Source organism: Channa argus, chromosome 2 (assembly GCF_033026475.1).
Source record: "Channa argus isolate prfri chromosome 2, Channa argus male v1.0, whole genome shotgun sequence".
Taxonomy (NCBI): domain Eukaryota; kingdom Metazoa; phylum Chordata; class Actinopteri; order Anabantiformes; family Channidae; genus Channa; species Channa argus.
This window is the reverse complement of record NC_090198.1, coordinates 22,750,680-22,822,768: the sequence shown is the minus strand read 5'-3', so window position 1 is coordinate 22,822,768 and position 72,089 is coordinate 22,750,680. Positions and strand designations below refer to the sequence as shown.

Here is a 72,089-nt window from a genome sequence, read left to right as displayed (position 1 = left end):
GCCTAGATGCAGGAAATGTATAATGTTATTTGCACAACCAGTCATTCACTAACTGTACCAAGAATTAAAAAAACTATGGCACCAGATATCAAAAACCTGAGAATAATCCACAGGTTTGCAGAAGTGCCCAATAATTAAAGTCTGGTCTGATGATGCCATTGTTTACACTATCTACGTGTTTTTCTAAAGGCTTTTCTGTGTGGAGTTTGCACGTTCTTCCCGTGCTTGCATTGGATTCTTCCCACAGTCTAAAGACGTGCATATTAGGTTAATTGGTGACTCTAAATTGCCCATGAGTGCGAGTTGTTGTCTGTCTGTGTGTGTGTCTCTCTGTGTTGGCCCTGAGATGGACTGGATACCTGTCCAGGGTGTACCCTGCCTCTTGTACAGTGACAGCTGGACAGCAGGCTCCAACCCCCCCTGCAACCCCAGTGGTTACAGTGGACGGATGGATGGAAGTTTGTTTTAGTGTGAATTTAGGAAAGACTCACATATGAAAAAGTAAAAACATCTGCATCATTTTTAATTAGTGTTGTGGTTTCAGGCCTTTGCCCTATTTGCACCAGCAGTTTCCTGCAGAGACAATTCTAAAAATATATTTAAAAGTAAAACATAAAATATCTCCAGATTTTCCAGTAGTTGTATTAATCATATGCAGTTGGCAGTTTTTTAGGTACATTAGCCAATACTCTCCCTGTGTCATTTAAAATGAATTCAGGTTGAATTACAATACCAGTATAACAAGACAGAACAGCTCCTAAAATGACCATAAACACCATCTAAAATAAGAATTTATGTTTAAGATTAGTTTTAGTTGTATTTATGTGTATCTAATAGTCTGGCAAGTGGATGTTCACCATGTTCTGTTTGTTCCAGTGGTGAACCTGTGGGAAGACTTAAGACCTTAAGGCTGAACACAAGATTCCCTCAGATAGAAAACAAGAATCTTAACTTGACTGTTGTCACACAGTGTTGCATGAGGACTTTGCTTTGAACGGCTGTTTCTGCCCCTTGTGTTTTTAATTAGCCAACAGTCCTCACAGATGAGAAGTCAGTGCTCTTGCGGTGGCACTTTGTGGGTTTCTCTGCTCCACCCAGCAGCCCAAACAGCATGAGCAGCAAGCTCCAACTCAGCAGCCAGATGTTAAAGTTGGTCACACTAGTTTAGTACACACCTATACTAGTTTAATTTAAAATAACAAAATCTGAACATGATTCTGCTCCATTTGTTTATGTTTAGATCAACTTTGATTCCTAAAGAGCAACTGGGAATCTAGGAGATAAATGTTCCCATTGAAACATATGTATTTATCCATATAACCCCGTGATTATGCCTCTATAATTTTCTTTCTTAGCTTTCCTAAACTATGTTTTCCTTCTTGGCAGATGTTTGGAAGCAGAGTGTGAGTGAGTGGGAAAGAGTCTTTTGGCTTCAAAATAAAGACTCGTCTTAAAAAGCCTGTAAAAAATATATATAAAACGCATTCAGGAAGTTACATTAATGTACGTAGAAAACAGTCATAACAATTGCTATGTATGCTCCCTATATTAAAGTGCCTCACACTATCACTTCTCCTGCATGTATTACCCAATACCTGTCCAGGGTCTCACACAGAGCGACATACACAGACAAACAACCAGTCACACTCTCATTCACACCTTCAGGCAATTTAGAGTCACCAGTTAACCTAACATGCATGTCTTGGACTGTGGAAGGAAACCAAAGTATCTGGGGAAAACCCACGCGAGCACAGGGAGAACATGCAAACTCCACAGAGAAAGGCCGCAGCCGGCCAGCGATGTGAACCCACGACCTCCTAGCTGTGAAGGGGCATTTTGCTCCACAATAGTGGGAAATGAAAATAATCCTTCTTCAGTATGTCATCCTTAGTTTCATCATTATATTTGCTATTTCCAAGGTCCCTTCAGTACGACGAGCATTCCCATCATCAGCTGACAAGTGCCACTCATGTGAGAGGCGTGTTTATATGGTGGAGAGGATCTGCGCCGAGGGCCTGTACTTCCACAGAGAGTGTTTTCGCTGCTCAACTTGCAGATCCGCTCTGCAACAGGGAGCACATGCCTTCGACTCTGAACGTGGTTCGTAGCCTCAAATGGTCAAGTTGCATGTCACTTCAGAAGAGCAGATATAAGGTTGTTTTGGTGTCTCTGTCATCAAGTGTGTTGTAACCTTACAGGGAAATTGTACTGCAAACTTCATTTTGAGCAACGTAACAATACGACAAACCTACGGAGGAACTTCTCTCTTCGCTCAGTGAGTACCTTGACCTAATATCCACCCCACTCAGAAATGATTTACTCTACAGTGTCTAACTTCTCGGTCGCATCCTTTGTTTTAGAATCACTGTGGAGTTGAGGTTCATAAGCGACAGGTTGATGATGACGAAAGCTCCCAGTCTATCAGTAAAGCCGACCAGCAGAGTAAACCTGCAGCAGGTAGATTGCTCTCATTCATAAGGACAAAGCTGAGCTGGCCCCTGCGTGTGACTCGTGCTGTGTGTAATGCTCCCTGGTACCTGTCTCATCACGCTTGTAGTACAGCGCAGGCCCTCACTGGCCACCTGAGGGACAACGCCCAGGACTATACATTCCTGTATGAGCTACTGGGCACAAGCTTGCCCCTGCTGTTTGTTTTACAAGAGGTACTGCTGCAGATGTACTTAGAGGCTGTGCCTGATGGGCAGAGCTCTTTACAGCTTCTACTGCTGTGGCTGCAGGAGCACATTGGGCACAGGCTCATCTAGACACTCAGCAGAGCCCAGCTGTTAATGTTTAACACTGAACATTACTCTATATGCCATTAAATCAGTGGCTAAGGTGCACATTAGCTGGAATGTTCCTGTCATTATATCATTTGTAGCTATGCATAAGCACCTTTGCGTTTTGAATGTTTACTTTTATTTTTGAAGATGCTGTAGTTAGATTTGGTCCCAGTGTGTTGAGTGTATCAGCCAAAGAAAAGTCGCTGTAGGTTGGTCTTTGTACAATTTGTTACAGGGAGTTAAAACAGTTTGTCAAATAATGAAAGCTGCACAAATTAATTCTGCAATATGATTTTTTTGTAAACTGTACAGTATAGGGTTAAAATAAATTAAACAAGGAGGCTAAAAATGGTTAAAATGCTAATAACACAGAACAGTCTCCAGCCAGCCGGAGACTTGAGACTGCTATAAGGTCCAATCATCATTGCTGTAGAATTTTACTATTTTACGAGCTGTCTTGAAAAACTTCTATGACTGACTAATATGATGCACTTTATCTTTGGGAACTGCCTTGTGAACAGAGCAGTAAACTGCCACATTAGACAAAAACCTGTTCTCAGGTTTTCATTTGACTATGCATAGGTTTTTGAATATATATGCTGTTTTTATAGATTTTTTTATAGTAGTAATAACACCAAAGAATGACAGAGATGTCTGAGATTGTTGGCAATTTGTTCTACTATGCTGCCACCTACTGTTGACTGAAAAAAGCAGATTGATTTTCCCCAGCAATGAGCTTCTGTAACCTCAGAAACTATAACGCACCAACTATTTGAAACAACTAATTTATGGAATATTTATTCTTGACAGTGGAAGCTGGTGAACATGCTGCACCAGTCTTGCCATAATTTTACATCATGTTGGAAGATCAACTGTAAACCTCTGTGAATGGAAGCTACACATTTTGCTTCCTGTTTCAATCTATTGTTCCTTATAAAGCACATTAGAGCTGCACAGTATCTTTATACGGACTTTATAAGGATTAGGCATTATCATTAAGTGTTTACAGCATGATGCTGTATGCTGTAAATGCAGTGTTTGTGTTTTGATTTCACCTACCTACAATTTCATGTTGACTTAATGAATTTGTTATTTGTTTACAGTGTAGTACAGGTGAAAAACTACAGTGTTTAAAATACCAAAGGACTGTTCTCATGTGCACTGACTGGATTTGTGTAACATAGTTGTATCTGTTTAACATGACAGCAGCTGTGCAGGCTGTAACATGTACAATGGTGCCAACACAAGTCTTCATTCTGAATGTCAGTATTTTGTTCTCATAAACACTTTGTACTTTGGGCATTCAGCAGTTTTTTTTGTGTGTGTCTGTGTCTCTTCTGTGTTTTCCTCCCACCAGCTGAAGCCTTTTATGAAGTGTGTGACACAACTGGATGGTTAGGAGAAATGACATTTTGAAGGTGATCACCTGCATGGTTACATGGTTGTGTGTCAGAATTCTTATGTGGCTGCATATACCAATGATAAATAACTGAACTAAACTAATTGAACGGCTTTGATGTTTGTAATTGATCCTCAAGCTGATTGGAGTATGAATCAACACTAATTTAGCTTGGTGTGAGACCTTTTAGCTGCTGCCCATATCTCAGAGTTTAAATAATGAATCCATTAGCACACTAGCACAAACTGGTGAACAGACATACATAAACAGTATTCTTGTTTTAACGTGTCTTTAAAAGTCTTTAAGATGATAGATCCTGCAGAAGGTTCGGAAAACTGCAAACTGGTAATTGTGGGGTAAAATTGATAAATCTCTGTTTAGAAACTCTGTTTATGCACAGCATTCTCTAGTGGAACTAATAATGTTATAATAGAGCTATTGTAGAGCTTGGTAGTTGCTTGTTACTAGGAATGTGTCTTTTTCAGGTTTTAATGGTAAGGTTGCATGTCCACGATGAGCTGACCACTTGAATACTCAGAGAGACCTGGACTTTATATGTGCCACAGTGACTACATGTTTTTTTTTACAGAACAGAATTAATGCCTGAGTAATAAAACAGCTTCTTTGCTGTCTTATAAACTGTTGAGAAATGAACTCAGCACAGATGAATGTACCTGTAGAAACATCCAGCACCAGTCAATATTGCACTTACCATCTACACCATCATTTACTACTTATACTACTAAGGCTACTGTTAAAATAATAATGATAAATCTTACTGTTATTTTCATATATGTTGAGATATCAACAACACTTCATTTACAAATTAGTGTTTACTAATGTCTTGGCACAAAGTGCAGGACTATAATTTGTTTGATAACATGAGTTATGGTTTACGAGAAAATGGACCCCTGGGGCCCAGACAGGGGAAGGGCCCACGCACACACATTGTTGCTTATCACTTTCAATTTCTTTGCTGTTTTTCCTTTTTTTTCAATTTTTCCCATTTTTATATCTGTTTTTAGACATTTTTTTAAGTGTCTTTTCGGTTATTTTGTGTCTTTTCTTATATTTTTGTCTGTCACTAATGTTTTTTTCATCATTTTAATTTTACAGCTTTTTGTTGTTGCTGTCATCTTGTGGTCTTTTTCAGGCCCTCTGAACTCTCAGGCCCTGAGCATTTGCCCAATAGGCCTCTTCAGGATTCTTCTATCATTGTAAAATAAAATATTTCATTTATATCATTTATTTTAGCTTCAAATTTACTAAACTTTAGCTTCAAATTTACTCAACAAAACTACTACATTATAATATTTCAGAGTAAAATTGTAAATATCTTATAGTTCATTTTTATTATGAAATATTCTTTACCACAACTCTAACTAATAGTTTTGTACATTTGCATAATCAAATTAATATTTAAGTTGTCAGTTGTATTTCTCCTTAAATTTCTCCCAAGAAAATCTAACGCAGACATTGTTGATTCATGCTCTACAACTAAAACATACTCATTGATGCATCATAACAACGTGTGTTTCATGTCTCCGTTATCCTTTAATGCACCTTCTCTCCCATTTCCCTCAAGTAAGTATCATAAAATTGAATGTAGCTCTTTAAATCAAGCTTACATTAAGTTTTTTAGCCTTTTTTATTTGGAAAAATTTGAGAGTGGCTCATTTGCTTGTTATTTAAAATCTATCTTGTTACAGTAACATTGAGCTACAGATTTTTTTTTTTCAGTTAAATCTGAAAACAGGTTATTAAGGAAACACTATTCGATATAAAGGGATGTAGGCTTAAATCTGCAGCATTAAACTACAAACCATTCATTGTCCTGTGTACAAAAAATAAATTTGTGTTTTTTTCTTTAATTTATGAATTAACAATACTCTTTAGCAAAAAGGTTATTGGCAATTTCCAGAATGAACTTTCTAAAAAAAACAACAACACCCTTTTGGTTACAGTTGTCAATCTAAATTTTTGGGAGCAGAGGAGGTTATGCAGAAAAATTCAGATTTCTTTTCCAATATCTGTGTCCTTTTGTTTCTCATTCAGAATCGGCCACACAAGAGAGGCATCACTTCATCCGCACACCACTAAGAATTTAAGCATAACTTTTGAATCTAAGCCTTAATAATAATGCGATGGTGGAAAAGTGTCGAAAAGACCTAATGGTGGGTTGTTTTTTTTTTAAGTGTTTTATTTCGTCCTACATTACTATTTGTGCTACTGTGTTGCTTTTATAAATAAACATGGATGATTGTAGAGGCTTTAGCTTTATTGCTTTTAATATACATGTCGGGAATAGGCCAGTTTTTCATTAAAGTTTGTCGGCAATATGTAGGTAAAGATTCTCGGTCATCCATGTTTGGTTAAGACTGAATCATGTCAGCAGCTTCTTCAGTCTGAATAAAGCTGCTAGGGAACCCAGTTATATCCTCCAAAGTAGGTCTTTGTTCCACCCTGGTCTAAATAGGTTTTTTAAGGTGGGAGGTGGGAACACGGAGGAGGCAGCAAGATGTAATGATTAGGACCCTACTCCCTAAACCCCTAAGATAAGGGTCGTTAGGTGTGGCCCTCTTAGGAGGACGTGTGAAGTGCTCTTAATCTTCCTGGGGACGGATTAAAAAAGGCAGCATGAAAAATGGGAGACAGGTTGGGCCTGAGGCCTCCTCCTCTGCTGAGAGAAGGATTCTCCATGTTAATGTAAATGGCTTCATGTACTCCTCTCTCATACCATCTGTCTTCTCTGTCCAAATGTGTACTTTGTCATCCTTAAACACGTGTCCTTTGTCCTTAAGATGTAGGTACACTGCTGATTCTGGTCCTGAGGTGTTGCTTCTCCTGTGCTGGGCCATTCTCTTATGTAGAGCCTGTTTGGTTTCTCCAAAGTAGAGCTCTGAGCACTCCTCACTGTACTGGACTGCATACACTACGTTGCTCTTCTTGTGTTTAGGTGTTTGGTCTTTATGGTGGACAAGGTTTTGCCTCAGTGTGTTGTTGGGTTTGAGGTGAACAGGTATGTGGTGTTTTTGGAAGATTCTTTCGAGCATCTCTGACACTCCAGCCATGTAAGGAATCACCAGGTTATTCCTTTGACTCTGAGTCTCTGCTCTGTCTGTCGTCCTTCTGTTGGATCTGGACGCCATCTTGGTTAAGGGGGCCACACCTAACAACCCCCATCTTAGGTGTTTAGGGTCATAAATGTTTCATCTTGATGACTCCACCTTGTTCCCACCTCCCACCATAAAGAGCCTCTTCAGGCAAGGGTGGAACAAAGGCCTACTATGGAGGCTTTAACTGGGTTCCCACTTTATTCAGACTGAAGAAGCTGCTTGGATAAGTAGCGAAATGCTTCTTACCAAGAAGCTGAAATGATTCAATCCTCATATATAAATATATATATTTTTTTGTCCCTTCCTGACGCAACCCTCCACAATTTCTGCTGGGCTTGGACTGGCACTGCACAGCTTTGGGAATGGGCTGGTAACGGTTCAGTGTCTTCGATACTTCGACATGTAGCCAGGACCCGGGATCAAACCACTGACCCTGTGGTCCGTGGACGACTGCCTTCACCTCCTGAGCTACAAATGCAATAGAAATATTAAGTCTTTGTGGTTGACTTATACTCTACTTCTCCACCCACACAAACAAACCCCAATAACCACCAACTTCAAATAAAACTTACTGTTATATTATATTTTCACAAAGATCTGAAAGTAACAGTGAAAAAAAAAACATGCTGTTCTACTTTTCCAAGCTGGAATAAAATGCTGTCAATAAGTTACACAATTCTGTGTCCTCTTAAAAGCAAAGTGCTCTCATGTTGTTTGAGAAAACTGTAGGATTGCACTCACTGTGGAGTTTGGAGACGCAAACCTCTGCTGTATATAAAAAAAAGAAAAATTCAATAAAACGATTACTTTTGGAATAACTGTTGGACAGCTGAACTAAAAAAAAGTCCTTGACTGTAAATAAGGTTGTTCATATCCTGAATAAAAGTGTTTTTTTCTTGACATTGATAATTTAGGATGAAAGAGTAGAAAGACAAACAAATTGGATTGGCTCTTATGCAGTCGTATTAAAAAGGGTAATTTAGTTGGTTGGGATGTGGATTATAATATAGTTATATTTTATTTCTTTACAGCGAAACAAATTCTGCAATTGTTTGAATCAGATATTAAAGTCGAGTTGTGATTTTAGTACAACAGGTACTTGAATGAATAAGTGTTTAGCTCTTCCAACTGCAAACACTGCTGTGGTTTACTCTCAGCGCTCCGTAACCTTATTTTCAGGCACCTTTACAGAAAAAAACCCTCTGGACACCTGTTCCGACGAGTGCAACGAGGAGACAGACACAGTTAGAAACTGTTGAGCATTAACCAGCTAAAGAGAACAGATATTCCCCTCGGGAGTTGCCAGAATCAAAAACAGAGTAAACATTGTCCATCAAGTGTCCACAAATATGATTCTATATGATAATGTTGCCCTGAAACCACTGGTACAGACTCAGGATATTTCTAAAAGGTTTCTATTAACCTCAACTGTGTACGAAAACCAGTCACTTCATGAAAACGGGGATTTGTGGCATTTACCATACAGACATTAAACAGCTTTAATAATAAAGTTACAGTCAAAATGACAGCAGAATTACACAAGTGCTACTATGTCAGCTCAAATAATAAACCTCACTACAGAAATACAGAAGTAACTCAGCTTACTCATCGAATTATATAACCTTCAAAACAGCTCTATACAAAGTGTCACATGATGGCTAGACTTTACTAAATATTTTGAAATATTAAATATTTTTGAAAGAGAATATCAAAATAAAATAAAGTTGTCATAACATTTGACCCTATGGATGGCACAGAATATTAAAAAAACATACTGTACAACACGGGATAAGCCGAAAGGAGAGTAGTAGAGATACTGTACAACAGTGCAGTAGTGTTGTGTGTGTAATCTGTTTACTGACCACTTGTTACTTTTTCATTTCTCATTTTAATTAAATGACCTTTCCCTGAATGCGAAAGCAAATAAATAAATAAATAAATAAAAGCGCAGGATAGGAAACAAGTTGTACAGTAACAATGATTAGCATTCAAACAACAGAGCAATCAGATCCTGAAATTGCATGGAAATTATAGAAGCTGTGAACGGTGATGAAAACACAGAAAAGCTGGGACGAGATGAATCTAAAAATATGATGTGATTATTTCAGCACTTTCACGCAAATCACCCTTTTAAACGCAAGTCTCCAAAAAGGCACAGACACTCGCATGCAGTGCTGCCAGAGTCAATAATGTATAAACCAGCTGAACAATTACATTTCCTCTAAAGAGAAAAATCATCTTTGTACAGCACAAAATCCATTTTAAAAGTTGTCCCCCATATTTACGATATTCGACAACATGATTACAAAGAAGACTTGAGTTAATTGAGAACAAACAAAAAATGGAAGCAGACACATGGCGAAGCATCACAGAAGACCTGATGCTGAGAAAGGAATAACCGCTGCTGATGTCTTTTTTATAACTTATACCCCTCAGATAACAAGCCACTTAAATCATATCTGACTATCTCATACAAACTAACAGAGCACAGAGAAATATGTTTAAGTCCCTGCTAAGCAGACAGGACTGAAGCACTGCTCGTTGGCTCCTCTCTGTCTGTTTGACCAGACAGCAACAGCCGAGGAAATGTCTTCAATCCATGTCACATGGCAGGAAAAGCCCTGTATTGTTGTTCAGTGTGGATGCTGATGTGCACAAACGGGAAAAAGATGCTTCTCATACTGTATGACCTCAAAACCTGAAGACATGTGACAGATGTCATGATGCTCCTGGAGACTCATGAATATTCTTCAAAGCAACAGGCAGCTGCTTTTGGACCAGCATTTGGACATTTGTCTTCGGGTTTCCAGTCAGTGACAACCCCTGAATGTTAAATGAAAGCATATTTTGTGTGTGTGTGTGTGTGTGTGTGTGTGTGTGTGTGTGTGTTGTTTTTTTCCCCTGCCCTCACTTTAATAATAAAAGTATTTGAACAAATAAGTAAATACCACATGTATTTTGTTCTATTCTGCATTAATCTTTTTTGCAAATAAACAAAAGGTAGTGAAGAGAGACCAGAAGAAAATATTAATATTAAATACATCAGTAGTTTATTTTTCACCATGCATGTTGAAGAAACAAGAGACAATCCTTTTGACTTTGTCCTTCATTTGATGAAATCAAAGTGTGCAAATCTCTGCACTGGGTGTGGATCCATATAAAAAGAATATTCAGGGGAAACAGAAAAAAGATAAATTATTCAACATGTGCAGTTATGAAAAACAATATAATAATAGTTACACATCTGTACAGTGCTCTTTAAGGAAATCAAAAATGCTTTTTTTAAATTTAATTTTAACAATTATCACAATTCTCACTCCCATTATTATTTATTGATGTTAAATTTTTGACTCGTCTGACCGTCCTTTACTTTTCCTGGTTTTGTTGCTCTCCCGCTGCAAACTCTGTAGAAAAGTCTCTTCCTTTTCAGTGGCCTATTTCAATTGTCGTCCCTCTCAGTGTTGCATCAGTGCAACTATGCCACAAAGTATTCAGTAATCATTTCTTAAATCAGCGGTGCACATTTTATTACCTGAATGTATTAAGTGGAAGAATGTTGTTGAAGTTCCTTGAACAAATCATATGCTGCCTCTTCTGAATTTAACTGGTGCTGGGAGCATTATACAAACATTTGTAATTGCATTTTCAAAAGCAAACGCGACAGCCTTCAACACAAGCAAAATCCTTCAGATTTTTGCTTTTGTCTGGCCCCCAAATCCCATCAACCTGCTCAAATTGAGTCCCTGCAGTTTGTGCATTGATGTTAAATATTTTGCTAATTTAGATGTGATGTTTTGACATTGCATCAGACTGCCAGGTTACAGGTTTAAATCATTTATGTAATATTAGCTTTTGTGCACAGGCATTTTATGGAATTTACTATTTCGTTTTTCTCTGCTTAGATGTTACTTTTACATTCGTGGATTCATTTCACTTCCATTATCCTAGATCTGTCTTTATGTCCGGATACAATTTTTTATTTGGGTACACTGACTCTTTAATAGGAGCATGCCATTGACAATTCTCCTTGTTTCAATTCAACACAATCCAGATAATTTCAGACATATCACAGCAGCAGTGAGTTTGGCCAGACCTCTTTCAAATATTATGAAGAGATAATGTACGGAGAGTCGGTCTGAAATCTGAAATATCTGGAAACCAAAGGAACCAGTGAGTTCCACACGTGGCATTTGCTGTTTCCAGACATGTAAAACTCATCAGTTCAGAGTTTTTCTTCCTGAAAACAGCTGCACCAACTGAGCGGCTGTGGAGCAAACAATGGAAACTGTAAAACCTAAATCACTATTCTTGTAAATAGACTGGGAAAAATATCACAGATTATTACTTTAATAGCATTCCACATACAGGCAATAACTGGGTTTAAAAGGTAAAAGGCAACATGGTCTTTTCCCACAGATAACTCTTTACTGCTATCGGTATTAAATTTAAAAACACAATTTTGACATTGCTTACAGTAGTATCAACTAATAGCAACAGAGTTTAGACATTTTGCTGTGCCATTCAGTTTTTCATCATTATTTTACAGTATTAGAGATGAAAACATGAAAAGTTAAATCCTGATGTCAGTATGCAGGTTTATGTTTTTTGTTGCTGTTTTTTGTTTGTTTGTTTTTAATTTTAGATGTGAAATACCTTGAATCCACCATGCATTTCACCCCTGGAAAGGTTTGAACATAAACCACTGCTGTGTTCAAAAGAAGAACATCTGGCACAATCTCACCTGCTGTTGCGGTGCATGGATGTAGAGAAACACACTGACAAAAATCCCCAAACTGCCAGCAACACTTGCAGACTGTTGAACAGCTTTATGCTTATAGGTCAGTGTTTTAAAGAGTGTAAAGTGCCGCACCATGAGTAAAATGGGGTGGAGACTGGTGTTTCTTATCTTGAGAACATTTAATTTAAAGAAAATTGTTAATAATTATGGTGTATTCTAGATCAATGTGTGCATAAAGACAACACATGTTTGGTGAAAATGATCAAACGTTGACATGACATAAAAGGGTTCACAAAACAATGTTTTGTCCTGAATGAACTGTGCTTCCAAAGCAGAGTTTTGAGTAGGAAACACAGTTCACATCAGTCCGTGAGCTGTCATCCTGAATTGGAGATGTTAAAAATTTCTCACTTGATCATTTGTGTTTCTCCCACTTGTTGACACATGTCAACAACCTGTTGTCTGAGATTTTGATGTTGACATCTTTTTATGTTTTCGTCCCGTGAAAACAGCATGAGATAATGAACTCTCAAAAAGCATCACCAAAGTGATGAGACGTCTGACTATAGTAAACTACTGAGTGAATAACTCCCCACTTGCTTGGCATTTGACCATGGTTTATTCAAGGTAGTATCTCACTCATTGACTTTGTTGTCAGCATGATCTTTCCTGTCCTTTAATCCTGTTACCTGGCTGTTAGTGGTGTGCCAGTATCCTGCCTCGGACACCTAGTTTACTGCATGCACTCATCAGCCTCCTGCCACTCTTCCTCTGCAGCCTTTCAACAAGTTCACAAGTCTTCGGCCACACTCATCAGGTGCCTGCACTCAGTCGTCTCCAGCTGTTGAACAGCTACTTCGAGTATTCAGTTTGAGCTCCTCTGCTTCCTGCTGATTTTCATCTGTTAACTTCTGTTTGCTTCAAATGCACCACTTCTAGCATTCAGACAAATTAGTTATTTTTGAATTTCTAACAACCTTATATCTCTAGGCTCAGTCTCACCATCACGCCTTCCAATACTGACTTAACTATATATTTTTTTTATGCCACCTATGCTGATACGCTACATTTCATTAGGAAAACTTCATTCCTATATTTATTTGAGGGCTGTAGTTTCTAGTAACACAGAACAGCACAGAACACATGAGGTCTACATTAAATATTAGAAACTACCCAGCAGTATATTAATACAAAACTGAAGTTATAACACAAATAATCAAGAAATTACCTACAAATTAAATAGAAACTTGTTTAAAATCATCCAGCTTCTCAAGCTGCTTTTCCTTATAACAAATTATATACATTCATACAGAATAGACTATTTTTGTTTTATAGAGGAAGCAATAACTTTATTTAACAACACTTTTACAGCCGATTAATGCGTAGTAAAAAATTATATCTTTATAGGTAAATATTAGCTGTATCTCTGCTCAGTAAAATGTTGGTCATTCTTCTTTTTTCAGCAGGAAATGTATTGGAAATCAGTCACTGTACTAGTATTCTCAATTATTTAATAACGTCATTTAATTAAATTAAGAGTACCTTTAAAATATCATTAGAATTTTGGACCATATTTATTATTTTGGTTAAACCAACACTTTTATGGTAAGAGTTTATATATGCATCTTTGAGTTATAAATAGATGGTAAAATGCTGCACTGTGGATGTTTCTGGTCATTGCATCGTACAAGCTGCTCTTAGTTTTGGTTGAAGATGCTACTATAAATTGAGCACTGGATTTCCAGCCTCATCCCCTGACATTTAAGCTGGGGGAGTGACAATGCATTTCAATAGTCCATTGTTCTGAGCCACTATCATCAGTGAAGCCCAGGAGCTGGGAGCTGTGCTTTTTCACCAAAAAGCAGAAAATGATCACCCATAATCAGACATCATACACCAAGATGTCTTGAACAGGAGCATTTCCAGCCATTAGGTGTAATTACACTCCAGTATCTGCTTTTATATAGCACTGTATTCATATCAAATAAGCCTCTCGGCACATGCTAAGACCATAGTCCAGTTCTGACAGCAGTTAAGAAAAACACCCACAGAAAGGTGAGTTTGGCGAGACTGACACTGAGGATGAGTATAGTTTATGCCTGACACAGGTTCAGGAACTTGAATGTGTTTGTCATTGATTTGTGCTAAGGCCTCAAAGCAGGAGAATCAACCATTAGCTTTGTTCTTTCTGAATTTGCACTTGCACAAAGCTGTAAACCTCTGCTATCAACATATACACATGCAGTAGCTGAAATCACTGTTTTTGCAGCAGTACTTCTGCTGAACTCCTTTATTTCACACGCTAGAGCCAACTAGTTTTTGCCAGATGGCAGAAATCCGATGCACTGATTCTTTTTGATGGCGGGACATGATGCTCTGCTCTAAAAACATGCATCTGAGTGATATCCCAAAATCCTCTGCCTCAGACACGATTTGCGTGCACATCTGGTGATAATCACATTTTAAACATTGGTTATGCAGTAATCTGTCTTTAATGTCTGTGTCCCACTGACAGTAGATGAACAGGAAAGGAAGCTGACACAGAGATAAACAGAAGGTATGGAAAAAGATAAAGACATTCAAACAGCTTCTGCAACATTTGAAGCTTTTGTCACTTCATGTCATCAAATTTTACATTTTCCTTTATAACCTTCACATGCAGTTTTGTATTGGATCAAGGTGTGGATATGGTTATGTGTGTTTATGCGCTTGTAACAGTTTTTAGGGAATTTTTTTTAATTTGTCCTAGATATTAAATCATGAATGGATAAGGAGAATATTTACCCCGGGTCCTCACATGTCTCTTATTGCCAATTCTATTACTGTTTGTGGCCATTTTATGTCCTTATGTCTTTTTGTTTATTCTTTTTTTGTCCTTTTGTGTGTACATTTGGTTATTTTTAAACTGTTTGTGGTTCGATTCATTTCTTTTCTTTTGACTTGTCTTGTTTCGCATGTCTTTGTGGTAATTTTGCAGTTGTTAAAGAAGCACAATAACTTTCAAACAGTTATCAAGTAAGTATGAAATATTAACAGTCACTTCACGGTTTGGTCCCTAGGCTTGTACTCTGTAGGCTCATTTTGTAATCTATCCATAATTAGATCACATTCAAGCTTCACTCTTTTTGTCTGATTCAATGGGACATTGTCTTTTGTCTTGGAGTGGTTATTTTCACTTTTTATTTTCAGGAATTAAAACTAAAATGCATTTGTTATAGCTTAAATCATATATCTCATCAGTTGTTTTGTATTTCCCTCCTGTACTCTAGTGCAGCAATGAAGTGATGACCAGGAAAAGAGCCTGCTATCAGTTCACGTAGTGAAATAATGATTGTGTCACTTTGAACAGTGCTGTGTGGCAAATCTCCTTACTTTAGACACATGCTTACTTAAAGAGAGTGAACAAACATCAGCTCACTGTAACATAGATACAATATCAGCAGGACCTTATTGTGGACACATGCTGCAGACTAAATGTCTTATTAGCAGCTATGGTTAAAGGCCTTTGGAATAACTTTACCTTCCATGTTTGTATAACTTATTGTAATGTAAAATGAATACTTGTCCCAAACACCCACTAAAAACTGCTCATTAGTTATTCGTAAACTTACGACATAATAGTTTATCCAGAATTTATTGAGAACGTCAATCAGCTTGTGTTAAAAATATAGACTTTTCCATACATTTAAAAAAATAATCTGCTCAATTATATCAGTCCAATATACTAATGGTTAGCAACGTGACTAACAAAATGGATCACTATTGGAATAAAGGCTCTAAGTGCAGATGCTACAATATGTGGAAATTTGAAGAACGTTTTTAAAAGATAAAACATCTACCAAGAGCGTGAAGTGAAACTCGTTTGCCACAAGGGGGCAGTTTGTGACACGTTGGTCTGAAAACTTCATCAGTTCATCAATAAAGCTTGAAAAAAAATTTCACAGTTTCAAATTCACTGGACACAAAACCTTGGGTTTTTATAGATTTGGAACATACAGAAAATCCAGGCTAATGGAGTTTAATTTATTTGTGGTTTAAACAAATTCCAAAATATTTATTTATTCTTTAAAGAAAACATCTTAAGCCAAATCACAAACTTGGATTAATTCAAACACATGTGTTCTTCCTTATAAGAAAAACCATGTACTTGTGCTTGAAATAATCCCCAGCTATGTTCATTGTTATGTGGGCTTCCACACTTCTCTTCATTTAACCAGTAAGTGGCTCTCACTAGTCCTTCTCTTGTCTTCGAATAAAGTGCATCAGTGTGGCTGACTGAGCAGTCAGAGCAGGGAGCCAGGGCAGCACCTGGCCTTACGTGACTATCTGATTAAGGGAGGTTACAGGTCAGCCTGATACAGACCAGGCCAGGCAGAGGCAGAAACACAGCAGATCTGGAGTAAAATGAACTAAACCAGACTAATTCTATTGCACCCTGGCCTCCCTTAGAGGCTTGGGGCAGCAGGTTCAAATCAAAGCAATGCCATAGCACAGACCTGCCTTATCAAACCAGGAGTCAGGAATGAGCACGGCAGTGGAGAGACTACAGCTTGACTGCTTCAGAACAGCTGATTGGTGTTCTCTGAAGCATGCATTCAATGATTAAGCTGTTATTATCTATGGTGTCCCACAGCTCCCAAATTGGCTCGTGAAAAAGAGTTTTATCTCAGTTGAAAATAGTGTGAATGTGTGAGTGACACAGTGGAGTGAATGCATTAATGACAGAGTTTTGCACACATAAAATAAAGATTTAAAAAATATTTTTGATTTTTTTCTTATTTTACCTGTTTTTATTTCTAGGAAAAGCTGCTATTCACAGAGCAAACACAATGAAATTATATACTGTACATATAACACAGAGCTATTAAATTGCACATCTAAGACAGCAAAACATGTATTAACAATGTGTAGTTTCAATATGCAATAATTAGATTCAAAACATGTGCAATAGCTTACAGCTAACATATATGCACTTGGCCTGCGTGCTAAAAACAAGATGCACATGTTGATGCACATCCTGTTCAGTGCAGCCTACTTTTGCTGGATTTCATAGATCTGAATGCAGATTTAGAAGCAACTGAAACAAATGAAAGGAGGCGAACACAAATCAGTTCTTTGCTTGTTAGAAAGTGTAATCAAATGGCAAAAAAAGAGGCATATACTGTATTTAGAATATAGGTTGACCCTAATAAAGCACCATCCAAAGTCATGACCTGGAATTGGGTCTTTATACTCTGCTTATTTATAGTAAAGATTACTGTTTGGCAACCAAATCTTAAATGAAAGACCTGAAAAAAGCAGCCTGTCGTGCACATGGAAATAACTTATATTACAGCGTTGTTTCTGACCGACTGTGAGGTTGTTTCATGACACGGCCAGTCCCATTAGCCTGTTTTTGTTTTGGGGAAAATCTGACCATTGGTGGGCAGAGTGAACACAGAGCAGCAAAAGAGCATCACAGGAGAGTGCAGCTCTGTGTGATGCAGGGAGAGTCTGAGCGTAGGTTTCACTTTTGCATTGGTTGAGGGCCATGACACCAAGATGGCTGCTGTTACGTTTTGTCAATTTTGAAAAAATGTTACAGTAACATAACATTAATAACATATATATTGTTAGTATTATTTTAATACAAATATTTAAGTTATTAAAGCGACTTATAAATGTTTAACCACATGTATCTAATAAGTGAAACATGCACTTGAACATGTGAATCGTCCGCTCTGTCTCAGATACCTTTGTTCTATCCCTGCTGACCATCTATGCAGTGGATAGGCTGTGACCGCTCATGTCAACACACCCTGTCACACAAGAGCTTAGCAGATGTGCATGAATAGTATCATCACTAGGTGGGCATGGTGGGTGAGCTGTGTGCTTTGGTATAAGCTGTTTTCATGGCATTTCACCACATGCAGGAATGACAAAGAACATCAGGGACTTTTAAGTAACCTGTAATCATTTGGCTCAGTAACCTCCAAAATGCTCTCGGTGCTGAATGCATTGACACTGAAGGCGAGGATACACCAAGGTTTTGCTGATGAATTAAGACTATTACAGCTACCTGGGATCACATACTGCTGCATTTATCTTCAGAAAAAAACGGGTTTCTTACGAAAGATGTCCTAGAGACAGTTGACTTTAAATGATTATTCATTTATTATTAAGGCAACTGCCAACACTCACAACAACACACAGGGTGAACTGATAATAAATGCATTGAATCAGGGTACAGGTATACTGTGGAGGGTATTCTAAAAAGATCGCTGAATAAAAAGACAGACAGTAAAAAACAGTTGATAGATGATCCTTTATAAAGCTTAGAGTTTAAATGACACAGCTCCTCGTGTTTGTCTGTCAGCTAAACGTGCACAGACAGGTGTTGAAAGGTGGTAATGGATGACCTCAGAGGGGCAGTCGTTCATCTTCATAGATCCTTTTCTTTTGAACGATTGATGTCAAAACACTGGTGTCTAATGGATGACTTGTTCAGACAAGACCAAAGTTGTGTTTTCGACTGGGTTTTCTGTCGAATGCTGCTTGAACAGTCCCACCTTTTAAAAACCCTTTTAAGTACTACTCCAACATGAAGCAGGTCAAAAAACAGTGTTTAGTTGGCTTTTAGGTAATAACTAGACTTAAAAAGCTCTTGTTTGATAAATTATTTAAAGACGCGTATTAACGCAATACATATCAAATCAAGGATTCATTTGTGTATGATTAGTACAGAGAAACAGACATGTTTTTGTGATTATGACTGCATGAAAGTACACTAGACTACATTCAGCTATGAAGTCAGCTGCGGCCTTCAAATCCTGCAGTTCGGAAAAATAAACCAAAGCGATGACAAAGTAAAGGTGTCTTGAGATGGTGTGAAATGTTTGTAAAACCTTGTTATGACCAGTGTCACTTTGGTCAATAATGAAAAAACACAAATACAGATATGACGTATGTCATAATATATTACATAGTAATAAGTAGTATTTAATATTACATAGTATAATTAAATATAAGACAAATAATGATTAGGTTGTGAAAAAAATAAAAAAATTTATAAATTATGACATAATTTTACAAAATGACAAATGAACTTTATTTCATCATCAATTTCATAACAAATTTTTAATATAACCAATTTCCGTATGTACATTTTGATAGATGATCTGTCAACAACTGTCAGACACCTATATAAACACTGAGAGAGGTTATGTTTGCTGTAATGAATCCTTTTTCTAAACCCCCCTTGTTTCTCTGGACAGTGTTGCTGTGATGAGCTACAATGAAAAGAGAATTAAAAAAAACAAAAAAAGGGTTTTGTGCTGAAAAGGCTCAAATTTTGGAAGATTCCCACTCAGTGAGAATCATTTGTAAGATTAAAGCTTGATATTGTCCTTCGATAACCTTTTTATTCACTGTGCTAGGACTGGCTGTCCCAACCACTGCTTGAGGTGATGTCGGACGAACTTTGCTCTGTGTTAATAAAGAAAGTTCTGGGGAAAACATTTACAGTTAGGGTTTGAGAGTCTAGTTTGTAATACACCAACAGATTCTGGCATTGCTATGCCATTTAATGGTGACTTATCAACCATTATCAGCTCCTAGTTATAGTTTGGTAGGTCACCTACAGTAGTTATTATGAGTGAGATGTGTGGTTAACTGGTGACGTGTAGTGGGCGTGGAAATATTTCAGCACGAGAGAAGTATGTCTTGGTGTAATTTTTGTAGTTTTTGTAGGGATGAGGTTGGCACAGATAGTGGATGACAACTCACAGGACTTTGAATGAGAGACACTGATTCCGGTCCTGTTTGATATTATTAGTCAGTGTTGTTACTTTAGTCAGTGTTGTTTGTGCATTTTAACCAACCCATCTTTCCTGAACCAGCTAAATTTTGTAACTATACCTAACTATAAGAATGTATTTTTGTGAAAAACAAAAAACAAAAACAACAATAACAACACTGCCCTGCATAAAAGCTTATAATAATGACCTTTTGAGTACAGTAATATGTAGGATACACTCTCTGTATCTAATTCTACGTGTATGTGAATTTTATTCAAGCAAAGTTTCCAATACAGAATTTTCACTTTTAACACAAAGCTTCTACACTTTTAAAAAGGTTTGTTTCACAGTTTAGCCTCTGACATCTGCTTCTTTACTGCAAGCAATTTTTCCTAGGAATCTGTTCACAAATTAAACTTAGAAAAGGCTGAAATTTTTGATTTCTGCAGAATCATTATTCCTTTCATGCATGGTAAATTGGTCGGCTTATATAGAACTTTTATCCAAAGCGCTGTACAATATTGCTTCTTATTCACCTATTCACACACTCTCACACACCGATCATGCCATACAAGGTGTTCACCTGACCCACTGGGAACAACTTAGGGTTCTGTGTCCACATACAGACATGATGTCCACATACAGTAAGTGGACTGTTGTTTTTTGGGGGAAAAACAGATAGTATGTATTAGTGTCTTATACATGCCTTAATTGCTATACATAACGTGATCTCTTTGACCGAACTAAAAAAAACCGAGGCATGTGTCTGATTTGCAAAAGAGAAATATGTTTGAGTAATATGAATGGAACATGTTATTTATCCTAAATGACTTACTGTTGTTCTTTTTTTACTAACATATGTTAAAAACATAATCTATCTCCTACATTTGACTGAGTGCAGAATGGATGCACCTTTACATTTTTCAAATGTACATTTTGACAGATATGAGGCTTTTATGTATGGCTACTAGTTTTGGTCATTTTGGCAAAAATAGTACCAGCTATTAAAGAGGTTTAAAACACAAAGCAATAATTACTGTTTCAATAATGTGATGGATCTGGTAAAACCACTGTTTTTCTAATTGGAAACCATGTATTCTGTGGATTTTTTTACGACCTTGAGGTACTGTGGAGGACACAGCCTACCAAGATAGGTCCTTTGATCAGTCCTTCCACAGCCGGATTACCACTAAGATAAGGCCCCCCAAAAATGTTGCAGTTTTATTTGTAATCTATTTGTGAAAATTTGTTGAAAAGCCACAACACGAAAGCCTCATTGAACAAACAGGATCTTTAAATGGGACCTGTTAAACCTTAGAGTCCTGTGTTTAAGGGATTCTGTGTTAAAATCCCGATTTGAGACCCTTAGTGACACCATATCCCTTTTCTGTTTTGTGGAACATATAACATGTTATGTATCCTAAATGACTTAATCTTGTTTGTTATATTACTAAAATATGTTCAAAACAAATTCTATTTCCTTCATCTGATGAAATGCAGAATGGATGCACCTTTACGTTTATTAAAAGTACATTTTGACAGATATGTATTGTTAGTACTTTTGCTCATCTCGACAAAGAGAGTGCCAGCTATCAAAGATGTTTAAAGTATAATACAAAATTACTGTTTCAATAATATTATGGATCTACCAAAACCACCACAAATAGTTTAAACTATTATAATATAATCCCCAAATTCCTTGCATGAAGCACAAGTGGAGAGTGTTTTATAATACATCGTTTTTATTCTTCTTTAAGTGTTACTTATGTTGCACATAATGTCCACAGAAATTAATTAGTGAAGTAGTTGCCTTAACAACAACTAATTCCCGAGTAAATCATTTGCCGTTGCTCTTCCACTTGTAGTTGAGTGTTTTTAGGCTATAACCTGCAGTTTTTACACGTCGGTTAACTGTGCTATCTACACGTGAACTTGACGATGGCGAAGCTGTAAATTCTGAGTTTCGTCCTGAACCCTGAAGGCGTCAGTTCGCGGGATGTTCCGTACCCTCCCAGTCCCCGCCGCCGCCGCACCGCCGCCCAGGGCTGGGAGCTGCTGCCTCGGCTCGGGATGACGCCACCTCTCGCTCCGCCCCGGCGTAAACTCGCTCTTTGCGTTCATTTCATTCCTCTTCTCATTCCGAGCATTCTTCGCATCTCTGTCAGTGCGCGAAGCGATTCACCTACACCTTTCCCGGCTGGCCCAGAAACACCAGAATAACTTGACACAGTGTTAAAAATACCCCGTAACACCACATTACCAAAAGAAAGGGGCATTTTGAAATGCGATATCAATAACGAGGTAAGTTTCAATGGTAGTTGCAGGTATGCAAACTGGTTGTAGACTTCTGTTCGCGGGGTTTAGTTCATGCGCGTTGGGAATCCTGTACCGTTTATTAAAATGTTCGCTTATTTTGGGTGTTTATCATTTATCCCACGGCGTGAAGTAACGTTAGGTTTCCATTGCTGAGACAGATGGCCGATCCTGGTCGCTGTTGCAACAGGATGCTCACTTTGAACACTCACTGTCGTAGCCTATGGCTTTGACATAGCAGCGAAAATCTTTGACATTTTTCACATTTTTTTTTTTTTTGAAAAGAAGTCTGATCGCGCGGCCCTATAAAAGCCTCGCACGCGGTTTGCCCCGTGCCACATCCCCACAAAGTCGCCGTTGGGGTTGAGCGGCGAAGTCCAAATTCACTGCACGAATAACAATTTTGTGGACAAGATGACGGTTGAAAACGCTGCTGTTTCCCTCTCCGTAGTTGGCTCAGCCGGGAGTTGTTGGGGATTTCGCCGGAGCATTTTCGGACCACCTCGGAGGAAAAAAAAAAGAAAAACCAACAGCGGAGAGACTTGTTGCTTCAGCACGTTTGACGGTGCCCTTTTCAGACGCCATCGAAGTTTTGTGTAAGTAGCCGTATTTACTGTGTGTTTGTGACTTGTGTCAACAGTCCGAGCTGCTCTCCATGTTGTCTCTGTAACTCCAACCCCAGGTTTGCCCAAACTCTTTATTGTTTCAGGTTGAGAGGTGGATTAAAGCACCTCTCTGTCGCTCCCTGGGGCGTTTAATTCCAAAGTACTATGAATCTGACGGGGAAAACACCAAAACAAGATAAAACAGTACATGACATTTGCTCAGTTTCTTTTTTTTCACATAGCAACAACGGGACGTGAACCTTTGGATGTCGTTGAGGAGGGAAACTAGCATGAATTCATGTTTCTTGTTCCCTCTTATTTAATGGATTGGCGCACTTTAAATGGAACTGTGTAGCTTTAAACGCTATTAAAGCTGCTCGGTGTAGTTCATGGAGCCTTTATTTGGACTTTCCTTCATTGTTGTAATTTTCCTTCCTGTGCTTTGGGAAATGCCTGCTCAGCTAAAACTGCAGTCTCCCAACTGGTGCTCAGCTGTGTATGTGTGTGTGTGTGTCTAACACAGTTTTACTCCTTACAATGATTGCAAAAGTTTTTGAGGACTCTGGGAAAGTTGCAAAGGGAGGGATGAAGTTGCAGCTCAACGGTTTCGTCAGTGACAGTAAAGCTGGCTGTATCAACATTCAAAGAAGGTTATTAATCCCAGGGGGAAATTGCTTAGAATTTACTAGTAGTTGCACCAAACTGAAAGATTTTTGCCAGATTTTGTTCCGACCTCCCTTTTCCCTTCTGACATTTTACTTAACATTTGCTGCACTGAATTGTTAAATCTGGTTTCCTTTAAAGCAAGCAGCCCGGTCAGGTCATCAGACCACAGATTGCACAGCACAGATATGCTGCTGTGATTCAATCAAGGCGTCTTTTGTATTGTTATTAATTTAGATGAGGATTATTTTTGTTACTTGTGTTTATGGTCGGTCTCTTTCCAGTATTGCAGTCAACAGTCTAATCACACCGAGCTTTCCTTGGCAGCATATAGAAAGTAACTTTCTGTCTATTACAAGGTTTTTTTTCCCCCCAAAAGTTGCTGTTTTGCATATCGAAAAGGTTAGCAGAAGTGACTCAGCTGGGTAGTGGGGTGAAAATAGAAGACCCGAACAAGCTTTAAAAGGAGGTTCTTAAACAAAATCCACTTTAAGTCTCTGCTCCTACTAGAAGTTTTTAGCTGCAGCACTTAAGCTTGTCCACTCTGTGTTTTTAATGTGAAAGCAGATGGTTGTAGTTGGCCACTGCAGCTCTCTGTTTTCATAATGCAAACAATGCTTTTTCTTAAAGTTAATTACTGCTAAACATTTTATGTATCTTTGCAGAAAATAAACAGGGGGGGGGATCTGAAAGTTCATGACATATTTTTTGTTTTTTTTGTTTTTATGGCATATATTTCGAATTTTGACCGGCATAGCCACAGACATGTCACAATGTGAATCTGCTTGCTCGGATGAAAATGTAGGGGTAGAAATGGATGCTTTGTTTTCAGCTTATGCAATCAGTGGACCTGTTGGACACAAGCCTGCATAACATTTGTGCAAGAATACGATGTGGTCTTTGTTTGACTGAATGAAACTTTACCTCTAAAACTTGGAGTTCCTTAACTCCTTATGTTTTTTTGATGGAGCTTAATGGAACACATTTACCATTAGCTGCCATTTGGTAAAGAGATGAGAACATAGACATGTTTACAGCTACGATGACACTGTAACTGGGTCTGTGTATTTTTATGTAGTTTTGAAATGGTGATGAGCAAAAATCTGACTTGTTTAAAACTGACTTAAAATAAGTGTTTTCATTATGATCTGCAGGAGTGAAATTTTAGCACATGGCGATAAAGGCCTCTGCTGTCAGTGGTCTTGCTTCAGAGGCTTCTTAGCCAATGTGTAACTTGAATGCATTGTTTCTTTACACTGCCTTGTTGGGGTCTAAGGGCAGGACTACAGAGAGTGTAGTCTATCCATTGGGAAGTGTGGAGGGAATAATGTGCTTTTGTTAAGTACACAGTACAGTGGAGCAAAGCAAGACTCTTCTTCAGATGTCCATACTTTGTATTGTTCAACGGTTGTCAACTTTCACTTAACTGCATCTTGTTTAAACATGTATCAAATGTTCCTGCTAATTTTGTACTAACAAGGAAAATCTTAGGAATCTTACAATGATTTAATTACTCCTTTAGTCTGGCACAATGTTTGCACATAAGTCTCAGTATCGTATTAATTTTCATGTATTTAGAATCATTTAAGGCTCTTGCTTTGTTTGAAGTGATGCAAATTTCAGTGGCTTTGCTTAAAAATAACGAATATGACCTCGTATACTGATGGCACTTGGAGATACACTTACTGTATGTACCAATTAGAGTAGTATAAGGTTAAGGTTTAATCCCATGTCTGTGTGGAACTACTACAGTATAGCCATAGTTACCTGGACGGACAAGAATACAGAGATGATTTCAGTGATGTTGACATTTTTGTTCTTTTGGTTATTTCTGTTTTTTTTGTTAAGAGTATAAGTCACTCTTATTATTGGTCTTAACCTAAATGTTACAATAACCCAAAATGGTCCTTGGACCACTTTGATTAATAACACATAGATTCGTAGCTGACTACTGTAGAGAAGAACCTGTGTGCTCTGCTCCATGCAACAGGTGCTGTAGAGCAGTGATGAAGTTTTTTTTTTTTTTTCTCAGAATAGCATCAAATTAAAAAACAAATTGTTATCTATACTAAAATGCAATTTTTTTTTAACTTTTACTCATCATTTCAGTTTATTAGTGTTTGTGTGCAACAGCAGAAGATGTTGATGCATATTCAATAAGAAATAGGTTTTTGTTTTACTTCTGGCTTTTGTACTAGACAAAGGTTAGTCTTGATATCTTTGATAAGATGTTACCATCTACAGTTAAAAAGCTTTTGGACAGTAATCCATAATGTACATTGAAATAATAAAAGCTTTTACCTGACTAAAAATACAAATCTATTTGCAGGCCATGTTTTATAATTTGTAGTAAGGCCTTGTTAAATTCCTCATGGGAATGTGAACTCATTGTGTGCCACATATTAATTAAAATGATGATGCACAGTATTTTTTTGTTATGAAAATTCTGCACTGAAAAAAGATCTGTTATGTGTAATTGAATCAGGACGGAGTCATTAAATGTCTAATTAGATGTGATATGTGGCAGGGGTAGAATCACATCAAAACATCAGTTTTCTCCATGGTCAAAGCTTGCTTTAAAAAGGGGCCACTCCTGCAGGCTTCCAGACTGTGTGTGTGCCCTGAGGTAAACCCTAGAAAGGGAATTTTAGAGTATGCGCTGCTGCTCAGCAGTTTGAGCAGGGCCCACTGAGGCCAGCGGAGAGTGCCACCAAAAAGGAAAAGCTGGCTCAAAGCCACTGACGTCATCTAAGTAAATCTGCTTCAGCACTGCAGCCATAAAATGACTGCCAGCTACTGAATGCACTTTGGCCTTGTCAACCACCTTAGTAAGTGCAACACTTTTTTTTTTTTCTCCTCCTTCCTTCACCATGTGCATACTTACAGAAGACAGGCTGTGTTTAGGTCTACTGCCATTTGGCTTTAGTAAGAGCTTGACTTTGACTGTTCATTCAAAAGGAACAAGTCACGTTTGAGCCTTCCTAGCCTTTCATAATGCACCAAATGATTGAGCCTCTATTCTGACTCTTTGTAGTTATACCACTTTAATATTACGGCCTTATAATTTTTACCATACGGTAATCTGAATCATTTGTGCTGGAACAAAAAGCATTTAGACAGCATAATGTCTTAACCACTCATTACTGCCGTATAATGCCTTAGAAGTTATTAAGACGTTTCGACTTTTCTTATTTGGAAAAAAAGAGACAAATAAACGAGACTCATGATCAGAGACAGATGAAAAACAATATGTACTCCATGAATCATTAGATGAGTCAGTTTCTGAAACCACTATAAGCATTTTGAGTTCTCAACCACAATGAAAGCAGGAAATCTTGGTTTCAACAACTTCCTGTCTCAGTGCTGGCCATAGTAGTGGTAGTGGTGTTCGGCTTCCCACTAGTGAAAGGAAACCCATAGAACAAAGGCACACAGTCACTTCATTTACTGAAACTGTGTATAATTTGTGGCTTGTATTCAAATGTGGGTTATTCAGTCTCCCAGTCTTTGCTTGTAATAAATTCCCACCAGACTGTTCATTAGGGGTTGCTGTATTGTTGTCATGGCTGACACAAATCAGGCAGCCTCTCTCTGCCCTAAAGGTGCCCTGGATTCAGTGAAGGCACAGATAAACTGGAGGGTAAGCTCCTCACATTAATATGCAGACTGTGCCCGGAAATCAGTTTGGAATCTGAGCCAGGACACATCAGTGGATAGCTGCACTGTCCAAACTTTTTGCTGTTAAGTCTGTTTAGATCCATTGAACAGACTTAACATCTTAAATAAATAGAGTGTTATTGACTTTTATTTACATCATCAACACGGGTTAGTTCTGCTGTCACAAAAATGGCAACTGTAATTTTTACATTTGTGATGTGATGTCTTCACATGCTAATGATGCCTCCAAAAGACAATTACTTTGAAACTGTTGAAGTGTACCAAATTGTGGCAAATTCCTGTTTCAGTAAACGGTAGTTAATAGATGTGCATTAATTCCAGTGTTTATTGGACTTTTTTTTAATTTTTGTGTTTTGTTTTTTCCATTGTATTACTACATATTGTGTTGTTTTGAAAGTGCTTTTTTTTTAAGAGAATGATTAAAAAGTGTATAAGAGACTGATGAAAAATGTCAGTGCCCATGTTCATGGAAGTAAAGAAACATGGCACCCAGTGCAACGGTGTGGCTCATTGATGTGTTTTGATGTTTTGTTCAATGTAGTTCTGTGGCATGGAGGAGTAAAATACAGTGTATCAGGATCTGTGTTCACTGACAACACTGGTTATAGGATAATTTCACTGTTAGATTTGTTCTGTAATGTGATTTTTGTAGTGGGTTTTTTTTTTTTTTTTTTTTTTTTTAGTGCAAGTGATTTTTCTATTTTCCTTTATTTATTTTTTTCTCAAAGTATACAGTTCTTGGCTCCTGGTAGACAAATACTTGGAAGAAGCATGGACTAAGTTTTATGTCCAGTGTCTGGTATACTGAAAACTGCACATAGCATGTTAGTATAGTATCTATCTTCATAACCTGCTTAATGTTTTATAAAATAAAAAATTACCTTGGATCCTTATTTCCCATCAAATGCTCCAAAAATTCCAATTACAGTAAACTATACAAGTCAAGATAACTTTGCTGTTTGTGTTTTGTGTACAGATCTTTGAATTGATTTTTTTTAATTTTTGTGATAAACTAGATGTCATAAATTTATTGTTAGTTTTTTTTCTTTTTTGAAAAATTCTATTGATCCTGCGCAAAAATTGTTGATGAGGACAGCTGCCTTTCAACGTCATACTACTTTGGGGTTTAGTGTCTTGTCTAAGAAGACTTAGACATGCAACCAGGAGGAGCTGGGGTTCAAACCATTAAAACTGCAAACCTTGCAGTTTGTGGACCATCGATGCAATGTTCAATGTTCATTATTGCTGAGGGATCTTTGCATCCTGTCATCTATGTCTTGCACGGAGAACTTGCTATGATATACAGTACCAGATGAAACAGGAATTTGGCATAATTTTGTTACTATATAGTAAAATATTTTGAATTTAGCTTTTGTTTAGGTGTTATGTTGTGATTATGCCAATATTTCCTGAGCAGGGCATAAGGTAGATTTATTACGTAAGTATTTTATACACAGGTAATGTTTTAATCTTTATGGTAAAACATCTTTGTTCAATGTGCCTTTGAGTAAATATTGATATCATTGCATATCACGACTTAAAAAATAGTTACTATAATATTTGATTTAGCAATTTTCACCTGTGTGCACATCAACTCTATGGAGGCTGTTTTTATGGCAGATGAGTCTAGGGTGATATGCTCGAGTTGTCAGGGAAAAGAAAAAATAGGAAAAGACAAATGAGACGAGAAAGAAAAGAAGTATATAAGGGGATAAACGATGGCTTGAGAAGCAGAAGGAGAAGATATGAAAGTCAGTGTGAAATGCCAGAGCCAAATGCTCATCACAGTGATTTGTTTTTTCATGCCCATCCGCACGCGTCCTGAATGAGCCAGCGGCCAGCCCTCGGCCCGCTCTGCTCTCATAACTGTCAGGAGATCCTTTATCTGACGGACCTTTATTTACAGCTTTAATTTCCTGAGCTTTATGTGTTCCGCTCGTACTCCACACCACTGTGACATGGGTGTATGCTGTCTGGAATGCACAGCATATTTTTGATAGGCACATGTCCTTTGAACTTTGCTTACTCTTCATGTTTGAATAGTAAACTGTATTCATTATATTTATTGGTATTACTATTAGGATAGTAATGTCTCCTCAGAAGGAGAGATTTTTGTTTAGATTTGCACTCAATGTTCCCTCTGTTGTTGAGAGAGGAAGATTTTTAGCTATGCCTCTATTCTCGGCTGCCGACATATCTGATGTAGTCCAGGCCATATTGTTGCTACCTGTTTCTCAGTCTGAGGCAGGTAGAAAGGGCTGCTTTGACAGAACCTGTAAATCAATCCCATTCTCTGGCAAACAAAGATTGATCCCACAGTGGCCTGATGGTTGCTGGGTGGTGGGATCCAGGCCTCAGATTTGAGTGGGATGATATCAGACAGATTCACGGCACCTAAGCCTGCCGGTTCAAAGAGCCATGAAATAAACACTAGGCCACTGCCAATAACAGAGACAGCATAAGTAAGCTTTTTAGCCTCTCCAGCGGACCTTTGGAAATTGGTATTGAAAACCTTGTTTATTCATTCATCTCCACACCAAAGCTGTAGATTTATTCATAAATCCTAAAGGAAAATCCAATATGGAATCAGTTGTTTTGTTCTCAAATTTCATAGTTTAGTGACATACTGTGGAAATGTTTTCAACATTTTTATGGTAATTAAAAATTTACCCCTACTTTCTTTTCTACTATGAAACAAGAGGTTAAGTGTGTGCTCAGTAGTTTTTACATTTTTAATGAAAGGCTGAGAATCATGTTCACTGCTGCATGTGTTTGGCTGATTTGAATTTATTTTTTAAACAGTGGTTGCATGCTTCAATTTTACCTTGAGTCGTAAAGCTTTCTAAATAAATTCAAAGTGTATTTTCATAGATTTTTTTTTTTTGGTTAAATTTGTTTTTGTGTTCCCTTTAACATATCAAGGTTCCCAAAGACCTGCTGTCAAGACTTCATTCCATAAACACACTTTTCCCAAGGTAATACATTTGTTTTAATGACAGAAAATAAAAAGGAATTTCAGTAACGTCTGTCATTGTAAATGTTCATAGTTGGTTACGTGTTGCTCAAAATGGAATACTTTTGACATTGCTATTATAATTATGCAAAGGCCAGGATATGTCTTTACAACAAGCTGAAAATTTTGAGTTTGGAAATCACATGGTAATTATAGTTTACACACTGTGGCCTTAATTACTGCGGGCCATTATGGGGTGCACAAAAGTCATTCACAGAATCATTATTGCACCCTCTGAGATAACGGCACAAAAGAACTCCACATGGAAAATTACATTTGAGACCTCTCATCCGCTATTTCATTACCTTGCTCTGTCTGATGGGTGAAATGGGTTCTCTTAATTTAAGGAGCTGGATTCCAGCTTGGTGAGTGGTTTATGTAATCTCACGGCAAGTGTAATTTCCCATAATGCCATGTCACAGTTACTACTCTGCTTAGCTACCACATTCACTTATTGCATTGCCGACCATCTTTACCATGCAGCTCACAAATAAGACCATTTCTAGGGCATACACCCTGCTAAGACAGAAGTATGCAATTATCTGTAAGTCACAAGCATTTCTGTGGGTGACATTCATAACTTCTTTTGACAGACTTAATTAGTCCGCAAATTCTAAGGCACTAAGAGACTGTCTTCGTTGACAACTTTGCTAGGTTAGTCACATGTTGCACATGGCAAAAGCAGATGGGAAAAGCTGTTAAGGACCAGGATTAATTCTATTTTTATTTCTATAAGAACAAGTCCACAAAGCTTGTCTTTAAGTGACCAATCTTTCCGTTAAAATACTGTACAATAAAGATCAAAAGTTTCCAGTTGTATCTGAAATGTACGCGGTTCAAGTCCTACATAAATGGTAAGCAACAACCAACTGCCCTTTGAATAAAACAAATGTGGACATATAATACATTTTATATAAAAAAATTATTTTTGGTGGTAATATTCAGATATTGGGATTAATTACTCCACAGCGCAACATTTTTGTCTCACAAATTAATACAAATAAATAACAATACAAAAATTACTGCAGGTGTTCTCAGACAAAAACTTGCCCCCAATGTCCAGATGTTTATTTACTCTGTCTTTATGTCCAGAGTACACTCAGCACTGAGGTACGTTTCAGTAACAGCTGCGAAAATGGAGGTGTTCAAAAACATCTAAACAGTAGTGTTCATGTTGAGTAGTTCGTTTTTTTTGTTTGTTTGTTTTTTTATTTACTCATACTGGTATTTAATAGGAGACAATCTGTGTAGGTCTGCAGGTATTTAATTGTTAACAATGATTACTTCAGCTACTGTAAATTAATAATATACTACAGGTAAACATTAGTTTACAATACCAATAATTTGACTATTAACACATGAAACTATAACTTTTTAGTAGGAATCTGTAAACCTTTTTATTTTGGAAAATAATTTTTCATTTTTAAAACCTCTGTAATTTGTTGTGGCCTAAAAAATATGGCAAAAATGTGTCGGTTGATGCGAATTTAATTGCAATTGCAACAACACAAATTTGTGGATTGATTGCTTTAAAAAAAAAATCACGTATTGCAAAAAAGTAGTAATAGACATGGTGCTTCTTTCTTACTTTCTTATTGTGAAGCCTGTGCACAAATGAGAGTGAAAAGAAGAGGTGGGATGTCTGCGATTTCCATATCTCAGTGTTAATTAAAATATTTTGGGATCTGAACATGCTGTGGCCACCATTACTCCAGCTTGTAAATGTACAGGCACCTCTCAAACGGAAACGGAGGCAGCTTACTGCCGTAACTCCAGAAGCCACTAACATTCAAGTGACAGAAGGGAAAGCACCAATACTGAATTTGCAATTTAGGCATGTTTTACATTGTGGAAAAAAATAAATTCAAATTAATTAAATTGTTATATTTTAGGCGAGGGCAGTGGCAGGAGCGCAAAGATACTAGCTTCTGGCAGTTTTTGAGCCAGGCCTGCCCTTTGAACATATCAGAAAATTTCAAGTGATTTCTGCTTAATTGGTAAGTTATTGTAATTTGATAATGACTAATAACCAAATTGCTTTGCAGAGCACAGTGGAGTGTAGCAGGCATTAAAAGAATTTAGTGCAGTAGGTAGAAGTAGGGCTGGGGACGGCAGAGTAGGCTGATTTACTAGCGGTAGCTTAAGTTGCATATCATAGCTTTAAAGAGTGTCTGGGTGAAGTTGACACAGTTGTGGTGTTAACTGTATTGGTCCAGGTGTTTAGGTTTTCTACAAATATTGATCAGCTTAAGGAAGACACATTTGTTCTCACATTAGCGAAAAAATTCCTGGTACAACATTCTTAGTTTTAAACTAAATAGTAATTACATTATTTAATGTGGTCTTTTAATGTTAGTTTAGTTTTAGTAAGCAACATTTTTCAACAACAGTTTTTAGCCTGAAAATTACTCATTGAATGTAACTTTAACTAGTTTGTGTGTGATGTTGCAAGAAAGCACCTGCAGAGGATGGAAACACTGTATACAAAAACTGATAAAGTATGAATAAACATGTATTGCCAAAAACTCACTAGATCTAGATCTAAAGTATAATGATGCCCATATATTTATCTATCTATATCTATCCTTACCTCTATGAATATGTAAGCTGGAAGGGATTATCAGTTCATCGTTTGGTTGAGATGAGAGGAGCACATTTAGAAAGAGTCCCAGCCTTTCATGGTTAAAATGGGAATTTTTTTCCCTCTTCCTCATCAGTTTGAGTCTGTTTTGCAGTGTCAGCAGTCAGCACACAAAAACGGAATTCAGTAAAAGCTCGCTCTCTGCTCTCCGGGAGTTTTTTTTTTTTTTTTTTCCCCAACAGCTTGCTCCCATCCCCCCTTTCCCCCTTATGAACTGACATGCTGGAAGAAACATATGCTACTCTTCCCACTTCCTGACAGCTTGTGCTGCTTGAATAGGATCTTGCTCATGGAGGAGGCAGTTGTCTGGAAAGAGCAGATAGATTAAGAAAAAAAAGAAAACCCTCAAAGGTATTTTTTTTTTTTTTATGTAAAGAAGGTAAAACATGAAATTATATTAATGGTGAGTTGAGAGTAAAGGCAACAGCAACTTGACAGTTGAAGCTAACTCTCTGATTGCTTTATTCAAAGTCAACCCATCTGTTTCTGTGTTTGGTTTGGAGCTGCTAGATAAAAAGCCACACACAGCCAATGTGGTGCTCTCTGTTCGTGACTTGGATTGTATGGAAAATAAACTTATTTATTATTACATTTTGAGACAGTGTTTTGTAATTTTACACCCAATGTTTAATATTGTCAACTTTTGTTCAGCCACAGGACCATCGTCCACAAAAACAGAGCTCACAGCGAAATCATGTACTGTACTTACTATGTTTGGGAGGAAAACTGGACATACGGCCTAAAACTACTTAAGGTTGTATAATATGAGTAGAAGTAGACTATGTACTGTGCTGCACTGAACAGATGAAAAAGAGCTGAAATAAGTCAGATTTTGTAAGTTTTGTTAAAAAAATAAGCTGTTAAACTTTTTTTGTAAAAGCTTTTACATTCTTACATGAAATGTTTTTGTTGTATTATAGCACTTGTTGTCAAGGTTGATTTTAAAGTTTACACATCTAGTGGGAAATTTGTTACCTGCATTCTCATGAGGGACCATGCAGAGATTTTAGGCCCAACTACTGTAGACTTCACTTGCCAGTAATGTACATAAAACAAATCCATGTGCAGATTTGCTAGAATTTTCTGTTTTAGGTCTTTATTCATACGTTAAGCCAGCAGACCCTAGTATGAGCCCAACCTCCACATTATAAATAATCTATGTTCTCACACCAAAAGAACCTAAAAAGCCAGTTCATGTTTCTGTTTATGTATTTTAACCACCATAATAAACTCCTTCAAAGTGTCTTGCCATGGTTTGGCTGTGCCAATATGTGAATGTTTTTTATCCATGTAGGCCACACTCCGTGCATACTGACAGCAACACTCTTGAATCTCATTTAACCACGCATGGTGTACTTCTGCCCAAGTGTAGTAAGTCTCATCTGTACATTTACAAAGTTCTGGGAGGTTGTAGTCGTCTTCAATAATTTAGATCTAAACAGTAAACATGCAAACCATTCTGCTGCTGATGCTGTCACAGCACAGTAATACAGTTCTCAGTTTATTAGTTGCTGATTCACCCAGAAGCTTGTAGGACAACTTAATAGCCGATGTTGAGATGACACATTCTTCAGCTGTGTGAGCAATCCAGCCTCCAACTTTCTTTTTAAAGAGGACTATGATTTCTCGCTGAGATGTATCTGATTTTTATTTTCCATCATAGTGTGACAGCTGCTGCTGACTAGTGACAAGAAAACTTGCCACTTAACAGATTAGTGGCCAGTTTTGTTTTTGTTTGTTTTGTTTGTTTTTTTTATTTTTTTATCCTGCTTTAAGTTTTGCAGTAGTCTTCATGAACACGTGTTTTTTATTTTTTATTTTTCCACACACTTGGATGCTGCCAGCTACAACTGGTCTCACCCATTGGTCTTTGAGGACTTTGAGAAAGTGCCTTTGCTCAAGTGCACCTCAGCAGTGGTGGTAATGAACTGGTCTGTCATTTTACAACCAAGATTTATCACTCAAGAAATTAAATTGGCTATTTAGGGTACACAAGGGTAGATAAATGCCATCCAGGCTAATAAGCTATATACACATTTTACATTACTGTCCAGTGGTCTAAATCTTTAGGATTCAAGTGTTTTGCTTTATCTTAAAGGCATAGTTTACCTTTCCCATTATACTCTGATTCATTTATCTGGTCTCTAGCTTCAAATGTAACCCGTAATAAGTTCTGTTAGTACAAGCAGGAAAAGGTTTCAGTTGTTTAAACCCATAATATTCACTGTAAATCAAGTCAGGTTTTATGTTCTGCCCATGCTTGTTTAACGGCCACTGGTCCATACTGTGTTCTTAACAAACATTGTGTAATGTGTTTTTTGGAAACCGATATCCACTGTCCTGTTGTGGTGAATTATAGTTTGTTTGTTTATTTGGGAATTTCAGGTCTCTCCCTAGTCTGCTCCAGGCTTAAGCTTGGAGAGCCCAACCGCCACGATTGATCCAAGCAGCTGGAGCGGCAGCGAGAGCCCTGCCGAGGACATGGAGAGGATGAGCGACTCTGCAGACAAGCCTGTAGACAACGATGCAGAGGGGGTGTGGAGCCCTGACATTGAACAGAGCTTCCAGGAGGCCCTGGCCATCTATCCTCCTTGTGGACGCAGGAAGATCATCCTTTCCGATGAGGGAAAGATGTATGGTGAGTACACATTTTGTGTGTGTGTGTGTATGTGTGTGTGAATTTAAGTCATGTTATTTTTGTGGTTGCATGAAAACAGGGAGCATAAAGGAATAGTTTAAAGTATTGCCTTATTTTCTTGTAAAATATTAAACTCATACCACCAGTCAGTTAACTTGGCATTAAGAGAGGAAGCGGCTAACCTGAACTACATTAGACACAGCACCAGGCAGTGCCACCCTCTAAAGCTCACCTCTTAACCGGTTATGTTTTTTGCATCTACACAATAGTAGTGTAAAGATGACAAGTTGTTGTTATATGCAGGACTATTTGTTTTCCTTTTGGAAGTAATTGCACCTGACAAAAATATAGTCACCCACAACCCCAATTAAGACTACAGACGTATTTTGACTGATTTTTGTATGCCTTCAGTACCGTATGCAAAATGCCAAACTATTCCTTTAAAACGAAAAGGAAATCACAAATACAGGGCTGTGCCTAGCAATGTAATATCATTAGACTGTCAGGCTGAAATTTATCTGTGATGTGTTCTGTGATGGTGACCATACAGCCACTACTCCAGTTCACAAAAGTGCAAGTTTATAAGTAAAGCAGCATGAACTATTAGTCAGTAGCAGATGGTACTGCGGCTGCCACCAGCTGTGCCCCCGCTACTCCCTCTGCACCCCCTCACCCCCACCCCGCCCCCCCATTCCTGGCTGGGTGATGTCATGGAAATGGGGAATATTTTCTCTCTGTGGTGTTGGACCATCTAACAGTCTGTCAGTGTCAAGTCAAAGCAGAAAGCTCCTCCGAGCATTTGCTTGCAGCTGTCATGTGACCCCTCCAGCCAAATAAAATGTAAATTCTAGGAGTTGCAGTAAACCCCCCTAGCTGCCACAACAAAGATGCAGGCTTAGGCATCAGGACCCTCCCCACTGTGTTTTCCTCCAGTTTTCCTGTCCTTTTACACAGTGTGGCTGCCAGAGAAGCTGTCCCTCTGCTGCAGATTAAAGCATAAAAATTATTTTTTTTTCTAAGGTTATAAATGAGCATTGCCACGTGCAGGCCTTGTTGTTACTCAGCAGACACTCTCAGTATGATGCAAATTGTATATCTTGTATATCATATTACTCTAAAATAATGACCTCATTTTTTGACAAAAGTTAATATTTTGCCTAAGCTTTTACTCTAAATTGTTTTTTTTTTTTGTTTTTTTTTAAAAACTTAAAAATATGACTTTATTACATTATTATTTTGATTATGATTTGATTTGATTATATTGTATTCTTTTCTTCTGTTTGACATGCTATGGAGCAGGTATAAATTGAGTTTGCCTCATAGTTCATTTACAACTACTGCATCAAATGCCAAATTGCTATTGTATAAAATCGTACAATAAAACTAGAGAGCGAAACTGGTAAAAAGGATTTAAAAGGCATGGATTTACATAAGCATTTGCCATAAAAGAGAGGGTTAAAATTCACAACCTTTAAAATGTAGATGTTTGTAAATGAAATTGTTGCTTGATATAGATTCAAAGCCCCAATAACAAACCCAAGAGACGTTTTTCAATGTTTTGAGGTGTTGCGCTACCTTTTTTTTAAAATCTGCTAAAGAGACAACCTGGGTTAAATAGAAGTTGGTCCTACCAGATGTGCTCTCTATCTGCTTACATATTGTGCCAGTAGCAGAGTCTTTATTGTGTCTGTCCTAGACTTATTTACTGATCAGTCATTTTCATACATCTTTAAGTGTACAGCAGAGAAATCTAATGAATATTGTAAAAGGGGGAAAAAACTAAAATGGCTGCATTCAATTTAATAATGTCTAATTAAAAAAATAGAATTGTGGGTGTAGTTCTTAACATATCAGAGTTTGGTGTGACAATGTAACAGATTGGTATGAGCCTCATGTATTGGGTGCTTTTACTAGGGGAAGTGCTTGTTGTTCATCTCTGCAACTGTTGCTACATCCCAGTGCCAGCCCCATCATCCCATGTACTGGCATGATTTCCCTAAGTCAGGAAAAAAAACCCATTGGTCTTTCTGCGGAGCTGCAGTAACTATTTTCATCTCTTCCATTTGATGTCTGGTTGCAGCATCCTGATACAGTTGTTGGTCGGCAGGCAGAGCTCAGCACAACACTGTTCCAAAGCTAGCTCCATAAAATGTGCTTGCTCCCTAATGTCACTGACACAACCAAACAACATTACCCTTATGTACTGTTGAAAGAGGCCATGCCTGAATCCAGTTAGTTTGCTGCTTTTAACCTCTTCATCTGTATTTATCAAACTCAAATTTCTCGTTGTCCCACTCCATCCCTCTGTTTGTCTGTTCTCCACCAGCCACTCAGTTCTCTGAGCAAATCAAACTGAGAAGCATGAGCTGGTGTTACACTTCTTTTAAACCTTGCCAGGTAGCAGGCGGGGCTAATTTATGGCCTGTATTTCATCAATACAGATCAAACAAACTGGGACATCAACAGAAGGACTGCATGTGGTGCAGTGGCAGAATTATAATTGTACAGCTCATAAATACCACGTTCTGTCCTATTTTCACTAGATTGATCAGAAACTGTGTAAATCAGCCACGTTTTATTTTTAACAGATTTTTAGAACACAGTGCAAAATCACATTAGAATGATCTGAATTTTGAAGCTTGTTATGGCTATACAGTTATATGTACATCATGCCCACTCTCATCTAAATAAGTCATTTGGTTGTTTTAGCACTAAAAACGCATGTATTTACAAGGAGCAGGACAATCTAGTAGAGCAATGTTGATGCCTACATTCTGTGAAATTCAAAATGTTTAGTCATTTTCCATAAACAATAACTCCAAAGCTGGAGGGAGCAGCCAGTTTGATTACCTCAGTGTTACAAGTTACAATGAACTCATTGTTGTGAATCTTGGAGGAACGCTTGGATTGCAATTCAGTTTTTTCCCCTTTCTTTCTTTCTTTATTTACAGTCTTTAGTGAGTGACTCTTACAAAAATGATTTCTGATGATGCTTTAAACTAGCAGTACTGTAGGAAGATGGTCTTACACATTCTCTTTGATACAAATTTAGTTTACTATTAGCACATCACTGCCGTATTCTGTTTTACTGTAATTGCAGAATATAATGTATTGTGTTGTATAAGGCATTTATCATGTTGAAAACAAATATTTGCAGCTTAGTTCCTAGTTTCCATGTCTGCTGTTGGGTCAGTACAAATGTCACACCTATCCTGATAACTGAGGGATGTAGGGACATTAGATGCATTGTTGTGGAAAACTGGCAAATATGTTTAGGGAGTTTTGCTATTTACAGAGGACAACTGGAAAAACATTAAATGAAAATCCAAACTATGGCTCTATCCCCCCTCAAACAAAATGACCTATATTTCAGTCTGTGCTTGGCAATTCTTTGGAATGCTGTCTTAGATGATAAGCAACCAGTGAAACAGTCCTCTGTGCTGTTACAAGTGATTGATTTGTCTTAAGCATCCAGTGATTCGTCTTTCAAAAGGAGAAGGGTTCAACCAACTATGGTGATGTAATCCAGGCCCATAGGTTTTATAACACAAAACCCCTCATGGCATCTAAGAAGAAAGTTGACTGCAAGAAGACAGGTATTTTGTAGTTGAGAGACCCTGGGGATGGCATAGTGTTCCATACACAGAACTCATCATAAGAGGAGACCGCCCTAAGTGCCCTTAAACCCTTTGTTATCCTGGGGTAGAGTGCAGTTAATTAGCAACAGTCTCTATAGCAACTGTGTTGCAGTACAAAACAATTTCTAATTTCTGCTTCTTAGCTTATTGTGGTGTTTACCTGAAGTGTTTTGGATGTGCTGAGACCGGTGTTGGCTGGCACTGTGCCCATTCTCTGAGGCCAATTGTGACTGCAATAAAAGACACTACATCTGCATAGACTGTATCACCCAGCACTTGTCACAGCCCCAGAGTTTACTTAGAAGAATATTTTACAAAGTAAAGGGAAATGGAGGGTACTGGCCACTAGCCAAAAGCCTAAGATTCTGCACTTGCATAATTCACCTGGTTTGCAAGGCTGCATTCATTTATTCCAGAAATACAGTTGATAAATGAAACAACACGCTTCACTCAAATTGTATGTTTATTCATTGAGTTATGTATTTGTACTTTCCCTGCAAGCAAAATTTTTCTCAGTTACGGTTTATAAATAGGAAGAACTGGTTTTTATTCTATTTCTGACCAATAAATATGTAAATATATACTTGGGTCAATACCGCACCTACTGTATCCAGTATTTTTCTTGTTTTTGCTGAGCAGTTAAATGTCAAAGGTGGGGACATTTTTGTGACATTTTCATAGTGCTATCAATAAGTTTCTGATAAACAGTGGCAGTCAGCATACCACAAATTTCACAGATGTGTCCAAAAAATAATGAGAACTGTCAGAAAATTGTGTTTTAAGCATACTGCTGGATAGTATGCCTTTGTCCGCATGGGTTTTTTGATGTAAAGCTTTTCCTATTACTATTCTGCTGTTTGCTCTGCCATCTCGTCAGTGATCCAGCCCAGACCCCTCCTGTGGGAACTAAGTGGCACTTGGTTTGCAGAGATGCCAAAGATGAGTTAGATATAATGAGCAGACCTGGCTTGCTCCCGGTGGCCCAGCTCTGTCCTCCTCTGGGGCTCGTCTCACTGGGCCGAGCATGCTCTGAGACCGAGCGAGCAGACCTGATCCTCCCTGCTGGGTGGATAATGAGGAATTCTGGGATCAGCTCAGGCTCCCCGAGTCACCTGCATTCACTCAGTATGGAGTGTGAGGAACTTCATTGCAGGAGAGGCATCACACACCTCCAGAATAATCCCTCATTTGTTCCCCTGCCATTGTCAGTGTAAGGCTACAGTGTTTTCACACACACAGTAGTGAAAAAAGTCCAATTATTTTATGCCTTTGTCAAAATGAGTAACTGTTAAAAGTGTAAATAGCATTGATGCAGGTATGATGAGGGAAAGAAGAAGTCATTTTGAGTTACGATTCAAGATTTTAAGGTTGGGTTGTGGCAGACTGGTTATTTATTCAATTTGGGTCTCTATGGAGATGTTCTATACTATTTTTTTTATTTATTTATTTTCCAGCATGACACAGTGACAGAGATCAAACGTGCCTACGGTGGATGCGACTGGGTCAACAAGCATCAATTGGCATGGTTTTATGATTTGCTTCTGAACAGGATGGACCACAAGACAGAGATGTAGATTTTATCAATCCAAACGAATGGAAATTACATTTCTCACCTTGAGCCTTATTAAAAAAAAAAAAGCAAAACAACACAAAAACACGACTAAGGTTTGCCACTTGAACAACAAAACTGCCACTGCTCTACTCAACAGTTTTGTTGCTTTCAAATGCTTTCGTTATGTTGATAAGTAGCGTTTATGTTACTGACTCCCTGCCTTTTGTACTGAGTTTATGTGTGATTTGCATGGAAACTATACTTGGAGATTAACCCATGACCGCAATCTTGTATGATTGGTCTAGAAGAGAGCTTAAACTATGAAGTATGAAAAGTCATGTACTTTGTGTTCCTGTCATTGTGGTAGTATGAAACACTTTTAATTTGAACTGATCCATTATTTAGCGCTCCAAGTCTCTCTCTCTCTCTCACACACACGCACACACACTTAAAGGTGTCTCCTTTAAATGTTTCTGATAGCTGTACTGTTGTTGTTTTTGTTTCTTTTATATTATGGTGTGATGCATACATGGGTCTAAAATGTCCATTTGACACAGCACCAAAAGAAGGCTGAAGGAGCTCCTGGTCTATTTTATGCTTATAAACTGTGTATATTAATTCAGCTTGGCTCCTTAGCCACGTCATTCCACCACTATATTTAGATGACAAAACCTCTAATATGAGGATCTGAGTTACAAACAAATCATGATGTGGTAAAGGCGAGCATGGGCTATAGGACGTACACACTGGCTGTGACACTTGTCTACGCATCGCTACACAACGATAACCAAGAGAACTAAACCACCAACTCAACTCTCTCAGAGCAATGCACTTATTATTGCCATATGCCTGATGTTATCTAGGGACATTAACCTATACACAGGGCCATATTCTATCAAGACACAATGGGGAAGCCTAACTTGCTAGCAGAGGGAGCACGTGACTTTCCCACCTTACAGGTATGCCCTTCAGAAACAGCAGGAGTCTTGTGCACAACATCTTAATCTTCTACGTTCTCGGTGCCTGTCAGACACTACTGCAGACCTGTCTGCTTGGGATGTCTGTGGCTGTGTAGGGGTCGCAGTGGCTGAGCTGCTTGTTGGCGGGTCAAGTGGGACAATACTGGACCCGAGAGTGAGTGTTGGTGCTATGAGAAGGAGCTCCGGGGGAGATGAGGTGAGACTGAGCGCTTTGGCCTCACCGGGGAGCAAGAGGAACTGGCCACACAACAAGAACAACAAAGTTTGCTAACTGCCAATTTGAGTCACCCAATAGTTACCAGGGGAACACAGAGGGTAACGGGAAACTGATCAATCTGGTGATGGCAAAGAACTGGAAGTGTGCGAGTCAATAACTCACAAATGGTTTGGGACCCTAAAACTAAACCCAAGGATCTTTAAGGTGAACATCTTTCTTATAATCAAAACAGAACAAATTCATCATTTGTTGATTAACTCTAACCTGGACTATCTCTGATTATCTGATACCTGGCTTTTAAAAAATGCCCCTTCTGTAGCACTTAACTGCTGCAACACCAGCAAAGGGTGGTGGCATCATGATATGTATAAAAACTCTATTTGGTGCCATAAAATCCAATGGCTGCAGGACCACAAGTTGCTGTGGAATGCTTAGGTTTAAATATAAATTTGTCCCCTCAAATGTCTTTTTCTATTGTGTTTATCATCCCCACCCCCACCCAATTTGACATTAGTTTCTATGACTAATTTGAGAAGTTACTTAAGGAATGTAATTTGAACAAAGCGTGTTATTTGGGGGATTTCAACATAAATTGGGAGGATACATCCTGTAGATACTCTCCAAAGAATTTCAGTCCAATTGATTAAAAGAATCAACTCTTAAGCAGTACTCAGATTGATCTAATATTTACCTATTGGCCTGAGAGAATAATAAAGTCTTTTAATAGGTTAACTGGCCTTCCTGACCACAATCTTACTCTTGTGGCCAGAAAGCCTATGAAGAAGAGATTTTGTTCTAGTGTGAAGGAACAAGAGTTTCCCAAGAAATAAACAGGAGGGTTTTAAAAATGTTGTGCAATCATATAATGCTGGTAAACAATCAAAGACTTACCTTGGATCAATTCTGACATCCTAAAAATGATGAAAGAGAGTAATCTAACACTGAAAAATGCAATCAAAACTAAACCAGAAAATGACAGAAATTTGTACACAACATTAAGGAATAAAGTGGTTAAAAATATAAGAAAGGTTAAAACTGATTATTTTTTTTGTTTGTTTGTTTATAATAGAGAAGGCAAAGGGAAATTCTAAAGCAACCTAGAACCATTGAAAAACGTTATAGCCCAGAATATAAAAGGAACAATAAATCTATAAATTAAGATAAATGGATAGCGTACAAATAATCCACTTGAAGTAGGCAGATGGCTTTTAATTTTTTTTCTTTGAGCAATAGTTGATACAGACTCACTATTTTTCATCCAACAATGCAAATGTTTGTCCAGTAAATATTTTCAGATACCTTTTTATGCTTTCAGAATAAGTGTCACAGAATTTGAAGTTTCAGAGTTTCTTGAAATGTAAAATATTTACTGGATAAAAGTGGTGTGGTTAGTGCTTAGCATTGTAAATCAAAAAGTATTATTAACCAAATTAAGTGGGTTACATTTTTCATCAGGTGCCATAAAATGCATTGAATCTTATTTATCAAATAAATGTGTTCCGGAAGGATCCATTCTGGGACCATTAGTTTTTCTCTTTACATAAATGATCTGCCATTAGTATGTCCAAATAATTATATTCAGATGTATGCAGATGATACGGTAATATACACACATGACAACAACAACAGTCTATGGTCCATGTCACAGCATGGCTACATCAATGCTGCTTAAATTCAATGTAACCAAAACAATAGCCATGTTCGTCTCCAGATCAAACAGTCCCAGTATAGAACCTGATGTTAATGTCAGGAGAAAGAATACAAGTTTTTCCAGAATATAAATACCTTGGGGTGTTAATAGACTGTAAACTGACTTTTGAATAACAGATGAGAAAAGTTTGCAGTAGTGCTAAATTCAGTTCAAATTTCCATTTTATAAGGCTGCATTTATCATTTCAGGCAGCCAAAGTATACATGTACGCTATGCTTATGTCACATATCAATTACTGTTCAACCACTTGGTCACAGGTGACCATAACCACACTAAAACCATTAGAATTGCTGTAAAAGCAAACGATCAAAATACTGGTTATCAGCATTGCAAATTATTACAAAAGCGTAGTCTTTTAAATTGGGAGAACTTAATAAAATATACAAAATATCAAATTATTCACGGCCTGTCATCGCCTCCACTCAGCCAGTTTGTAAATACTAGAAATGCTTCGTATTGAGTAACAAGGTGCACTGCGAGAGGACCTTTAGGTAGATTTGCTGAAATGCTTATTAATGTACACTGTCCCTGTCAAATAAAGTAATACAAGTAAAAGTAAAGTAAAGCTGAGGACACTTATCGATGGCCTGGGATAAAGTTAATTTCATTCAATTCAGCATCAGTTGCATCAGTTAATTCCTACGTATCTTTAGTTTATCATCTGTGTGTTTCTGTGGATCTGAGAATGTCCAAAATGGATCTACATTTAGAACACCCCTGTTACTAAACTGCAGAATTGATTTTAAAGTGTATATTTTTCATGCCAGCTTGGTCTGCAGACAGATTTCAGCTCTAACTCCTGTTGTAATGACAAAGCATAACATGTTGTGACCTGTGTGAGATTCCGGTTTCTTGCCCACAGCCTCATGTTATCGCCTGAGCATACCTTGAAGGTCTGCATACCATGACCTGTGGTGATGGAGAAACCAGGACATGAGCAGCACAGATGCTGAATGGACTGTGAGAAGGAAAGACTTGATGGTTAAAGAGTTGACTTTCTGAGGCAGAGATTTTTTTTTTTTTTTTTTTTTGCTTTGCATGTTACTTATGCTACAGTGTACATTTTTGTCAAACCAAGCATTGGCAAGCTTATAGCTATGATTACAGCACCATAGCAGAATGCTATGGCTATAATTCTGGTTTACATAGAAAATAAATCACATTCAATTATTTGATTTTAACTACTTGTGTTTTCTAGATCTACATTGCGAGCTCATCTGTGAGTTTGTGATTTTACTGGTTGTGTGAAAGTGTTTGCACTGAGCTTCCCTGTCTCAACAAGGAGTGCATGGGGTGTGTCCCTGCTCTGAGGTCTGTGTGAGGCCCTGTGAGCCAGGCTTCTGGTTTCAGGTTGCATGCTCCCAATTGGCTGCTTTTGTTTGACTAAAACACAGTGAGACTCTGGGCTTCTTAAAGATGCAGTGTCAGTTTTTCTGCTCTCCAAGAAAAATCATCTGTTTTGTGCTGATTACATCATATTCTGTCGATGAAACACTTTTATTCTGATGAGATCATCTCACACTGATGGGACCATTTTGTGTAATCAACATATGAATGGCATCTGAATGCCAGTGTTATTCTCTCATCCACAGCACAGGGACTACACTCAAGTGCTAACACCGACTGTCATCTCTTTCTGTGCTGTGTGTGGAAAGGAGAAAGGTCCCTGAACACTGAACAGCATCCCTGAAAACAAAGGAAGACTGTTGCCATATCCATGAAATTACCATTCTCAAAGCGGTGTTATGCTTTAAATATGATGTGATATAGGGTCATTCGATTCAATTCAACTTTATTTATATAGCGCCAATTCACAACAAATACATCTTAAGCCACTTTAATCTGTAAAGTCAAGATTATAAAGATGTATAGAGGAAAACCCAACAATTCCCCCTTGAGCAAGCCCTAGGCAACAGTGGAGAGGGAAAAACTCCCTTTAACGGAAGAAACCTCCAGCAGAACCAGGCCCAGGATGGGCGACCATCTGCCTTGACTGGTAGCAGTGAGTAAAAAGTGGAGAGAGAGGAGAAGAGCAACAAAAAGAAACTACAAAACATCGGGCAGGTTGGTAGAACCAGTAGCTGCACACTGGAAACACACAGCTCCAATGCCGGGGACACCTGCAGAAAAGGGACAGAGAGCGGGGAAGGAGATTGACAACTACAGGAGAAAGAACACACAAAGTTAATGTCATACAGTGGTGACAAATGTGGGGTTAGAGGAGAGATGCACGAGAGAAGGGAAGGAGCTCAGTGCATTAGGGGGTGGGTCCCCCAGCAGTCTAAGCCTGTAGCAGCTTAACTAATGACTCTTAACCTGAATCTGAACTGGGAGCTGGTTCCACAGGAGAGGAGCTTGATAGCTAAAAGCTCTGCCTCCCATTCTACCTTTAGGAAATTCTGGGAACCACAAGTAGGCCTGCATTCTGAGATCGAAGTGGTCTACTAGGATGATATGGTACTATGAGGTCTTTCATATGCGATGGAGCTTGACCATTTAGAACTTTATATGTAAGAAGCAGGGTTTTAAATTCTATTGTAGATTTTATGGCAAGCCAATGGAGAGAAGCTAGTGAAGGTGATATATGATCTCCCTTCCAAATTCTAGTAGGCACTCTTGCTTCAGCTTTTTGGATTATTTGCAGGCTTTTTAGGGAGTTACTGGGGCATCCGGAAAGTAGGGAATTACAGTAGTCCTAGCTAGAGGTAACAAATGCATGGACTAGCTTTTTGGCATCACTTTGAGACAGGATGCTCCTAATTTTGGCATTCTCAATATTAATCGTGTAATTTGTAATGTGAAGTGCACATTTATGTTGGATTCAAATACTACTTTTAATCAAGACTCCTTCTGCTTGTATTCATGATTACAAAAATATTTTAGACAGAAGATCCCATCATGGCCACAAAGTTTGACTTTTCATTTATACACATTGGTTTCTGCCAACATCTCTTCCTTTGTACTCAGATGCAGAATTGATCCTGGGAGATTGAAAATATTGATTTGACTCAGTGTCTTACTTTGTTGTAGACAAGGGGGGCAGTGCACCTTCCTGACTGTTAGCGCCATATTCACACATTGGACTCGCAACACAGTCAGTTCCTCAGGAGACTCATAATTACAGCCGTCCTTTCAGATTAGTCCAGCAGCCTGTACAACTGTGGCTACACTCTCTGGTCATTTATTTCATCCCTTTCCCTCTCCTGAGAGGGACACCTCAACACAATGACCAGGCCAGACTCTACAATAATGTATGTGATGATAAACACAGTAGCTCCTAATTGATAGAATGATTCAGACAAGGCCTGGCTGTGCAAATTAGTCCCCTGTGAGTATATTGTAGAGTTGGGACTTGGGGGTTTCAGCTCTGGTCTCGTTTGAGAGGTGTAGAAAAGGGAGAGAGGAAATAGAATGGGCTGGACCTGCTGAGTGATAAAGAGGCTGTCTTTACCTCCTCAGCCCCATCTGAATACAGGCACAGTTCAACAGAGGTTGGCTGCTGTAATCCTCTGTGTCTCCAGGAAGGCTCAGGTTAGTGACCTGCTGCTTTGTGATGTCTTGTAAGATTTTGTGAGAACACCTCACCTTTAATCCCCCACTGTTCAACTGACACATTAGCTCAACCGCTCCTGACCCAGCCCCTGCAATAAAGCCTTTTATCCAGCTCAATAAGGACATTTGAAGTTAAGTATTGATTTCATTCGGTGTCCGAAGGAAAAAATGGATTTTTAAAAAGCTGTTAATTACAGTTGTGCACTGCATTATATCAAGAACTTAATTTTGTAGCTATATTTTTTTTTAAACCTACATAATGAATTGTCTATTAACTTTTTGCAAAAAGGTTTTTAGGCTTTGCAAAGATAAAATACTGTAGTTGGTGTACTGACCAAACCAAAGTGCTATTGTGTGGCTTCAGCATCCACTGCCACTTCTACTGAGGAGACCCTAATAATCACATTAGAGCAGTGAATGGAAATCATTGCAGTGTGCTTTGCTGCTAAGTTTGGTTAGATTCTTGGTTAGAGAAACGAAGTCCCTTGGTCAGTTGAACTTGTAGATATAAGATGATGCAATTACAAAAACATTGCTTCTGTCCTCTTAACCAGCATAGTAATATTGCATCTAAAACACTGACCTTCTGTGTGACAAAAAGCCTGTATTACAATGGTCATAACTTTTTTTCTTTTTTTTTTCCTTTTTAATCAAAGGTATAGATTACATTCAAACAAACCAAAAACCTTGGTGTCTTGGTGTCTTATCTTTACATCAGCTGTGCCTTCAGCTCAGAAATTCTCATGCTTTAAAATAAGTTCTGATACTCTTGATTCTAGGCTTTCTTGTATTTATTTATTTATTTTATGTCCTGGGTTCTCATGTCTAAATAAGGCCTTCATTTAGTTGTTTCCTGTAGAGATGGGAACACCCATGTACATGTGAGGCTAGAGCTGAGAGTTTGTAAGACTTTTGTGAGGATGTTTAAAGGGCTGTTGTGTTTAGAGCATGTTAAAAGATAGTGGTAATAATCAAATAATGAATCACAAACATGCACAATTCCACAAGTGCAATACCTTTTCATTAATGTCTTTGTGTATTTTGGATTTTTCTATTATCTATTATGTTGCTATCTATTATTAGTGGCAGTACACTTCTTAATTTTTATATTTACTTAATTACTGAAACACATCGTTCATACATGCAGCTTCAGTTTCGTGTGTGTGTGTATATATGGACTTGAACTTTTGGTTTTGGTTTTTTCAGTGGGATTGTGTGTGTGGAGGGATGTCTATTGTGTGTCAGACAATAGCTTTAGTGTTTGTGATCATTGTGGCGTCAAGCATGCAATGTCTGGCCTTGAAGTCTTTCTTATAGACCCACACTCCCCTTGCAAAGGCCCAACAAAAAGCACTTGTAACAAGCAGCTGATGGTGTAGAGTCAGATGTTACGATCAGCAGACACACTTTTCTGACTTCCACAAGAGATTTTACTTCTGAAGAGACCAGCTTACTCCTTACTGTTGCTCTGACAAGTAGCATTAGTACCAAACAAAGAGAAAAGACTTGTAAATATTGGTGCTACACCTTCCACAGGAAACACCTGCAGGGCCTGGCTAGCTGGCCTGACCTTGTGGATTTAGATGTAATTGTTTAAGCTTACGTAACGGACATATTGTGTTCTCAGCACAGTAGCTGTCCCATGCAGTTAATCATCACACAGTAACCTAGTTGTCAGCATAGTCTTTGGCTTCTAAGCCTGGGTTGAACATAACGTTAAACTGATCGCATGGCGTCTTCCCTCTAGAAAGTGCAGAAACAATTTTCTTTAAAGTCACAAGTCACAGGTTCTCTACTTGGCAAGCAGTAGTTTCCCATTGATATTGCTAGTAAAAAGCCTCCCTGCCCCTGCCTGTTGTTCCCAAAACCTGGGACAAATGCCTTCATATTGTTGGTTTAGCCTATTGTGATGCTAATGTCTGCCTGGGACCCTTGAGTCATCTATCACGGATGACAGGAAAGTGGAAAGTGGGGGCCATTGTGTTGAGACACACACACACACACACACACAATGGTTATTATGAACAGTTGGAAGTGATTTGATTAAGGCAGCAACTAACAATTATTTATCATTCATTAATTAATTTTTTTGGGACAAACTGATTATTTCATTTTTAAATAAATGAAATGCTTTTCCCGTGTTTTAGAGAACTCAAGGTAACCATTTCAAATTGGTTCTGTTGTCGGAGATGCCCAAAACAGCAAATATTTGGTATTTGTCCTTGTCATAGGTGTTGAGACTGAAATGAGTATTGTTCAAGATTTATGATGTGTAGCCGGGATACGATCGTTTAACCTTCTTGATTATTCGCACTTGGTCTTTGAAATACACAAGACAATAGAAAAGGCCCAACTCATATTCTTTGAGCACAAGTTTACATTATAAGGTTTCTTCTTTTGTCCAACTAATAGAGTAAATGCTAAAGATGCTGCATTTACAGTACAGGTAAGATAAGAGAAACCTGAAATTCTAATACTTGACAAGCTGAAACTATCAAATGGCTTGTACAAGAACTTAAATTACAAATTGACTACAATTAATTTCTTGTCTGTCTGTACTCAAAAGTCTTACAGTTTAAGCAGAGTTTCATTATATTGTAATAACTGCTCATTAAAAAAACGAAGAGCTAAATGAAGGGTTAATGATTGATCTACCATAATCTGCTGGGCAGTGTCACATGGGTTCTCTGTTCTGTCAGGCCCTGCACAGAGAGAGCCGAGTGGTAAAAGCCACACACGTAGGCAATCTGCCGACTGCTTCTCAGCCAGGCCCAGTGCTGTCTCATGGCAGAGTGCTGGGCCAGATGTGACTGAGGTTGTGCCTGCATTAGAAAAAAGTGCTGTTACAGGAAATGGATGCTTTTAAAAAGAGGAGGAAAAAAAAAACAGCAGCAGTAAAGAATTGTTTTCGCCACATGCGTAACCATGCATAGCCATTTGTTAAATTAGCCTCTATATTAATGGGCACAGGTGCATAAATTTAATGCACAATCAGAATAGCTGTAGATTCTTTTTGGATCAAAACACTGCAAGATGATTAATTGCAGACTGTCACTGAGGATCATTTGTTGAAATAGAACTATATATGAATGGGTTTTTACTTATTCTGTGTCTAATAGCAGAAAGATCATCATAAATGTTGGAACAAACACATTTAAGATGACTGTTAAAAAAAGTACCCTTCTTAAATGGATTGAAATGATTATACCAACCTCTTAAATCTAGAGCCCACCCACACTATTGGTGTGTAAGCCATTGTAGGATACACCAGTTTTCTCAGTGATGGAAACTTCAATAAACCATAATACAGTGTAAACCTAAAATATGTTGTGTTTCAAGTAAATAAAAGTACTCTCATTGCTATTAAAACACTGAGCAATCCTGTAGTAGCACTAATAGCTCTAATAGTTGACTAATAGAATTAGTCAATAATAAAAAGTAACGGACTAATGCTTTATCAGAGATGTGCCAGAATTTGAGAGAATAAATGTACTTTACTACACTGAATCATAGCTTTATCAGAAAAAGTATTGCATTCGCCTTTTCCAGTGTCTGGTTTTGGTTCCAGTTTGCAGGAAAGAAGAAAATAAATCAAGGATGTGAAGTTAGTTTCAGTGTTTTCAGCTTTGCATTATGCTTGTTGTGTTTTCTAGTCGCATGTGATGTCACATCTGATATGATGCGTATGCAAACACATTATCACACAACTATGTCATCAAACTCTCAAATATCAAATTCACATGGGGATGAATTATAATTATACTGTGTATCATGATGGATGATATGGCACAGGCTTATTGTGGTCTATAACCTGGTAAAACAGATATTGGATTTTTCCATGTTTGTATTTTTTTTTGTTTTTAGGCACAGGGCAAATTGTGATGATACAGCTGTTAAAGCACGAGCTGAAAACTTCCAAGGGGGTTGATTCTTTTCTATACCACCTGTAGCTGAAACAATCAATTTATACATAAACTGGAAATTAATCTGCCAAACGTATCATTGATTTAAGGCAATAAATGTCTAAGCATTGTTGTAAACCAAATATCTTTATTTGTCTTTCATTTTTTGATTGCCCTTTGCTTCAGTGCTAAGTTCTCACGTTTGAAGATTTGCTTTTGAAGTTATTTCAGTATCTTTAGGTTAAGTGTTGTTGGGTAAAACTATTTTAAACTTTGGGATTCAGGAAATCAGCTATTTTTAATTATTTAGCTATTTTTGCTGTTACCTGTCATTTTATAAACCTTGTGATTGACTGGTTAATCAAGAACATAATCACCAGTCTAACTGTGAATTGAACTGCTGCATTACTTCTATGACTTCAGATGGTTTTCCAAGGATGGAGAGGCAGAACTGAATGAGCAAGAGGAAAGAGAACTTGCCCAAAACACTTGCAGAAAGTATTTGCAATGTGTTATTATGGTTGCAAAGTTTAGCTCATAAAATGTTGATTTAGATACCGGTGGTCTTATGAGAGGTCGGAGGAAGTTATTTCTTGGTGTGATATCTCAGAGGTTGGTCTGCAGTGGACTGTGACAATACAGTCCTTTGTCATTCACAACAGAAGGAGCCTGTCTCAGGCTCCTTGGAGAGAGGATGCTGAGGGCCAAATTGGATTTCTGACTGAATGAGGAATCCGCTACTTGGGTAAGGTCTAGAGAAAGTTGAGCCACCATCTCTTTGTGGGGCTGCTGCTGGAGTGCTATTCATATGTTGCAGATCCTTCAGAGTCATTGAGATTCAGAGGAGAGCTCACTCTGGTCAGGTGGAGGGATCCCCCAGCTGCTGAACAGCACAAATCTGTTCAGGGGTCACAGCATAAATGTTTAATCCTTCTCTGGCTGTTTAGAGTGGCAGGACCATGCCCTAAAGAGTTAACTGTCTCAGCTCTCTCCAGCACTTGCTTTAAATAAAGGACTTTACATAACTGTCGGGGGCTCACACTGTTGTGGCGGCAAAGGTCTTTCAAAACAAATAATCAAGATAAACATTTTAAACAAAAGAAGGTTTTTGTTGAAAGAGCTGAATTGGCCAGAAGATGCCTCAAAACTCAAAGCTAATGTTCCCACTGCTCTGCTAAGTTCAGCTTTGCTATGATTGTGTTTATCGCTTCACTTGACTGCAGGCTACAGCTGATCTTGAATTCTGATTCCAGATGTTTCATCAACACTGAAATTGCCTGCTAAAAAAAATCCAACAAAGATACATGTTTGACAGTGGTTTCCTGAAGAACTGTTCACAGCTACTGAATGTGCTATTGGTTCTGCAGATGGCAGGTCTTTACTAACAGCGGGTTTGACCAAATGTGCACAAACCTTTATTAATGTAGGTGAAATTAGATGTGCAGGTGCAGATGGCCTTAACATGACATGGATTTTGAAATTTTAAGATAAGTATTATACCAAACTGAGAAAAACAATTTATGAAACTGCACCTGATCCATTTTTTTCTAAATCTAAAAGCAATTTGATTTAAGGTTTTTAGAAGTGTTATAAAAACTAAAACTGCACAATAAAAAAAATAGTATTGTATAAGCAGTATAGAAAAGAAAAGCTATGTCTAAAGCATTTTATTCTCTAATGTAGACAATCCCTTTTTAGGCAATTGTAGTTTTACAGTATAAACACTGCCCAAAAAAAGAGAGGCTACCCTGGACCCACTGAGCCTTTTTTTTTCTTTTTTTTTTCAGCCTGGTGAAAAGAATGAATTATTCAACAGTAAGCAAGCTTTCAGCTGGCCATTTGTGTGCTTTAATCTAGGAATCAGGAGTTTGCATGAATGCCTGTATTGTTGTGTTTCCACATTGTGTGAATTATTGAAAATAGTGCAGGCCTTGCTTCATCTGGTAAAGTTTACACTGCCGGTGCTCAGGATAGAAGGGCTGAAATTGTAAATCCCCAGATGTTTATTTGCCCTGCAAAGTCACATGTCTGGGTTCATTCACTCTGGCTATGGTTAAATGTCCAAATGAAAAGATCTTTGGGGTCAAACCTCATCAAACTCCAACTTTACGTCAGACACCAGCCCTCCCCATCTGTTTATAGGAACAACAAATTTGTAGGTGTGGCACACAGCCAGGTGCTGCAGGTATCAAAGATCTCCTGCTGTTAAAGTGTAAACAATGTATTTTTATTTACTTTGCGCTAAATAGGGTTATTTCACAAGATTAGGATTGTCTATGGACCTATCCAACAAAAGGATTATGTTTTTCTCTTTTATTTTATTTATTTTTTTGTCCTTTCTTGGACTGACACTGCAAAGCTGGGGAGGGGAATGGGCTGTTAGGGGTTCAGTGCCTTGCCCAAACACACTGACCCTGTGGACTGTGGACAACTGCCTTTACCAACTTTTGTCATATTCTTCGACTGTGTTTACATGCACTTAAGTAATCAGAGTACTCAGAGAAATCAGTTTTCTTGGGTAATCAGGGAACAGTGTTTACATGCAGTTAAGAAACCTGTTTACTGGATATCTGTGTCTACATGCAGCAGAAGAGAAACCTGATTTATCCTCCATGTCTGACTGATTTTGGAAGCCTGGTGCAAAGACTGTAACTGTAAAGTGTCAGAAAATGCTCCTTTTTGACTTTGTGTTCGTGTCGCGGCAGAGTGACAAAGCATGCAGCTAAACGGGAAACTGTCTTAAATGGAAAAAATCAGAAACTGTGTGTTCTTGTTCAGCTTTTGGTAATGCACATGCGAGGTTGGAGAAGGCCGATTAGAAACTTAGTTGCACATATACATGGCAAAGAAAACTGTGTTCTCTGAAAGACATCTATCTGGGGAAAACCAGGTATTTCTAATTTCCTATCCCCATTTTGGAAACCAGCTTTCCCCTTTTACATGATACTTAAGAAATCCGTTTTCCAGAGAAAGCCGACTGTAACCTAGTTACTTAAGTCCATGTAAACACACTCACGTGCTTCCATTGATAGGAAATGCCTTTTCTCCTAATTAGCCAAGATACCGCTTTTTAGTGCATGTGTGAAACATTGTGGCCCCATTGTCATAATGAAAGAAAGACCTTTAATTGATAATGAAGTGAATGTAAAAAAATGTGTAATTATTATATAGAGGCTTTGGTGCTTTTCATGGAAGAGTAGAACCGATCCATGGCATTGGTTGGCTACAGCTGGACACATAATTAGAGTGCCTCCTTACCTATAATTTGTTAGTTAATAGTTTTGGTTGGCGGCATGTTATTACCATATGAAAGGGCTAAGCAGGGGTCATGAGCACTGCTACAGTAATTAGAGCAGAGCTGAGGGCAGAAGAATGTTTGGAAATCTCTACAAAGCTATGCTTTAATTATAATTTAGTCAGAGCAGCACTGTTTTAAACTCAATATATTCAGTAGCCATTATTTTCTGTAATAGTATGAACAGCTAGGTCTGTTTCCTTTCAAAGCATCAGGCTTTGAAGAGAATGAGATTGAATTAGATTAATTTAAAAGGGTGTGCTGCTGCTGCCAGTATTTTTTTTTTTCTTTCATGCTAATGTCACATGTTGTTGTCACAGAGAAACCGGATCTGTTTTGTTTAGAAGATGTACATACCTTTTGATTTACATGTCCTCGAATGGGGAAAAAAGTTGTAATGAATGTACATGGTGACTACTTAAAAAAATTGTCATTTACAATTGTCATCAAAGCTAAAGGAATTGTGTAGCTTTAAATAGCGTTTATTCTTCAATACATACCATTTCTTTACTGCATACTCCAATACACTGTTAAAGGAAAAACGAGGACTGCAGAAATGGTGGTTCATTCTAGGTCATGGATCAGCTTTTGGATTTGCTGTCTAACATTGATGTGCATGTGTGTTGGATTATTATGAGAAATAAAAACACTTCTACTTCCTTCATATTCTGACTTAACTACCTAGTTTTCTTTAAAACCTCCTACACATTTTTAATCTTTATGTTGATGCAGGTCGCAATGAACTGATTGCCAGATACATTAAGCTTCGGACCGGGAAGACGAGGACTCGGAAGCAGGTAGGAGTGGAGAGGAGACCTCTGTTGCTTGAATGTCAGAAGGGTGGTCAGATCTGAGTGAGAGTGTGTGAGGCATTTTGCCTTTGTTTGTGCAGTAAAGAGACAAATCTAGAACAGTAACAACCAAACTTTAGGCTGTTGATGAGACTTGTAAGGCTGACTAGTCCCGTCACAGCTGTGATGCTTGATCAAATTACCCAGGTGTGTGACATTTATTCAGTTGTCACTCACGTTTGTACTTACATTATATCTACTGATATCTATATTATATACTTGTAAGAAATGTATTTGCAGAAGGTTTCTGCTGTAGAATTAATTACTTTTAAAAGTACACCAACCTCTTGGGGGCAACAGTGGCTCAGTTGGTAGAGTGGCTGTCCACCAACCATAGGGTTGGAGGTTCGTGCCCCGCTCTTCCTGACCACATGTTGAAGAATTCGTGGGCAAGACATTGAATCCCCAACAGCCCATCCCCATCCCCAGCATTGGGGAGGGTTGCATCAGGAGGGGCATCCAGTGTAGGATAAGCCCAAAAGACCAAAAAAAAGTACATCAACATTGTGCTTTTGCAGCTTTTTGTTGTCTCCAATAAAGCTGGTACTGTAATGCATTATAAACAAGGACAGTCCGCATGAGTTCATCAGCGCAATAGTCCTCCTCATGACTAAATCATGGAGGTCGTGCACTTGGCCAGTGTAGAGGCCTTTATTAATAGTAAAGTGGAAGCCTTAATAGATTGGTACCACTTTGATCAAAGAGTATTTGCTGTAGTCATCTTTGAGAGCATCCTGCCTTCTGCAGCTTGCCCTGTGCAGACACAACTCTCTCCATAGAGTTGAGCCTAGATTCTTTAATCAAACTGTGTCATGTAAATGTAGTGACCCACTGACTCATCTTCCCTATAAACACAAAATTCAATAAATCACCAGTGAATTAAATGACAATGATAAACAAGCTTGTGTGCACGGTGACCTTTGATCACTGTGTGTGAACTAATGAGTCTGGACCACAAACACTGGGCCATTTCTCTCCTAGTGACTTTTGTTCTGGTTCTGTATTGAGAAGAAGAGTGAATTGTTTACCTGAAGCTATACTAAGAAACGCACCTTTTTTTTTATTTTTAGCTTTTAAAAAGTACATGTTTTACATCATTAATTGTTCTGTTTAGATAAAATCAACTGTCTGGATTTTTAATTACCTTGTTTTCTTTGTCTTCTGTGAGAGGAAATGGGCAATCTGTTGGTCGGTGCAATAAATTAAGGCTACCATGTTGTGGAAAACTGGATTGTAGGAAAATTAATGAGCAGCCATTAAAAAAAAATTGTTGAAACTATTTTTGAGCAAAAATGCCAAAAGGTTTGATTGCAGGTGAATAATCGATAATCAAAGCTCTTAATTACAACTAATTTGAATGTCAGTGGGATTTTGTAGGAAACTGTAAGCAGCTGTCCTAATTTCTATTATAAGATATCCTGTAGAATTTGATTGTGTAATGTTTCAAAACAGTAAAAAATCCCCAGTGTAATTTATTTGAGTCCAAGCAACATCTTTAAATGTTTTTTCCAAATCCGAAAAGAGAAGAGAAAAAAAAATCAACTCTAGGTTGATTTATTTGCAAAAGCTTAGAATTTTAGAATTTTACTAATATAAATATTTAACTGCAGAGGAAGCACCTGATAGTGTGGTTTAAGTTATGAATGTTTCATGTGAGAATGTTAAATAACTTTATACTGTGTGATCATCGGTGGTAAACTTGGCTGGTGTTTGCTCCCGTAAGAATACTAGACTGGTCAATTCTCATTCAGTACACAACAGATCACATCTGTGTGCTCTTAATATGTTCTAAAGGGGCCTGCATCCTCCTTAATCAGTTCACTTAAATGACAACAACACACAGCATAACGCTTTATTGGCCGTTAGCTTGGTGTGTGGTTTGAACATGCTTCAGTTATGCACCTGATCTCCCTCAAGTGTTTTAAACAAATAAATGTGTAATCCACTTTGCCCATTTTTATTTTTCCTTTTCTCTTTTTTTTTTTTTAATGGAGGTGTCTAGTCACATACAGGTCTTAGCAAGAAAGAAAGTTCGAGAAATCCAAGCTGCCATTAAGGTACGTCTGGCTTTGCCCAGTTTCAGGGGGCTTTTCATTGCCATGGTTACAGGCTCTTCCTTTGTTTTCCTCCCCTCCCCTACCCCGCAGGTGTCTAGTCACATTCAGGTTCTTGCCAGAAGGAAATCTCGTGAGTTTCATTCCAAGCTAAAGGTATGCGCTTTTCTGCTTTTGGGCTTGTTGGTTGCTGTGCGTCTTAACTTCCTGTTTCCCGTGGTGACAGAGTGAATGCCTGGTGCTCTGATTCCCCCTAACCCAAATCTATTGCTGACTGTAGTCTGTTCAGATTTTCTAACCCATCCCTTCCACCATACTATCACTGTCCTGTCTATTTGGTTCCATCTGTGTTTATTCCATTTTCCTTATCAGCATTTGCTTTGAGAGTAGCAGCTCATCACGTAAAGTTAGCATAAATATAGTGAAAATATCTTTATTCACATTATTAAAAACATTGGATTAATAGCAAGCACTCCAAAGCAAATGGTGCTAGTTGTTCCCATGTTTAATTTTCACATTATACAAGAGCCGGTACTGGTTAATTAATGTTAAAAAAGCTTTACATGACCATAATATACAGTGACAAATAATGGATTTACCAAGGTAATAGGGTAAACAATTCCGTTTACAGCCATGCTGTACTTAAACACAGCAATGTTTTGAGCTTACTTGCTAATATCAGCATGCTAACATAACATGATCTTTATCATGTTCACCACCTTTTAATTTAAGAAGTTAACATTGGCTAATTAGCACTAAACACAGATGACAACCGTGAGGCTGTTGGGGAATATCCCATTTTCAGATCTGTATTTCTGAATTAAGTATTGGACAATTAACATTTTAATTAAAAAAAATTAATAAATCATGGCATCACTAAATTAAGGCTTATTCTGAGGGAGATGTATGTCTGCACCAGATTTCTTTCCAGAAGCTGAGACATTTAAATAAAATCCACAAATGTTAACCTCATAGTGGTGCCAGAACACAAGTCAACAAACCCCAAATGTTTTTACCAAATTTCAATGTCAGTCATTTATTGACTGATATAGCTCAGTCTGGACCAGAGTGATGGACCAATTAGCAAATCAGTCGACATTCCAACAGCTGCAAGCATGGCTAAAAATAAGACCTTATCATCCCCAGGGTAAATGTAAAGATGAAACTAAACATTGTTTTTGGACTTCTGTCCTGTAGTCAGGTCAGCTGACATATACACCAGTACTGGTCATAAGATAACAATGTCTGACAATGAGTCTAGGCTGAAAGTTTACTCTGCATATGTATGAAAGTGTGCAAATGTCAAGAAGCATGCAGGCATTGGCTGTTGGTGAGTGGCTGAGGCTGGGGGTTTGAGGAAGTCTGTCTGCTTACATCTCTTACTAAGTAGACTTCATAAAACAGGGGGCATGGCAAAGGGTATCTGTGTTTAAAAAATGAACAGGAGATTACTCCTCTGCCTTCTTTGACAGTGTAACCCAACTTCTCCCTGCTGTCAAAGGCTCAGTGGTACAAATTAAGAGCAGAGAATGGTCGTGAAGCTGGCAGTTTCTGAAATGCCCTCTCCTTTTTCTTGTTCTCCCTTCCATCTGTTGATAACTTCAGGCTCTCACAATGCCATGGCTGTCGCTTTCCTTCCTCCAAGTTCAGATGTCATCATTTCAGAGCGTTCTTGTCAGTTATTTCAGCAATGGTAAAATCTGTAAAAATCACAGAAGAAAGCTTTCCAGAATGGCAGATTAAAATGGGAGAAAAGCATTGTGAAAGAAGTAATCTTGAATAATATTGACCTGTAATTTAAGGTATTTTATGAAGTAATGCTTGTATATCAAAAGGACACTCCCCCCATGTGCCATTTTCTTTTCTGGGGAAGCCTACTATACATTTTGACTTTCACACTTTGCTCCACTCCCAGTATTCAACACGAATTAATGACCCCTCATTAGTGTGTGTGTGTGTTTGTGTGTGTGCGCGCTTAGACAGGCGGACAGGCAGCTAGCCAAATGAATGGTCCTGGTCTTTCATGGGCACAGGCGGCTGTCTGAAGAAAAACAGACAGCTTTTGTATGAATCCCTGTCTTTTCTCATTTAAAGCATATTAGAGTTCAGTGGCAAAGAGAAATACAAGTGTGCCCTTCATTTTAGTGGCCATCAATGAAAACCTGCTGTTCCTGCTGGTCAATGGCATTTAGTGAACGTAGCCATTACTGTTACTGTTTTGTCTTGAGTAATAACCAATGATCAGATTGTGAAAATTAGAGAGCAAGACATTTGCCACAGAGACTAAGGATAATTTGAAAATAATTTTTTTTTTCTTTTTCCCCCATAGTCCTTGAAGTGTTTTTATTACACAATTGTGTACTTTGTGAAGGCTGGAAATTCTCAATGCAAATTGAAGAATTTCCTATTTAAAACCTTTTATGAATAGTCTGACAGTTAATAAATGACAAGTTACAATAAAACCCTATTTGTTTGCATTTAGGTTACAAGTATGGTAAGTATTTATTTATTTTTTATTTGCAATGCTGTTTGTGCTTTAATAAAGGCCTGCACCATCTTTCAGTTTTGCATTTGTACTTCTGACATAGACAATAGTTGCTGCCCAATGTTTACCCAGATTATTGGTGTTTGTGTCCATTGTTGTACTACTATCACACATTACCTTGACTGCTTCATCAGCATGTTGCCAGCATGTTTACTTTTAGCTTCTGCAACCAGTAAGTCTGCATGTGCATGGCGTGCTGCAGTATTTATGCTAAATGTAACAGGTTTAGTATGACTTTAAACAACTTTGTTAATGCACATTAACAAAAGCACTATGTCTGAAACAACATACACTGATGCACTTCTGCCAAAAAAAGAAAACAAATTGAAGCTACAAAAGACTCTTAACTAAAAGCCTCCAGTAACTCTTGGTTTTCTTGAAAACCCCTTGCTGTCTGTGTTTTGACATGCGCTGCTGCTAAATTAGTTTTTAAAAACCTATTTCAGTGGCAGATTAGTCAACAAGGAAACTTTTGTTTAAGTGCATACCACTGCCAACCATTGTATACTGGAATTCAATAGTATTTGTTTGGCATTCCTTGAAAACTTCATAGCAATGCCGAAGCATCTTCTTTTAACCTGCTTGCTGTTTACTGTTGAGGTCAGTGGTGCTTTCAGTGTGTTGTTTAGTCTGGTTGTTGCTACCTCTGCAACATGCTCCACCTCCTTCCTCTGTGTGATTGCTAAGCCTTTTGTGACTGCTGTTAAAGGACCAAGCCGTGAAGGACAAAGCCCTCCAGAGCATGGCCTCCATGTCCTCGGCGCAAATCGTCTCTGCCACAGCTATTCACAACAAGCTCGGCCTGCCAGGCATCCCGCGGCCAGCCTTCCCTGGAGCAGGGGTAAGAGTCTCGCTGGCACACTACTATTGATCCATCCTGTTCATTTTCAGCCAGGGCAGCCATGGGGCCAACCACACAGACACTGGGCCAAATCACATTACACACCACAGCTTTGCACAACTGCCCCTATCAGATAAGCACATGATCAAAAGGAGTGGTTGTCAAGATAACTACGCTAAATGTATAAGCTAAGAGCCATTTTGATCTTGTTGCTAACAGCTGTTCACAAGTGGATGTTCTTTGTTATCTATTTCTAATTCTCTAGTTATGGCAGGGTATGATATCAGCTGGTCAGCCAGGATCCTCACAAGAGTAAGTAGCATACTTTGATCTCAGAAAACTTCACAAAACAAACTATTAAAGCAATATCTATTCTAATCTGAAATCTCTCTGTTCCAGTATTAAGCCTTTCACCCAGCAAGCTTATCCCATCCAGCCAGCAGTCACAACAGCCATTTCAAGTGAGAATTTACTTACATTTTTTTTTAAAAATGCCCCAAAATAGACATAGTTCCCCGAATCAGAGAGGTTCTTTTCATTTAACGCCTTTATCCTTGCACAACCTAGTAAATATGGTTAATCTCTCCATGTCGTCATATCCCTGCTTTGGTTTGAAGCACCTCCTTTTTTTTTTTGTTTTATGTACAGAAATGTTAATAGCTGGTTTTCTACATTATTTTATGTTAGTACAATATTATTAACTGGTAAGATTTGTTTTTTTTTAACCAATCCCAGGAATGTACAAATTAAGGTCAAAGCAGGGCAAACCACAAATACTTCACTGTGTTGCTTCACTATGATCTTAAAAATGTTTTTTGTGCAGGTACAGCATTTTGTATTTCAAATAAATCCTGAAACCAATAATAACAAAATCACAGGTTTTATTTGATCTGTAATTATCATGTTCATGCTGTACTGTACCCACAGAGAGTAGGAATCTCATTATTCCTCTGCTGTTACTTTAGGTTATGAGCCAGCAGCAGCTCCAGCTCCCACGGCACCAGCATGGCAGGGCCGCTCCATCGGTACTTCAAAACTCCGACTGGTGGAGTTCTCCGCCTTTCTGGAGCAACAGAGGGACCCAGACTCCGTGAGTAGAGCAGTAGACTACTGAATACTACATCACACTCATTGTGTTAATTTCCATGCATTACCAGTCCCGGGACATTTTCCTAGACAGCTGAGGGTCTGGCCTGTAGGTGCTGTATGACCAAAAAAAAAAAAAAAAAATGTTCTGCAGGCATCAGCTAAGCCACTAAAATCCAAAGACTCGCTGAGTGGGGTAGACAAATCGTTTCCTGTTTAGTGTTGCAGTTTTTAAATTTGTTTGACATTTGTGTTGATATCACATGACAGCTAGTAATCTTACATGCAGCTTAATTCTAGAGAAGCCACTCAGATGTTTTAAGCTAAAGGTTTTCATGCAGTTTAAGGATTAACAGACCAGTTTTTTTTATACATTTTGTAAAAGCATCTACCTTTCATTACATGTTAATTTAGCTTGTTCGCAGAGACCTTAGATGAAAAAAAAATATTTTTCATGTGGACAAAGACTGAATTGAGAAAATTTAGTCGTTTTATTGTATGTGTAGGAGCCATAATATATTAAAATGAACTTGTTGCTTTTGGTGTTAATCCCAGTAAAATCAAAACAATAAATCATATGGAAATGGTGTGAAGAAATCATGGTTTATTAGATGTATCTCCTCACCTGCATGAGGGATGGTATGAAGGTAAGTGGGTTGTCTTATTTTGCTGACTGCTCCCTTGATTTATCATTGTGATTTGACAGTCACTGAAATTTGATTTTTATATTTTAAATTGTAGAAGTCACCACAACTGGACCTTTGTTATAAGTCATAAAACAAATCTGAGATCTCCTTAAAGAAGCTATTGTATGGTTTTGTCTCATTCACTTGAGATGGATCCATCTTGGTCAGATTTTGTGGTTTTATAGCTTTCCTGCCTAAAACAGTCAAAACCTGAGCTTTTACATTGTCAGTGAATCAGTAGGGCATTGCCAGCTTACTTTAATACAAGCAAAAGGATTAGTCTGTATTTGGCTTTAGTGGCACAGAGTGATATTACCTTATTTTTATACCAAAATACAAACACGGCTAAAACCAGAGTCAAATAAAATGCAATTTGGCATATGGGTATTATTGCCATTTTCCACCTCATGTTCTGAGTGTATTATTGGTCTAATTCCAGGTACTACCTGGTTATTATGGTGGTTATTTCTGTGTTAATACATTTCTGAATACGCAGGTTCATTAATTACTTCAGCCTGGATAGAGTTGTATTTTACTTTTTAAAATGAATTGCCCCTTAAATACTTTAACGTGCTTTTTTTTTTTCTCCTTTCAGTACAACAAGCATCTATTTGTACATATTGGGCAGACAAATCATTCCTACAGCGACGCTCTGCTGGAGTCAGTGGATATCCGTCAGATTTATGATAAATTCCCAGAGAAAAAAGGAGGACTAAAGGAGCTGTATGGAAAAGGTCCACAGAATTCCTTCTTCCTTATAAAATTCTGGGTGAGTGTAATTTGTCCACTATGTTGATGGGATGATAATTGTTGCAGCTTAATTAAATTTTACCTACACTGGTCGTAACATCACTATTTCGCTCACTGAGAAATGTTTGGCAGAATCCTGTTCAGTAACTGTCTGTTCAGGTTCGTCTTTAGTGATTGGGTGTAATTAGTCTACACAGAGAAGATTGCTCTCTTAATGTTTGCAGAATGCACTCTGCTATATTTGGACTTGCATAGCAGGAGAGCTTTTGATCAAAGCACTCACTAATTCATTGTAATATCTCCAAACAATGAAGTGACCTGGTTGCATTCCTAATAGCTGTTTAAACATTGCATGTATTTCCTCACTGATGCAAAATGCTAAGTAGCGGCAGCCAACAAAGTAGGACCGTATGCACAGAGACCAAGTCCCCTAAAATTCCTTTTGAAGTGACCGACCAATCTAAATTTCAAATGAAAGACAGAATCTGCACAATAATGAATGTATAACTGCTTTGCTTAATGAAGGAGGAGAATGTTGTAGGAGGATGTCTTCTCTTTTTGTATCCATAATGAACAGGATGTTCAGGGCATAGAAAGGGTGCAGACCCATTCAACCTTGTAAATCAGTCTTTTAACATAACTTCATTTATTTCCTCTTTAGAATCTTGTTACCAATATGGACATTAACATGCTTATTCAGTTGTGGCCAAGATCTTTCAATTTGATATACGTTACTTGTATAATCTTGACAGGTCTGTGGTCAAATTCTTAAATTCTGCATTAACAGAATTTAATAAGACTTACTCTACAAGGTCAAATACCTGCTGTATCCAAGTTCTATATTACATGCCAACTCTTTATATTCTTTGTTTTAAGAGAACATTTTGCACAACCAAATACGGTGCCTGAGCTATGAGATTTGATAATGCAGTTATAACTTGTTTTAATATAATATCTCAAATCATAAAGAGAGAAGAATTAGAAACCTGTGCCAAGCACATGCTGGGAGTCTCAAAGTCAAAAAAAAAAAAATCCAAAAGGTGGTTGAGAATCACAGTGCTGAACCTCCAGATACAGACTGAAACTGGTGATGGCCTATAGCAGTGATGGAAAAACAGAAGGATGTAGATATAGCAACATCAGGAAGAAGGAACATGAGAAGCTTAAGAAATACCATAGGAAAGACTGATGCAGCCAAATACAGAGAGGTTCTTGAAGAATTGATGCTCCAGAGTGCAAGTGACCTTAGGTCTGGTCCACATTCTGGATGACAGGGGCCTGAAGCATACAGTGAAGAAAAGGGCATAAGTGTTTGACTGTCCTTAAGTAGACCAGCCAAAACCCTGAGCTAAATGATGACCCTGAGAAATGATAGCAGCACAGTTCCCATCCAATCTCTTGGAGCTTGAGAGGTCCAAGAGGGGGAGGGGGGGGGATCACAACACATTTGCGTGTGCAGGCACTTATTGTCAAATGATACAATTCCTCAGTAACTCCTGGAAATGTCAGTATAAGTATAATTAACTTAAAGGATGGTCTATCAGGTGTTAATTACTCTGGTATGCTGCCCCTAAGTGGGCACCAACCTTTAACATTTTTGTACTTTGGCATTGTTTATTTAAAGCATTTTAAGCATTTGTTTTGTATGTATAGACACTTTAAGTTAGATTTGACAGATTAAATGTATATTCAATGTTTTTTTGAATACTTCATTTATACTTATACTTTATGTAGCTTATCCAAAGTGATAACTTTTCATCCATGTTACAATGACCTTCAGGTCTTCTAGAGCTAGACCAATATTGCCTCATATCATTTTTTCTCGTATTGATGTATGTCAGACAAGAACATAATTATGGTGCAGAAATGCCAATTTATCTTGTTACAGTCAAGAGTGTCACTATTACATAGTTTCAATACAGATGTAGCAGACTATTCACATAGACCTTGAAAATATTTCTTGCCCTTCTTTCAAGATGTTGGTCTATAATGTCATCTTGTAATAATTCATTGGTTGTTACAACCAAACAGAACTATTAGTTGCTATATGAAATGCTTGAATTTTATTTTTATGTGAAAATGAATCTTTTACATTAATTTACTACTTGTTACCATGAGTTATTGCTTGTCTTTGTAAAGACATCTGTAAACACACCGTAAACACCAGTTGTGTTCAGCCTGGGCATTCTGACCAGTCTGCAGGTACATAGTAAAGTTATGCAGTGTGTTTTACCTGTTGATCATGAACAGCATTACATTTTTCACATACTGACTTCTGACAATTTGGACCAGGTGATTTATGATGGGGCTGGTAGGCGTAAGCATTTTTCCAAATTCACTAGAGGGCAGTATGACCCTTTAATACCATGCATGCATCTCCTGTAATTATTTAGGGTCCACTTTAGAGAAATAAACACTTCATGCTGTTTTTTTCTGCCTCAGGCTGACTTGAATTGCAACATCCACGATGATACTGGATCTTTCTATGGAGTTACTAGTCAGTATGAGAGCTCAGAAAACATGACCATTACATGTTCAACAAAGGTCTGCTCCTTTGGAAAGCAGGTGGTTGAGAAAGTTGAGGTATGGAATCAAATTTTTCCATCTTAATAAAATCACCAGCTAAAAGTTGTGAATTAACATCTTTCTTTCCCCTCTTGTTCCTCAGACTGAATATGCACGTTTTGAAAATGGACGATTTGTCTACCGGATAAGCAGGTCTCCCATGTGTGAATACATGATCAACTTCATCCATAAGCTAAAACACCTGCCAGAGAAATATATGATGAACAGTGTGCTGGAGAACTTCACAATCTTATTGGTAATCACTTCACTGACCTGAGTGGCCAAGGTCCCTCTCCAGGACACTCACTCATTCTTCTTCTCTTTGCATTCAGGATGTGTTGGTGGCTCCAGCTGGCTTTAAAATATGGGGGTCTAAGTCTGAGTGGGCTTTAAGATGAGTTCCCTACATTCCTCTCATGCCACAGGGGATGAGACACAGTGTGAAGAGCCTTGTTATCTGCAGGGAAAAGAGACGAGGGGGCAGGAACCGTGGTTATTAACTATCGCACAGGGTCTTAAAGTCATATTTAGCACTACTGACAAAGCAAAAAATAAAGGCAGACCAACACATGGGTGTAGCCACTTAAGCACAAACTAGAGAATAACAAAAGAATCTTAATGCTAGGATGATTTAAAAACACATTTTAGGAACTTTTTAAGTTCAAGATTTGCAAAAGTATTGTAAACGAAGGGACTTTTATAAAACAAATGTTTACGTCAACCCCCCAACCTGCAGGAGAAACCATAAGCTTGTCTTTTTAAGTCTACCCATTCTAGATGTTTGGATTATTAAAATAATGTGTTCATCTTTTTTTGTTTTTTTTGATTTTTCTTATTAATGGTTCCTTATTAATGGTTCACATGTTAGCCTCATGCTTGTTGAGAGTAGGAGTATAGGTCTAATACAAAGATGACATGGATATTATTATTAGGAATCAGTTTTTAGTTTAAAATGTGGCCTGATAACTTAACTGATCAATGTTTACCTTTTTAAACTTGGCTCCATGAAGTAAAAGCTTTCACTGTTGACTAAATATTGATTGCAAGTTTAGTTTCCATCAGGTTTAAGCCATTTTTAATGAAGCTTTTTACATTAAAGTATGTTTGCTCCAAAAGATCTTCAGTAAAGATCTTTTTTTAAAAACAAGTAAGACATTAAATGTATATACACAAAATCATATATGCATGTGTATGTGAGTTTTCAGTAGCCAATTATAGGTGATAAACATCGTATACAAGACTATACGACTGGAAATGAGGCTCCATGCATCAACAGTACATTTTGCAGTTTGAAAACTTTTCCCCTGTTTCTTACAAATCAGATTGTACTTCCCTACAAGAAAGTAACTCCCATCTCATCTTTTGCAGGTGGTGACAAACAGGGACACCCAGGAGACGCTCCTATGTATGGCGTGTGTGTTTGAAGTTTCAAACAGTGAGCATGGAGCCCAGCATCATATCTACAGACTGGTAAAGGAATGAGGCTCTGAGCTTCACACACAACCCACTTCTTTTCATAGACTTACCAACCTCAAAAACAAGTGGCAGTGCCTCTACCTGAAAGTCACACCTACAATGCTATTTGCTCCTGGTATTGGGTGAAGTTACTTATATAGTTTTTTTAAAAATAAGTGTTTGTTATTTGACTGCAGCTGTGAATTGCGGTACAGTTGTTTTACGTTTAAATACGGGAATTCTTGTTTAAAATGTTGAGTTGATCTTTGTTGGGTATAAATGTGGCCGTTCCTAAAAGAATTACTAGATTTATTTGGTAAATGGAAATTTGTGTGTCGTCTTCTGCTTTGTTACGTAGGCTAAAAGGAAAGAAACAAAAAAACAATTCTGGCCTTTCCACCGGTGGCCTGATGTGGTATGTGTCACATGAGTGTTTTGTATGTCTGTAGTTCACAATTGGTAGATGCATACTATAAATACAACCATCAGCCACAACATTAATACCACCTGGTAAGTTTATTATTGTGGCTGTGTATACAGACACACCCACAACCATTATTTTTCCAAAGAAACAAAACTAACACTACATACACAGTAGCTGAAAGTGTTGCATACGTTGCAAAATTACTGTTAATTCTTTAAAAAAAAAGCCTTTAGTAGAATATTTATCCCAGTTGAAGCACTCCAAGTCTTAGAAACTACATAATAAATGCACTGTGAAAATACTACAGTTTTGCTGCAACTTTCAAAATTGCTGCACTTAAGGAAAAAAAAAAAAAAGTCTTTCCTCTGTTACAACAGAAGAGAATTTTTAGGTTTTACAGGTGAAAGTACAGATAACATTACTTCTAAGAGGACTCATGTCCAAAAGCACTTTGTTTCCCCTACTGGACTTGCCTTACTTTGTTGTTTTTGTCAGATCTCTGGTTTTAGAGCAACAGTTTAAATAATCATAACACTACAAATCACGTGTAGACAGCAGGCCCTGTTCACTATGCCGTGGCACTGTCCCCTGAATTACACCCCAATCCCACAGGGGAAAGATGCTGAGTAAGAACTCCAGGCTTGAGTGTTGCTGCCTTCATATGAAGTTCACACTATGTTCACCACATGTTTCTGTGGCCTACACCAATTCCAAGCCTTAAACATGGTAAAGCGGTGTGTGAACTCCAAAAGATGCCACTAAAACTGTGATTGCTGCGTGGAAGAGACTATACGTTTGCATCGTATAAGATTGCGTAAGAACTTCACAATACAATCTGCCAAAGTGTACAGTGCCTTAGAAAATATTCTAACATTGTTCTTTGTTTTAATTATAAAATCCATTCTGTAAAAGGGGTAAAAAAAAAATACACATTTGGAACATCTCTGTTCCTAAGTTCTATTTATTGTGATTGGTACAGTCCTACAATTAAAGATTTTGTTGTTGCTTTTTCAGAGGCAGTTTGCAAATTGTGGCTCAGAAACATAAATACAGGTGACATTTTCCTTTAACTCTGATATGTTCCTAAAAGAAGCCTTTTTGTAAGAGTGTACTATAAACATGGACTGTCTGCTTTTCTTGTTGTAAACAACCAAAAATACAGAGATACAGTCAATCTTTTGCCCAGTCCTACATAATAGCAAGGAAGTGCCTTTGGTTTAAAATTTCCAGCTTGAGAAAGATCAAACTAACTAAAAATTTAATGTTGCTAGACCAAAAATGACACGAGTAAAACCAATCACCACATTGCCTTTTAAAAGGATTGTAATGATAGCAGGGGAAAGCTGGTTAATGGTAAAAGAAATGATATATTCATTTTTATTCAATTTGACAAGTTATGTATTTGAAGAAAAAAAAAACAACTTTGAGGTCAGAGACTGATAGACCTACTGATAAACGGCCGCTGACTGCATGCAAGATGTCCACTTCGTGCACACTTGCAGGTTCAAGTGTTTTTAAAAATGGCTGGAAACATTAGTTTCCTCTTTCCTGCAACCACACGTTCGCACGACGTGACAAAGAGAACGTCATATTACCTTTGATGCAGACAAAGCTGTGATGTCATCAAGGCAGACAGACATGAGCTTTTATCTTTTATGATCCTTCAGATAGAAAATTCAAAGTTTATTTAATATTGAGAAAATGCTAAAAGGAATTTTAAAAATGGTTTAAATGGGGCTAAATCTAAAACCTCTAGTGAGGACAATGCAGTAGAGGTGAATATTTCTCACTCTAAAGAGCATAGATACTGACGCATTTACTGTTTTTTACAAAAATTTTAAAAAAGCCATGGGCATCTAAAGTATTTTAAATCAAAGACGCTCTAAACAATAAGACAATGTCTCTGGTGGGTGCAGATAAAGTTCAATCATTCAGTATTCTTACCACAGTCCTGTGGATACTGTGGAGTTTTAATGGGCTTTTTATTTCGTTTACCCTGTGTATATGTTCACATTTATCGATTACTTAGTGAGATGTTCCTGTTTTCCTTATTGTACTTGTATACAGTTGTACTTGGTTTTGTGATGTCTGTATATTGCAAGCCCAATATGATGGTAAAGATGTTACTGCTGCACTGCTGGTACATTTTGTCGTTTCAACACTTAAAACAGCAGGACTGATGCCTTCACTGGCATGAATGTCAGGTTTTTGAACCATTTGAGAGAAAATGGGGACGGACACACACACACACACACACACACACACACACACACACACACACACACACACACACACACACACACACACACACACAAAATCAGCTAGGTCAAGGAATTGTGCTACAAACATCAGCAGTTTAGCTCTTGTTATTTGTACTTCTGTTGAAGAGTAGGTACTGGTACCTTTTATGTTTGATGACCATTTTCAGATGGCGGCTTTAAAGTGATTCTTCACATAGCTCACATATAGTTGTCCTACACACATTTTGGGTTTTGTGTGCAGAGTTTTTTGTAAAAAGGTGCTTTATAAAAAATTCTTAGCTTTTCTTGGTACAGATGTGATCTCTTTTCATATCCATGACAGTACAAGTGTTGGAGCAAATGAGAGAAAAGAAGCTCTGCTATGTTTGTGTTCTGCATATGTTTTTGTCTTTGCTCTGTAACAATATGATGCCTTCTTCATAATAGATATTTTGTAGCTTTCTAGATACTTTGTATGTATGCAATATTGAAGTTAAATAAATCTGAAAATATTGTATTTTCTCATCATTTCAATAAAATGTTTGACAATTGTGCTGAAGCAGTGAGCAAAGCTGTGTTTTTAGACACTGCACAGATGCAGATAGTCTACACTGAGACACTGCTGACATCTGCTGAACCTTAATGGCAAAACCCACAGATCTAAAGGACACAGCCTGTTATTCACAGTTTTTAGATGTTCCTGAATGACAGGAACATTTTAATGGTGACCCCTGCAGTAACACAAACCACCACCAGAGGGAGACAATGGCATTAGAAGTAAAGCTGTCTTCTTCCATTACTATGCACCAGTATACTATAGTCCAGGCCCAGTAGAAATTGTAGAGGGTTACGTCAGGAAGGGCATCCGACATAAAAACTGTGCCAAATCAAGAGGCGGACAATGATCCACTGTGGCAACCCGGGATAAGCCGAAAGGCCAAAAAAAAAAAAAAAAAAAACAGTATATGGCATGTGTTTAAAGTGGAGCAGCGTGAAACAGTTTGCACATTTATTGAAAACGTAGTTTGCACATTTATTGAAAACCTAAATCCTTACTTGACAAAATTAGTGCCGTTCCAATTTGTGGTCAGGCTCGTGTGAGATGAAAACTGACAAAAATCAGTTGGTGGAGGTAGTTTAGAAGGACACACCTGTTTCCATGGTGTCCCAGTTCACACAAGGACGCATCAAGTCCAAGGATTGCTGTAGATCCCCACAGTCTCATTTTGAGGCGAGGCACAGGTCAGGACAAGAAAATAAGAGTTTTTCAAGTGTTCGCAGAGGCACAGCAGCCTCTATGGTGGTAAAATGGAAAAACTCTGGAAACAGTTGCCCATGCATCTGACTAACCACACGAGAAAAGACTTTGTTCAGGGAGGCAGCTAGAGACCCAATGTTCACTTAAAGAACTTCAGAAGGCCTTGATATTTCTAAGGTTACTGGAGAGAGAGAACTTGTTGGTAGGACAACATCTGAGCAGTAGCATCAATCGGGCCTTTATGGCACTGCTCAACACCTGCTAATAACCATCCCTGCAGCATGGTGCCAGCATCATGGCACAGCATAAGTAAAGGATGATGGAAATGCATCCAAACTGAAGAAAATCTCCTCCAGATTGCCTACTGCCCAAAGCTGGGTGACAGTACACGACAATGACCTGGAGCATAACAATACTAGAGTGGCTTCAAAACAACTTTGACTGTCCTTAAGTGGCCCAGTCAAGGCCCAGACTTAAATCCCACTGAGAATCTGGACTGTAGACGGCAGTTCAAGCACTTTGGAGATAGTTTGAGCTCTAAGGAAGAAGACAATGAACTGTCCAAATTCAGGCCTGAAACGCCAGTAGAGACTTTAAGATTTAACCACAACACACATGAAAAAACTGGCAACAAATCATTTTAGACTTAACAAAAAGTCTTTGGATTTGCTCAAGAGCAAGAATCGTACTATGAGGACAAGATGTTGCATTTTCAATAAAACAAAAGATGTGGACAGCAGTTTTCTACCTTGTTTTGTTATCACAGTGCATGAGTTTAAAAAAGTCAAACTATCGGAGTCGCTCTCCATTTTAAACGTTACACTGGTCTGACAGAAGAGTCAGATTTCTGAAGGTGTGATTAAATGTGTATCATCAACTGCAATAAAACAGTTTTAATCTCCTGAATTTATAGATAGATTCATATTTCAAAGTGTGTTTGTGTGTGTAATTGTCACACAGAGCTATGCAGTAGGAAATGTCAGCACCCAGCAGACCTTCTCCAGAACTGGCAGACCAAAATAGAACTAGCACCATTTCTTTTACTAAATATATGCACGTGTTGAAAAACTGAATATAAACCTTTTTGATAAGAAATGCGATAAAGTCAAGGTTAGATGCAGTGAT

General features: G+C 38.0%; 2 protein-coding genes across 21 annotated transcripts in view; both read left to right on the top strand.

Moving 5' to 3' along the window:
- The window catches only part of mical2a (microtubule associated monooxygenase, calponin and LIM domain containing 2a), a 35,182-nt gene extending 27,208 nt beyond the window's left edge, over positions 1-7,974 (top strand). For 8 of the 11 annotated variants that reach the window (XM_067496509.1, XM_067496508.1, XM_067496507.1 and 5 more), the window contains 3 exons: positions 1,920-2,100; positions 2,199-2,275; positions 2,361-4,081. In XM_067496509.1, coding sequence (XP_067352610.1) covers positions 1,920-2,100; positions 2,199-2,275; positions 2,361-2,765 — 663 coding nt within the window. In that variant the 3' untranslated portion in view covers positions 2,766-4,081. Of the gene's footprint in view, positions 1-1,919; positions 2,101-2,198; positions 2,276-2,360; positions 4,082-4,140; positions 4,202-5,335; positions 5,355-6,237; positions 6,357-7,652 lie in introns of those variants that run through there. The other 3 variants (XM_067496505.1, XM_067496500.1, XM_067496506.1) reach the window with 3 other exon arrangements.
- A 13,889-nt stretch (positions 7,975-21,863) lies between these two features.
- tead1b (TEA domain family member 1b) lies at positions 21,864-70,221 on the top strand. 10 transcript variants are annotated; one of them, XM_067496486.1, is made up of 15 exons: positions 21,872-22,112; positions 22,576-22,720; positions 35,110-35,362; positions 54,942-55,006; positions 57,055-57,117; positions 57,208-57,270; positions 59,597-59,608; positions 60,369-60,500; positions 60,766-60,812; positions 60,900-60,961; positions 61,466-61,590; positions 62,868-63,041; positions 65,465-65,605; positions 65,691-65,843; positions 66,956-70,221. In XM_067496486.1, exons 3-15 carry the CDS (start codon positions 35,206-35,208, stop codon positions 67,067-67,069), a joined length of 1,308 nt encoding a protein of 435 aa, XP_067352587.1. In that variant the 5' UTR covers positions 21,872-22,112; positions 22,576-22,720; positions 35,110-35,205; the 3' UTR covers positions 67,070-70,221. The 10 variants fall into 10 exon arrangements, with proteins under 10 accessions (XP_067352586.1, XP_067352583.1, XP_067352585.1 ...); XM_067496485.1 differs by lacking the exon at positions 66,956-70,221 and adding an exon at positions 65,920-66,949 and having other exon boundaries at positions 21,864-22,112; positions 57,055-57,270; XM_067496482.1 differs by having other exon boundaries at positions 21,871-22,112; positions 57,055-57,270.
- The last annotated feature ends 1,868 nt before the right edge of the window (positions 70,222-72,089 follow it).

Coding starts and splice junctions, on each gene's coding strand:
- tead1b (XM_067496482.1), top strand. CDS start 35,206: ATGGAGAGGATGAGCGACTCTGCAGACAAGCCTGTAGACAACGATGCA. Junction 60,962..61,465: donor AGTCACAACAGCCATTTCAA/GTGAGAATTTAC, acceptor CTGTTACTTTAG/GTTATGAGCCAGCAGCAGCT. Junction 61,591..62,867: donor AACAGAGGGACCCAGACTCC/GTGAGTAGAGCA, acceptor TTCTCCTTTCAG/TACAACAAGCATCTATTTGT.